We start from the raw sequence: 72,089 nt of genomic DNA, 5'->3' as shown, positions 1-72,089 counted from the left end.
AAATTTATTCCTAGTTCGACTTTTTATCTTCTGCGTACAAATCTCCGTAAATATGTCACTATCTACATACATAGATTCAGAAATTCTGAAAAGGTTTAGTCTAAATGGATAAATATCGACTTCAATAAAAAAAAACATTTATTTAAAAACATTTGTTATTCTTATGATTTGAAATTTAGTATATGTACATAGGTATTTCAAATACAAATATTTTATTAGTATGCAGACATTATCAGATTGCATTTGGGTTTAGTATATTCGTCATCTTCATACTCGTCAATCTCGGTTGCAATTGAAGCGATTGTTGAAGCGTAATCTTCTTTTAGTTTATTGTAATCTATAAAAAAAGAAACAAAAAAACGGTATAACAAAAATTTAAACCGCCAAAAACACAAAATACACATTAGTACTTACCCACGGTGAAGCCGCATATTTGTATTTTAATACGATCTCGAGGGTATATATCACAGTCAGTTGGAGGTTTAAAAACTACTGAATCTAACATTTCTATAAACATGTGTAACTCTAGACGAGGGTTAAGCATAAACAACTTATACCAGACATCAGTTGCCAAACCCTCAAAACAAATAATCTTTAACTTGGTAACATTGGTGACAAAAACTTGTGGCGATGGTTCAGCGCTAAACGCGGAACCATTTTGTCGCACGGTAAGATCGTGTACAGATTTCAACTCGCGTAAAATGCTCGTCATATATGGCCATTGTTCAGGCAAATTTATATCGAGTGATAGCTTTTTTAGATTTTTAAATGTCAACAAAATATCGATTGACAAATGCATATCACACATGTCCAGCGTATGTAAATTGTGACAAAACGTGAGGGTACCAACACCTGTGGGACACAGTTCAATCGGATGATGTTCTTTCCAATATAATGTCACTTTCTCCAATGCCGAGTTCTTCACAAATGGCGAAGAAAATTTATTGATATTGAAATCTTCAATCTTTAGGGTTTTTATACGCGATGAGATTTGTAATTCTTTAAAATCTTTGATGTCGTAATAGGTTTTCACAGATACAAATTCCGTTAGTTGAGGGAAAGAATTTTCGTGGAGCAGTTGCCGCAAAGCATTCAATGTCAGATTATAACAATGCCTTAAGTGTAGCTTTACCAGGTTTGGTGGTAAAGTAATACTTGTTGTTGCTTTGCGAAAATGTGTCTGGTATATTGTCAAGTGCTTCAGTTCTGAGAGGGCACTAAATCCACTGGTTATTTCATTTCCTTTAGCTAATCGAATGGTCAAAACCTCGAGATGTTTAAATTTACTCAACAGTGACAGGAAATTGCGCGGATTATGTGTTACGCCAGTTTCCAGTTTTTTCAACAGAACTGCAGATTGTAGGGGCTCCAATTCTTCGTTATAATTTGACTTTCGTATTAACTGAAGTCTAAGCTGTAAACTATCCAATTGAAGCTTGGTGAGAATTTGACGAAAATCCTTAAATTTCATTGTCAATTCGTTTTCATCAAAATCCAATTGTAGGCGTTTTAGTTTTTTAAAACGCAAAAATTCCTTCACCACTTTTCTGGAAACACTACCAGTCGGCTGATAGCTCTCACATGTTTCAGCAAATATACGCAAATCTTCCAGATGAGGCAGATTATTAACTAGCCGTGACACATATGCAGCTGTGAGTAAATATTCCTCCATATGTAATTCGAATTTGATTAGATTTTTAAACAATTCCGTTGGTACGGGTGTTTCTGTATATAGTTCGCGCACATTTTTGGCATACAACTTCAGGAAATCCAAAAGAAATTCCTTTGTTGGAATTTTGAAACGATCTCTGCAACTGTTGTTCGATAAAATATATTCTCTATCCTTTCCAATAGGTAATGTTTCCACAATATGTAATGTTTCATAATTTATGCGATTTATAAATTTCATATAGATTGTCTTTAGACTTTCATTGGCCATGGCCAGCCTTAGTTGATCGCGAAGTGGTAGAAGTTTATAGATTCGAATCCATACATCACAATTTGAAAAAATGCCATTGAAACACGACGCTGAAGTCATTTTGTTTATTTTAGTTATACACACGCGCTGACGTCTTAGCAAACCGAAGTCTTTGTTATTACTAAATTATTGAGAATGAGTGAAGCTGAGTGAGAGATTTTTTCATTATTTACTCTGAGCTGCAAAAGTTAGGGTTGTTGACTACTTAAAGAAACATATAAACATTCGCAGAAAAGGATTTCCTTTAAAGTTTAAACCACCGCATACAAAATCATAAACTAGTCCGTCTGCGTTCAGGTAGCGAGAAGAATAAAATGTTTGAACACAGTGGTTTAAAACCAAACATTCCAAGAAAAAATGCAAATCACAGGTAAAAGCATTGGACAATTAAAAAATTCTACTCAGACTCAGACTTTTATTCTGCATTTTCCCATTTTGTTAATCCGGGTACTAGTTTGACATTATAAAACCAGATTATAAAATGTATGTTGCGATGGAGTTACCTGAAGGAATGAACCAAACCTATTTGTAAGTTATGAAGCGATTATCTGCTCAAATATTGTTGATGATAATAGGTGTGTACGATAATTTTCCCAGCAATAATTACTCAGTCAGTTCCAGCAACCTCTCTCAGTGAATTTTACTCTCTCAAGCAAGAAAAATTGCAGAAAGTTATCGAACAGCATTTTGCAAAAACTTGCAAGAAAGTCAGCTGTTTCTGAAAATGTATGAAATTTGTTTTTGTTTCTTTTGATATGTTAAACCAAACGGAACAAAAAAGTAAATTTTAAAATTGCAGTTTACTTTTTTAATGCTTTAATCCTATCCACAACGCTTTAGAATCTAAAATAAATTGCAATTGTGAAATTTTCTTGGTCAAAAATGTTAACATTTCGAGTTATTTACATTGAACAGGTGATTAAAAGTCAGCTGGTCAGACTTGCAAATTTTTGCGGGACAAATTTTCCCAGCAAAAATTTCTCAGTCACAAAACTCTCCAAAAATCTCTCCAAATTCGCTCTCTTTTGCTGGATAATTTTGTTATCGAACAGCATTCAGTAAAAATTTGTACGAATTTGTACAAATTTTTGGGTTATCGTATAAACCTAATTTTATCTATTGGATAATATTAGGTGTGTACGATAACTTTCCCAGCAATAATTACTCAGTCAGTTCCAGCAACCTCTCTCAGTGAATTTTACTCTCTCAAGCAAGAAAAATTGCAGAAAGTTATCGAACAGCATTTTGCAAAAACTTGCAAGAAAGTCAGCTGTTTCCGAAAATGTATGAAATTTGTTTTTGTTTCTTTTGATATGTTAAACCAAACGGAACAAAAAAGTAAATTTTAAAATTGCAGTTTACTTTTTTAATGCTTTAATCCTATCCACAACGCTTTAGAATCTAAAATAAATTGCAATTGTGAAATTTTCTTGGTCAAAAATGTTAACATTTCGAGTTATTTACATTGAACAGGTGATTAAAAGTCAGCTGGTCAGACTTGCAAATTTTTGCGGGACAAATTTTCCCAGCAAAAATTTCTCAGTCACAAAACTCTCCAAAAATCTCTCCAAATTCGCTCTCTTTTGCTGGATAATTTTGTTATCGAACAACATTCACTAAAAATTTGTACGAATTTGTAAAAATTTTTGGGTTATCGTACAGACCTATTATATATGTTATTTATTGCCAATTACAGAGTCCGAAAATGGAAACAAATATGCTAAACAACGTCTACTTTTTTAAATATTTTATATCTACAAAACTCTAACCGCAAAAAATTAAAAAGATTTTTTTACAGAGTGAATATTTTTGCGACTACTACTACTAATAAAAAACTAATAATAATAAAATTAATCTTGACGGAAAAAACGAGTCTCAAAGTGTTAAGTATCTCTTAAACTGAGCTCAAGCGAAAGTTTTGAACTTTTGTGAAGGAGCTACCTAAATGTGTTGTCCGATATAGACCTGCTTGGAACTTCATATATTTTTGGAAGACATATTATGACGTTCAAAATTTCGTCCAAAAATTTCTAGACTGAATTCGGTCACACATTCCAAATTTCATCGAAATCGGAAATATATAGCGTGTTTAGTACAGAAAATACGTGAAATCGGCCGAAAATATATATGGGAGCTATATCCAAATCGGAACCGATTTCAATATAATTTGGCACACTTATTCCTAGACCGAATTCAGTCAAACATTCCAAATTTCATCAAAATCGGGCGTATATAGCGTGTTTGGTGCAGCAAATACGTGAAATCGGGCGAACATATATATGGGAGCTATATCCAAATCTGAACCGATTTCGATATAATTTGGCTCAATTTAAGTGGCGAAATTTCGTGGCCACTGGGAACCACATACGTAAAATTTCAGCTAGTTCAAGCAAAAAATGTGGCTAAGATCCCTAAAATACCTTAAATCGGGAGGTATCGTTATATGGGGACTATACCGAACCGTGGACCTATCTTGACAATTTTTTGTGGAGCAATTTCGCGGCCATTGAGAACCTCAAATGTAAAATTTCAGCTAGTTTGGGCAACAAATGCGGCTAAGATCCTTAAAATACCTTAAATCGGGAGGTACCGTTATATGGGGGCTATACCAAAACTTGGACCGATATAGCCCATCTTCGAACTTGATCTTCCGACGGCTAAAAAAATGGTATTCCCAAATTTTCAGCGAAATCGGTCAACAAATGCGACCTGTATGTTGCGAACGGACGGACGGACGGACGGACATGCATAAATCGACTCAGAAAGTGATTCTATGTATATCCCTAGAAGGAACTATGGGTCTATCTCGCTTCCTTTTGTATGTTACATACAAATGCACTAACACATAATACCCCTTACCACATAGTGGTGTAGGGTATAAAAAAGAATTAAATTCAACACGGAATGGAAATATCTATTATTAAAATTGCTGCCGGCAACGCAACTGGAGTTTGGTTATTATCTATAATCGGCCTCTTTATGTGGCAGATACCCGAAAGTGTGGAACGATATATTCTATATACGATCCTAATATATATGTATGTGTGGAAGAAATATGTATTACGATATGCAAAGTTTTCGCCACTTCTACTATGTTTACACTTACGAAATCCACTCGATTTCAGCTGTCAATTCCTTTGTGTATACTTCAAATGAAAGCTCATCTGAAATCGATTGGATTTCATTTGACGTTTGAGCAATGAAATTGACAGTTGAAATCGAGTGGATTTCGTAAATGTAAACATAGTATTCGTTTACCATCTTCGATAGGTACCCAGCAAAATTTGAGGGAAGGGGTTCCATGCGATGACGTGATTTCATGGCATCTTTTGCATTGGTTCAAACGAAGTCGTGAAAGATACGATCTTTTCATTAGCATTTGAACAAATGCAAAGGAAGTCGTGAAAGATTCGATCTTTTCATCAGCATTTCAACCCATGCAAAGGAAGTCGTGATAGATCTGATCTTTTCACCAGCATTTGAACCCATTCCATCGATCCAATAGAGATGAATTTTGTGTTTTAATTTATACAAATTTTACTAAATATATAAGATAAATTATTTACAATAGGCTTGATGTTGTCGGAGACTTGAAATCGCAACCAACGTTGTTAAAACTCTCGTCATGATGATAATGTCATTGCAAGGAGTTGGTGAAAATGACATGCCAAAGCATTGGTGGAAATGACATGCCAAAGCATTGGTGTAAATGGCATGTCAAAGCATTGATGTAAATGATATGCTTTGGATCCAAACATGAATATCATCTTTTGGGGTCCACGCTCATATAAATATCATTGATGAAGATGCTAAAAAGATGTCGTGCCAGATCACTTTCACCCATGATTGAATGACATCTTTGGCATCGAACATTTTGAGGGAAGGGGTTCCATGCGATGACGTGATTTCATGGCATCTTTTGCATTGGTTCAAACGAAGTCGTGAAAGATCCGATCTTTTCATTAGCATTTGAACAAATGCAAAGGAAGTCGTGAAAGATTCGATCTTTTCATCAGAATTTCAACCCATGCAAAGGAAGTCGTGATAGATCTGATCTTTTCATCAGCATTTCAACCCATTCCATCGATCCAATAGAGATGAATTTTGTGTTTTAATTTATACAAATTTTACTAAATATATAAGATAAATTATTTACAATAGGCTTGATGTTGTCGGAGACTTGAAATCGCAACCAACGTTGTTAAAAGTCTCGTTATGATGATAAGGTCATTGCAAGGAGTTGGTGGAAATGACATGCCCAAGCATTGGTGGAAATGACATGCCAAAGCATTTGTGAAAATGGCATGTCAAAGCATTGGTGTAAATGACATGCTTTGGATCCAAACATGAATAGCATCTTTTGGGGTCCACGCTCATATAAATATCATTGATGAAGATGCTAAAAAGATGACATGCCAGATCACTTTCACCCATGATTGAATGACATCTTTGGCATCGAACATTTTGCTGGGTATCGATCAAGATATATTTACCAGGTCACGTACAGTATGCAAAACTCACATTCGAACAACCTTCAAAAATTAGTAAAAATCGGTATTTATGGCAGATATAATATAAAAAAAATGCTTCAACTACCTGAAACAAAGGCTTATTTTAATTTCCATCATTTACTGTAGATTGTATTCAGAGTCGAGGCAAAATTCATATTCGAAAACCTTAAGGCACTACATTTTTGCTATTTATGTGGGTTACTAGGTGTTTACACACAGACAGTATTGACAAGACAATAGCATAGTTACAAACCATTTTCACCAATACATTCATAATTTTCTCTATACATATTAAAAAAATTATAAATGTATTTGTGCAAAAGGTTTGTATTTTTGCTATTGTCTTGCCAATACTGGCATTTGTAAATGCAGGGTAAAGTTCGACATTTTTTGTACTTGAATATCCTTGTAGAGTTCGAAATTTTTTAAAAAAATTAATTCTTTATAAAAATACTAACCCAGCAAAATGTTCGATGCCAAAGATGTAATTCAATCATGGGTGAAAGTGATCTGGCATGTCATCTTTTTAGCATCTTCATCGATGAATTTTATATGAAAGTGGACCCCAAAAGATGCTATTCATTTTTGGATGCAACGCATGTCATTTTCACCAATGCTTTGACATGTCATTTTCACCAATGCTTTGACATGTCATTTTCAACAACCCTTTGCAATGACGTTATCATTACGACGAGAGTTTTAACAACGTTAATTGTGATTTCGAGTCTCCGACAACATCAAGCCTATTGTAAATAATTAATCTTATATACATATTTAGAAAAATGTGTTTAAATAAAAACACAAAATTCATATTTATTGGATCGATGGAATGGGTTCAAATGCTGATGCATGGGTTTAAATGCTGATGAAAAGATCTGATCTTTCACGACTTCCTTTCCATTGGTTCAAATGCTAATGATAAGATCGGATCTTTCACGACTTCGTTTGAACCAATGCAAAAGATGACATGAAATCACGTCATCGCCAGGAACCTCTTCCTTCAAATTTTGCTGGCAAGTTTTCTACAAAACTTAGCAATATTGTTCAAGGAATGACTATTAATGGTGCATTTTGGATGGATATTGCTAAAAATAGCTAATCTAAGCTGCCCTATGACAAAATACGTGGTCCTTATTAACAATAAATGGTGCCAGCTCCTTAGAATTTAAGCCTGTCTATGCTTATGGCAGGACTTTACTCATTTATACGTGCAAAAATGAACACGTATCCTTCACTAAATTGTTTGAAATTTATTATAATATTAGCGTACAATTCAAAAATTCATTCTACAACATTAATTATGGATAAATGCAACGAAAAAATTTGTTTTTTTTTTTAAGTCGTAATGTCGGCAAACTAGAACTTAATTTTAAGGCCATGTTTATATTATAGCCTTTTGCCGGGTTAACCTTCTAAATGAGGATTTACTTGACGTATACGTAAAGGAATTGACATTTGAAACCCAGTGGGTTTGTTAAATCCGCTTATATAGAAACGTACTATTAGGTAGGTAATGAAATGGGGTAATCTTTCCCAAAAACTCCACAAAAATGTTTGATTTATCTGAAAGGTAGCTCATTGGTTATAGAAAATTAAAAAAATAAACATTAATGTTTGATATGCATGAAAAAAATGGCGACAAAAATATCATGGATCACAGGCACACGCAGAGAAAAAATATTTTTCGGTTTTGTTGGAACAAAAATATCTATTTTGGTTCCAAAAATGTGTTTGTTTTGTACAAACATTGTAATCCAAATCCAAAAATACCACCTTTTGTTCCGAACATAGAAAACAAAAACAACTTTCGAATTTCCGCAATATTGTAAAAATCGTTAACAATTCCGATTGTAGGAACAATCATAATCTAAATTTTTTACAAAACATATTGTCAGCCCTGAAAACCAGATACTAAATTTTTTTGATTTGAGCATATACTTCTCATATACACTTTCCACACAACTTTGATATAAATATCGCGTATAATATTACGAGCATTGATGAACGCAATACATGGTTTGCTATTTTAGCTGACAACAAAGACAAACAAAAAGCCACAAGCAGCCACCACAACATAAGGAATAATTAAACACCATAACAAACATGAAAAGGAAAGGAGAACGAAATAAAGAAGAAGAATGAAACAAAACAGAAACAAATAAAAACAAGAGTCTCATTGTTGGTATACATACACACAAAAACAAAGATAAAGGCATCATGTCATACAAACACCACAACTCACCAAATTTTTATACCCTCCACCATAGTATGGAGGGTATATTAAGTTTGTCATTCTGTTTGTAACACATCGAACTAATCATTTGCGACTTTTTGGTATAGCCCCCATATAACGGTACCTCCGGATTTGAGGTATTTAGACGTTCTTCGCGAATTAGCTATAATTTGACACTTAGGGTTCCTAGTGATCAACAAACTTATATCCCAAAGGATATGGGCATAGGTCCATGTTTTGGTATAGTCCCCATATAACGGTACCTCCCGATTTTCGGTATTTTGGTAATTTTAGCCACAATTTTTAACCGAACTATCTGCAATTTGACATTTGAGGTTCTCAGTGGTCATGAAACATCTCCACCAAGCATCGTCAACATAGGTTCATGTTTTGGTATAGCCCCCATATAAGGGTACCTCCTGATTTTCGGTATTTTGAGAATTTTAGCCACAATTTGTAACCGAAATATCTGCAATTTGACATTTGAGGTTCTCAGTGGTCATGAAATATCTCCACCAAGCATCGTCAACATAGGTCCATGTTTTGGTATAGCCCCCATATAACAGTACCTCCCAATTTTCGGTATTTTGAGAATTTTAGCTACAGTTTTTAACCGAAATAGCTGTAATTTGACATTTGAAGTTCTCAGTGGTCATAAAACATCTCCAATGAAACATCGTCAACATAGGTCCATGTTTTGGTATAGCCCCCATATAACGGTATCTCCCGATTTTCGGTATTTTGAGAATTTTAGCTGCAAGTTTTAACCGAACTAGCTGTAATGATCGGTATTTTGAGAATTTTAGCTACAATTTTGTCTATTCAAAAATAATCGTCAATATCGGTCCATGTTTTGGTATATCCCCCCCATATAACTGTACCTCCCGATTTTCGGGAATTTTCAGTGGTCACGAAATTTCTTCACTAAAATTCGTCAACATGGGTCCATTTTTGAGGGTCTACATTGTTTTGATGAAACTACCCTCAATTTGACTCTTGAAGTTCCCTGCAGCTATAAAACTTTTCCGCCAAAAATTTAAAGATAGGTTGACTCTTTGATATAGCCCCGTAGGTGGTACCTTTCACCTAGCTGAACACATTTTTTTAGATTAGATCAGATAACACTGTGCAACAAAATGGAGGTGAATGTCTGGGGCACGGAAAATTCCTCTTGGGGAAGAAAGGCCTTGGTGAGTATATTATGAACCCCGAAGGACAGATCCGCCTTGAGTCGAACTTCCGCGTTATGGCGTGATGAAATTTTTGTTAGAGACCCTGTGGGCCATCAGGAATTAGCGTTATATCTTTGTTCACTGTTGCCTTAGTGCTCTACAAAAACAACAAACAAAGATATAATGCTAATTCATGATGGCTTACAGGGTCTCTTGCAAAAATTTCATCACGCCACAACGCGGAAGTTCGAATCACGACGCATCTGTCCTTCGGGGTTTTTAATATACACACACCAAGGGCTTTCATCTCCCAAAGGAATTATCTCTGTCCCAACATTTGTGTTCACAGTGTAATTTAGGCAATAGTGGGAGGCAGTAGGTGTCTAACCATTGTCGAAAAGTTGTTCCACCTAAAATTGTAAAAGGTCCCTAATTATTCCATTTTAATTAAGACTATTTTATGGTGGAGGGTATAAAAAGTTCGGCTCGGCCGAACTTAACGACTTTTTACCTGTTTTTTTTTTTTTTTTCAACACGGCATCGAATAGCGAGGGAAGAGAAAAAAATTTCGAAGAAAACAGAGAAATGTTGTTCAGTTGACACAAACTATTTTTGGATTTAACAAAAACGATTGTTGGATTCACAATACTACATAAGGAATCCAACAATATGTTAACAATACATATTTTGCTCTTGTAATATTGTTGGATCAAACATATTTTTTTCTCTGCGTGTAGACGTTTCTCTACAATTATTGTTTGAATTCAATCGCTAAGACGAATCTTCTGCTATGCTTCTCGGCGATTTTTCCGAGAAGGGTAAAAATCAAAGCAAAAAAGAAAAAGAAGAATGAAAAATAAATTTCATTTTTAATTTTTTCTTTATATTTTTGTCTTCCTAAGATCTTCCATATCATTCGTCGCCATATCTTGGTCGCGATTCGCATTGCATAAACACTTACTTTATGCTTGGTTTATATTTACGAAATCCACTCGATTTCAACTGTCAATTCCATTGGTTAAACGTCAAATGAAATCCAATCGATTTCAGATGAGTTTTCATTTGACGTATACACAAAGAAATTGACAGATGAAATCGAGTGGATTTCGTAAATGTAAACCAAGCATTACTTTATGCTTGGTTTATATTTACGAAATACACTCGATTTCAACTGTCAATTCCATTGGTTAAACGTCAAATGAAATTCAATGAATTTCATATGAGATTTCGTTTGACGTTTGAGCAATGGAATTGACAGTTGAAATCGAGTGGATTTCGCAAATGTAAACCTGGCATTAGTTTAGTAATTCGCGGACGATTTTAAGGCGAGATGGCCTGCGATTAATTGATCTCGGAAATCGGAAGAAAATTCGGACGTTACGTCCGATGTTGGATCCGAAATCGTAACGATATCTTAACCAAAGTTTTATGAAATGGTTGACATAATTTCGGTCAGAATTCGGAACGAAATCGGAAGAAAATCCTTGGGAAATTCCGAAAAAGATTTATTTTCTTCCGGATTTTCGTACAGATTTCTGAACGAATTTAGAATAATGGCGTATGAAGATCGGAGGTACCTTCCGAATCCTCGTAAAGATTTCTGAACGATTATGGAATAATGTCGTATGAATATCGAAGGAAAAAAAAATCTGGCGTCTCTATTTTATTAATTGAATTTTGTTACATTTTTATTGGAATATTGTAATTTCAAGCGTTTTAATGATTTTCACTGTTGTTATTATTTTCGTAGTTATAGTAGAACAATGTAAACTTTGTGTACGAATATGTTCAGTCTGTCATCACTAGCTTGAATTATTATATGTTGTATTTATATTTAAAATATTTAAAAATTGTATATGCGAATTTTATAATCAGTCATTTTACTTTTCGACAACAAACTGAAATAAAACCAACCACCTTTTGTATATATGTATCTAACAGCAAGGAGTTAGATATGTATATTAGGCCGGGGCGATTTGAAAACTTTAATGGGCCCTTCGCGTTTCTGATTCCTGGGATTCAACTGAGCAAAAAAGTCCACTGGACCATATGTCTAAGATGAAAATCGAGCCTCCCGATTTTGACTTGAAGTTGAAGGCGAATAATATCTTTCGGGAACAGGCCATATATTTTTGAAAATTATGAGAAATTCAATTATATATTTTTTGTGGGGGTTTTTAGACTCAAGCCACTATAATTTAGTCATTTGTTAACCGAGACTCCCGATTTTCATCGTAGACATATGGTCCAGTGGACTTTTCTGCTCAGTTCAATCCCAGGAATCAGAAACGCGAAGGGCCCATTAAGGTTTTTTTCCTTCCATACAAATCGCCCCGGCCTTATGTATATACAAAAAGTTGTTGTTGTGCTAAGGGAAATTTGTTTCCGACATTTTGATCCGAATTCGTACCGAAATCGGAAGAAAAACATTGGTATATTCGAAGCGAAATTTATTTCCGAGATTCTGTCCGAAATCGGAACAAAATTTGAACGAATTCCGTACGAAAAATCATATAAAAAATCGGAATGAAATCTGAACGGTTTTGCTTCCGAAATTTTTTAGATGTGTCGGACATCCGATATTTGGTTTGCTGGGATACTACGGTTGATGTTTTCAACCACCAAACGAATCATTCATTTGAATCGTTCATGTGTTTTGAACTTTTTCTTTTTTTATCTGTTGGTGTGGAATTGAGAACTTTTCGCTATTCGTTTTGATGGCACTCACGAACGTAAACAAAACGAATGAAAACTGTGATTTCGGTCAACGTGGGTTACGTTTCGATTTGTATTGTTCCTATGGAAAATACGAAACGAAACCATTGGAAATGTGTAATAAAGTATTTTTACGTACGCTGCACGAAAATATATAAATGAATAGGGAGCGCTCTAAACGAAAAAAAAATACATATGAGTTCGCACACCATTTTAATTTCAAGAGATCTTATTTTTAGAATAACAGGTGAGGTGGAATTTGTTTTCAATTTCAACACTCACTTCATATTTTTTATTTCGTGCTCTGCTGGATTTGATCATGCGAACTGAAAACGAAAATGGCTTCACCCTAATATATTTACAATCTTGTAATTAAAACACCAATACATTTATTTAAAAAGTGTTTTATTTATATGTAGAGATTATTAGATTGCATTTGAGTTCGCCATCATCATCATCATATTCATCAACATGTTTTGGAATCGAAGCGATTGTTGAAAAGTAATCTTCCCGTAGTTTATTATAATCTAAAGAATATAAACAAATACACAAATTTAATAACAATAATTCAAAGCACAAAAAAAAACAAAATGCCCAACAATACTTACCTACAGTGAAACCGCATATTTGTATTTTAACTTGATCTCGAGGATATAAATCACGGTCAATTGATGTTTTAAACATTCTTGAATAGTGCATATCGAAACGCATTTGTAACTCTAGACGAGGGTTAAGTATTAACAATTGAAACCAGAAGTCAGTTTCCATACAATGCAAACAACGAATCTTCAACTTGGTAACGTTGGTTACAAAAGATTGTGGCGATGGATGTCCAGAACACGAACCATTTTGCCGCACGGTAAGCTCGCGTAATGATTTCAAGCGCAAAATGCTTGTCAAGTATGACCATTGATCTGGCAAACGCACTTCGAGTGATAGCTTTTCTAAATTTTCAAATTTCAACAATATGTCCATTGACAACTGCAGATTATGCATTTCCAGCGTATGTAAATTGTGACAAAACGTAAGAGTACCTACACCTGTGGGACACAGTTGAATCGGTTGGTGTTCTTCCCAGTGTAATGACAATTTCCGCAATGTCGAGTTCTTCACAAATGGTGAATGAAACACATTGATATTAAAATTTTCAATTTTAAGGGTTTGTATACGCGAAGAAATTTGAAGTTCTTTAAACCAACTGATATCATAGTAGGTTTCCACAGATACAAATTCAGTTAGCCGGGGGAGAGAATTTTCATGGAGCAGTTTTTGCAAAGCATTCAATGTCAGATCATAACACTGTCTTAAGTGTAGTTTGATCAGGTTTGGTGGTAAAGTAATCCTATTTCTTGTTTTGCGAAAAGATGTCTCGTATATTGTCAAGTGCTTGAGTTCCGAAAGGGCTCTAAATCCCCTAGTCATTTCATTTACGGTAGCCAATCGAATGGTCAACACCTCGAGATGTTTAAATTTACTCAACATTGAGAGGAATTTGCCAGGATATTGTATTACCTCAGTTTCTAGTTCTTTTAATAGTACTGCAGATTCTAGAGCCTCCGATTCTTCGTCACAATTTGTCCTTCGTATTAATTGAACTTGTAACTGTAAACTATCCAATTGCAGCTTGGTGAGAATTTGGCGAAAATCCTTAAATTTGATTTTCACATCGTAATCTTCAAAATCCAATTGAAGGTGTTTTAGTTTCTTAAATCGCAACAACTCCTTCACCACTTTTCTGGAAATACTACTTGTTGGCTTATAGCTCTCACATGAAAAAGCAAGTATACGCAGGGTTTCTAGATGAGGCAGATTATTAACTAGCCGTGTGACATCTGCAACAGTCAGTAAATGACCTTCCATGCGGCATTCCAATTTGATTAGATTTTTGAAAAATTCCGTTGGTACGGGTGCTTCTGTATATAGTTCGTAAACATTTTTGGCATACAATTGCAGAAAATCCAAAAGAAATTCTCTTGTTGGAATTTTAAAACGATCTCTACATGTGTTGTTTGATACAAAATATTCTCCAAATTGTGCCACGATGTGCAATGTTTCGTAATTTATGCGATTTATAAATTTCAAATAGATTGTCTTTAGACTTTCATTGGTCATGGCCAGCCGTAGTTGATCCTGAATTGGTAGAAGTTTATAGATTCGAATCCATACATCACAATTTGAAAAAATGCCATTGAAACACGACGATGAAGTCATTCTGGTTTGCTATACACACGCGCAGAAAGAAGTCTTCTTTACACATCGATGTCTTTCTTCTTACTAAATTATTGAGAGTGAGTGAGAGATTCTTTAAACCGGTGGTGCTCAAAATATTTTGCTTGGCTGCTTTAAACTCTGAGCTTCACAAGAAATTAATACCACGAATGATGACCTGAAAAACACACACAAGGAGTTATTTTAAAATACAGCATAAAAAATCATAAACAGAGAAAATATGCACTACCACTGCGTTCAGGTAGGGAAAATAATAAAATACGGACACAGTGATTTCAAACAAAACATTCCAAAAAAGCGAAAATCGCAGCAACTTGTAGAAGGGTTGAACATTTGAATGTTCAAAGCAGACCTTTGGAATCGTGTAATTTAGCCGGAGTGAAAATTCCATTGCGACTCCGGGCAAAACCTTCAATCTCAATTTCCCCATTTATTCAGTTCGGAGTACTGTAAGTGTTGATTTAAAAATTTGTAACCGATGTACTTAATTTAATCATCCCCGATTTCTCAAATACACCAAGACCTCGCTTTGCGTCGTTGATACGTTCCAAAAACCATGACTCAAACGAATAAAGGTTTTCTGTGGAAAGCCATGTCATGTTCCTAGATAGGTTCTAGGAAAAGAAAACGTTATTTTTCTTAAGCCCACAAATTTAGGCGGAAATGTAGCTAAACTGTCGAAATACCTGTACCGTTATATGATGTGGACCGATGTAGCCCATCTTCGAATTTGATCTAGGTTCAGACAAATACACATGTGTACAAAATTCCAGCCCTCTATCTTAGATCATTCGTAAAATATCGTGATTACAACAAAAATACGGTCAAAGCTAAATCAATTTAGAATTTTTCGCTAATCAAGAATATATGTATATACATAGCGTCACAAATGATTATTTCAATGCGTTTCAAACGGAAAAACCTCGTTAATGTACTCTCTATACTATGGTGGAAAAATCGAACTACGCATAGTGAATTGGTATTAAACAATCGACGACGCAACTTCGAAAACAACGGAAAGTGAAACGACGCAAAGCGAGGTCTTGGTGTATTAATAAATGCATCTCGTTTCATACATATTACCGCAATGAAGTGGGACCTAGTTTTTATTGCCAAGTCCGAACGTTATATTTAAGGGCATAATAACTACCGAAAGGAATGACTCTCAACTTAGATTCAAACATATTGGTTTTATACTCTCAGCCTTTAGATTAAAGAGTTTTTATAAATTTGCATACGACCAGAATGTGCATCATCCAAATAATGTTTTTGGAGCCCATTTCAGAAGATTTGGGGCCGATTTAACCATCTGTCTGTCTGACTGGAGATCAAGTTCGATGATGTGCCATATCGGTGCACTACTTCGGGTACCTCCCACACTAAACAGTTCGCTAAAAGTGTGCGCACTATAATTTTCGAAAGCAGTAACGGATTTGACCCATACATTGCACATCGTAATATTTCTACAGAGATAGATCAGCATCGAATATGGACTATATCGTTCCCACACAAACTTTAAAATTTTTGGCACAAGTGCAGTTTAGGGACTCTAGTCGTATCGGCATGAATTTTTTGCTGAAGGTTGTGTTTACGGCCGTTTTCACGAGATTTTAATTTTTACGGTGACAAATCCATACTTCCAGAGATAATGTCTCAAAAGCTCTTAATAACCTGCCGACCCCACCAAAACTACATGGTGTATTATAGAATATCATTTTACATGTATTAAGTAATCTACTCGCTGAAGTCATTTCGAGAGAAGTTTATAGTAACAATTGTGCTCATAAAAATAAGTAGCGTTTTTATAATATTTTCTTTCCTAAAAGCCGAAATAAAACCGCCATATACGTTTGTCCGCAACAACCAAAAATTGGTTCGCGAGCAGATTCGTACTGGGGAAATCTTTTATGTAGCACGAAAAAAATTTAACCTCTTTTTAAAATGGAATATGAAATAATTGACAATATTTGTGATATACCTTCAGCATTTATGCTAACAATATTTGTTATATACCCTCGTTAGCATAAATGCTGAGGGTATAATCAACTGCCGCCGTAACCCAATTTAAATTTTTATGGAAAGAAAATTTTACCACGCTCACTTTTTTCATTTCCTGAAATTGTCAGGGAATGTACAGGGATAGACCCCGAAAACGGGCTACATAATTTATTGCATTCCAGAGGGGCGGGGTACCTTCCCTATGCGATATTAAAAAAACGTTATATTCGCAAATATTACGCGCTTTAAAATTTTACTGATTAATCTACAATTTAAGTACTCCTTTGGGGCCTAAAGACCCGACCAGGGCTGTTTTTTTTTTAAATATGTTATATATCCAATATTACTGAACCGATTTCCATCAAATTTGCAGCAAAAGCTCAATGTTAGCCATTGTTATGTATATTTTACGAATTTCGTATGAGGTGGGGTACCTTCCCCAGACCTTTTTTTAAATGCTATATGTATAAGCAAAACTTATGATTATATCGCTTTCAGCATAAATTTTTGGAGGCATTCGGATTGTGTGTACCCTAGGTATATATTTGGAGCCAAAATACCGGACCACGCCCACTTTTTTAAATACATTATTTTTTCAAAACTACTGAACCTAATTTCATGCAATTTTCAGAAAATGTTCAGGAATGTCCCGTGGTCCAAAATACTATATACTTGTAGACGAATTTCGGGGGCCAATTGTTTTATAATCGCTATATTTGCTAAAATAATGAGTGCATCGGCTTGCAAAATCGAGACAAGGTTGGACATGGACGATAATAAATCCTTAACAGCGTCAATGGGCGAAAAATCCGATAAAGTTTGTAAGAGAAAAGAAATGCTACAGACGAAATCTGTTGATAAATTTAAAATCCTCCTAGGGTTGACAATGGACGGAAGAAGTGAGGTAGAAAATAACTGTCCATAAAAAGTTGCCATTAAAATGCATTACGACGGGCCAGCAACGTGGACCGGGGTCTGCTAGTAAAAATATAAAATGTCGTACGGAATTTGACACTAACATTACAGCCCAGTTCACTCAGCTGGGTATTGCTGTTACCTTATATAATTCTACCATGGCTCCCATACCTATAACCACTATGCAAATACCAAGTGATCCAAAAGGCGAATTTAGGTCTTCATTTGATGTCAAAACATGAATATATGTGTACAATATCTTTTTTTAAGCTTGGTAAAGAATATTTAATCGTTTCCTTCTTTCTTTGGTGGAGTAATTAAAAACTATAACAAAGATGAAAAGAAAAGACAAATTGCGACCACTTCTACAGATTGTGCCGAAATAACTCAATCATCAAAAAACCCAAAGAAGAATGAAACGAAAAAGAAAGAAATAACAAGTAAGAAAAGTCTATAGTCGGACGGAGCCGACCATGGGATACCCTATACCACTATCCCTGGACAATCGATCTCAACGGAACTTCTTTTCAATGATTGTGAAAATTTAATTATCAAATATCAGAGATGTAATGTATAAACTTATGACCAAAACCAAAAAGTTATCTAGCATGACAAAAACATTTTTGTAGCAGGAAAGGAAAATTTAGTTGACACAAACTAAAATGTAATGAAACCCACTTATGTAGTACTACTACTTCCGTTGTTTAACCGCTACTTTATTGAAATTTTTACCAATTTCGCACAAAAGTTTCAGTCCATTTAACCCGCTATGTATTATCTGTTCTTCACGTTGGTTTGTACTCTTCTTCTTCTTCATAAACTCAAACTTTGTTTAAAATTTTGCGGGTTATTGTTTTGACCTACAGAGCCGCTACAAAATTGGTTAACATTTTGTTTTTGGTCCATTTCATCCCCTGAACATTTCACGATCATCACCAAAAACTAATCATTTCAATTCTGGCCCGAACCCAACCTCCTTTAAAAATTCGTTACAATCGCTAAATCGCTTTATCTCGTCGAGATATGAATTTTGGCATACTAAATAAGTGGTCTAGGACGAATATTTCGTGGTGTTACATAAACTTTTGGAGAGACAATATGTAGCATGGATAAAAATGTGGTTCTCTACACAGAACCCATTATATATTAGGCAATAGGCCCGTTATCTAGCAAACAATTTATTGCAATTTACATCAGAGGAAAGGTTAGTAGTTTTTTCCATATGTATCCTACTTTGCGAAATATATGTCCTCAAGGAATTAAGATATCGACCAAAAATAAAATGTTTATATTTTTCATACAAAAGTAATAGTCCATTTCACCCGCTAAAGAATATCAGATCTTCATTCAAAATTGTAGGCATCTTTTTCGAACTATACTCTTACCCGGTGCAAAATTTCGTGACTATTGATGTATAATTGCGACTTCTAGCGAATTTATTATTACACTACAAACAAATAACGGAATATATTAGGCTGTAACTCTGTTATCTGATCATGCACACCAACATAATTGGCATCAATTGAAAGGTCAAGCGTTCCACTTTCAAGTATATCTCACTTGTCGGGAATGTCACTTCCAGGAATTAAGATATAAGCTATATATTAAAAATTTTCACAATTTTCACACAAAAGTTTTGGTCCATTTAACCCTCTAAATATTATCCGATCGCCATCTCAAATTGCAAGCTTCTTCTTTGTCATATCGGACTATTATTGAGACCTACAGAGCCGCTAGAAAATTGGATAAATATTATGTTTTTGGTCCATTTCACCCGCTAAATATTTCACGGTAATCACCAATAAGAATAGGGATCTATTCTGATCTGAACCCGACCTCCATACAAAATTTCGTCACGATCGGTCCATAAATGCGGCCTGCAGCGTGTTTACAATTTATAATGGACAGACGGACGGACACACATCTCAAAATCGCTTTATCTCGTCGAGATATGAAGATTGGTATACCACATTGGGGGTCTCCGACGAATATTTCGCGGTGTTACATGAATTTTTACCAAAACAAACTTATAATACCCTTTTCCACATTGTGGTATAGGGTATAAAAACAACAATCTCATTGTTGGTATACATCAGCAAAGATCATCCATATACGTTAACGTGAATACAACAACAACAAATTTTCTCTTTATTCTCATCTGTGTCAGAGGGACTAATGCCCAAAATATTTTGACCATACAAACAAAAACAAAGATAAAATCATACAAACAAAACTTACCGAGAAGAGAATAAATTGTCAAAGAATAGAGAAAAATATTGTCCAGTTGACAAAAACTATTTCGGGATTTAACAAAAACAATTGTTGAGGTTGACAAAAACAATTGTTGGAGTCACAATACTACATACGGAATCTAACAATATCTTTACATTACATATTTTGCTTTTCGAATATTGTTGGATCAATCATATTTTTTCTCTAGTGTAGATAGCCCAGAGCCAATCCCAAAGGACGACATTGAATGTATACCATCTAGCCACAGTAAAGTCAAGACATCAATTCAGCGGCTGAAGGAAAAGGCACCAACAAAATTTTACTGAAGGAACGCATGTCCAATGATTGGAACCTATGTCTGATGTGTCCGGTACAGAATAAGTGTGACAAGACGATATGAGTCAAATACGGAGGGATAAAACGCCTGCCTGTCGCAAATAGTGCTGTCGAGCGTTTCGTGTGAGCGGCAAATGATACACGAAATAATCTGGCAAAATCAATGCAATATTACACATGTGAAGTCAACTATATAACAGATATTTACTCTATGCCAAATCATGGAGAAGGCCCAGGAAGTCAGGATAGAATAGTCAATCTATTCGTCGACTAAAGGCCGCCTTCAATTGGCAGATGCATACATACATTGTATTAGCATGTCGCCTTCGGTTTGAATTTCAAAACAATCTTCGGTAAATATTCAATACTATCTTCTGGAATTGGATCTTTGGTATTTTCATCGTCTTCGCTAGTGCAGTTTGGAAAAAACCTTTTTTTTGTTCTGAATTCTAACAATATTTATTTTCCATTTGGCCAAAACTATTATAAATTCTAACAATAAATATTGTTACTTACTTACTTACTTAGCTGGCCCATTACAGAACATTTGTTCTATAGGCCGAACTAAGAAGAGATCTCCATTCCTCTCTATTTGTTGCTTTGCTCTCTGGAATACCGCGCCTTGTCATCTCATCATCCACTTGTTTGCGCCATCTATTCCTTGGCCTGCCAATTCTGCGTGCACCGCCATGTGGCATGTATTCATACGCCTTTTTAGTGGGTTCATCATCGCTCATTCTTTTGATATGGCCTAGCCAACGCAATCGCTGCATCTCGATACGTTTAACAATATTGATGTCGTTGTATAGCAGATACAGCTCGTGGTTCATGCGACGTCGATATTCACCGTCAACGCAGATTGGTCCGTAGATCTTTCGAAGAATTTTTCTCTCAAACACACCAAGCACTGCCATGTCTGCTTGCGCAAGTACCCAGGCTTCGGAGCCATACATCAGCACGGGTAGTATCAGTGTTTTGTAGAGCGTTATTTTTGTTTGACGAGATGTGGCTTTGTTTTTAAACTGCTTACTTAATCCAAAGTAGCATCTGTTGGCCAATACAATTCTTCTTTTTATTTCACAACTGATGTCGTTTGTTGTGTTGACGGAGGTGCCGAGGTAGACGAAGTCTTTTACTACCTCAATATTATAGGAACCAACTTCCACAGTCGGTCCGAGCTCAATGGACGCATTGCGCGTCGACACCATCAACTTGGTCTTCTCACCGTTTACCGCCAGACCCACTTTAGCAGATTCTCCTTCGACCTTTATAAAGGTATCAGTTACTTCTTTTACTGATCGACCCATGATGTCTATATAATCAGCATAAGCAAGTAACATGTGACTATTGGTGTAGATTGTGCCACTTCTTTTGACGTTTGCCTCTCGTATAACCTTTTCTAGCAGGATGTTGAAGAGGTCACACGAAAGGCTGTCTCCTTGTCTGAAACCTCTTTTGGTACCAAACTCTTCGGAGAGGTTCTTTCCTATTTTAACTGAGGATCTCGTGTCAGTTAAAGTCATTTTACAAAGCCGGATGAGCTTTGCGGGAATACCAAATTCAGACATGGCTTGGAATACCTTTGAGCGCAGCGGACTGTCGAAGGCTGCTTTATAATCGACAAAAAGGTGGTAGGTGTCGATCTGCATCTCTTGGGTCTTCTCCAGGATTTGCCGCAGGGTAAATATCTGGTCAATGGTGGACTTGCCAGGTCTAAAGCCGCATTGGTATGGTCCAATAATCTCGTTGACCATTGGCTTTAGTCGTTCGCACAATATCCCTGACACGATCTTGTAGGCAAAAATATTGTTACTTCTGACAAAAACTCATGAATTCTAACAATAACTATTGCTCATTTTGACCTCTTTTGAATCTCTTCTTCTAATATCGTATGTAAGTTGTTATGTGTGTGTTTTGTGGAGAGACAAAAAGAAAAAGGTGGTTGAAACTTATTATACGAAGAGAAAATAGAAATAGTTTTTCTTTTAAATTTGTGTTTTTGTGAACGAATTGTCGGAATTCTATTTTAATTTAAAATATAAAGAGCGCGTTGCAACGGTCTAATAATTTTTGCAATACATGCCCAATGAAAACCAAGGAAATGACTATTGCTGACACTTGTATTTTATTGCGTAGTTTGTCTGTTTTTAACTAACTTCATGATGCTATTTTTTTAATTTAGGGGTTTAAGGATTGTTTTGCTGCAGACTTTTTAATATTTAGTTAAGAAAACATAAAATTAATCACCGACAGCTGAAGTGGAGTTTTTAATAAGAATACTCTCTAAAACCTGTTATATTCAGTAATTTGGTGCAACAATACATTTCTTCAACCGATTTTGTTTTTGGCATAAAATTAATTAGTATCTTCTTTTTGTTCTGTTACTAAGCGATATTTCTGACACATTTTCTTTTTCTAATTTAGCTTCAAATTCCATTAACGACTTGGATTCACAATTTTCCTGACCGAACAAATCACAAGAAATAATTTACCAACATGCTTCATTTGCACATCAAGAGACGAATCTTTGTTAAACTATATTAGCGTCAATCGAAATTAAAATTATCTAACATCAGTGTTATGTTCTTGCAGGTTCTGGAACAGAGCAAAAGTTAAACTTTTTATATATTTTTTAAACGTAACACATTAAAAAGGTAGGTATACAATTTTTATTACAATCATTTCGCATTGCAACAATAAATATTCTTACTTCTGACCAAAACTATAGTGAATTGCAAAAATAAATATTGTTACTTCTGACCGAAACTATTGTAAGTTCTAGCAATATCTATTGTCCATTTTGACCAAAACTATTGTGAATTGCAACAATAAATATTGTTACTTTTGACCAAAACTATTGTGAGTTCTAACAATATTTATTGTCCATTTGGACCAAAACAATAGTAAGGTCTAACTATATTTATTGTCCATTTGGATCAAAACTATTATGAATTGCAACAACAAATATTGTTACCTCTAACCAAAACTATCGTAACTACATGTTTGGTCTAAAACGTTATAGTGTCAAAGTAACAATACATATTTATATTTAGAACCAGGTCAGGCAATGTGCGCTTACTGAGATCAAGTTAGCGAAAACTTCAATGTAAAATGCATTGAAATGTATGCTCACTTGCTCTCAGTAAGCGTACATTGCCTATCCATGATTTAGAACACATAATATAGACCAGTGTGACAATAACGATTGTTGGATTGACAATACTACATAAGGAATCCAACAATATGTTAAAAATATATATTTTGCTCTTGGAATATTGTTGGATCAAACATATTTTTTTTCTCTGCGTGTGGTCGGCCCCGTCCGACTATAACCTTTTCTTACTTGTTTTTTTATACCCTCCACCATAGTATGGAGGGTATATTAAGTTTGTTTTTCCGTTTGTAACGCATTGAAATACTCATTTGCGACCCTATAAAGTATATATATTCTTGATCAGGGTAAAATTCTAAGTCGATCTGAGCACGTCCGTCCGTCCGTCCGTCTGTGGTAATCACTCTAGCATCCACAAAAATGGAGATAGGACGCTGAAATTTTGGAAAAATGCGTCTTTTGTTTGCAGGCAGGTCAAGTTCGATGATGGGCTATATCGGTCCACGTTTTGGTATAGCCTCCATATAACGGTACCCCCCGATTTACGGTATTTTGAGGTTTTTAGCTACATTTTCACATCGATTTGGCTATAAATTGACATTTAGGGTTCTTAAGTATCAATAAACTTATATAACAAAAGTTGTGGACATAGGTCCACGTTTTGGTATAGCCCCCATATAACGGTACCCCCCGATATACGGTATTTTGACGTTTTTAGCTACATTATCAGACCGAAGTAGCTATAATTTGACATTTAGGGTTCTTAAGTGTTAATAAACTTATATATTGGAAGTTGTGGACATAGGTCCACGTTTTGGTATAGCCCCCATATAACGGTACCCCCGATTTGCGGTATTTGGACGTTTTTAGCTACATTTTCAGACCGATGTAGCTATAATTTGACATTTAGGGTTCTTAAATGTCAATAAACTTATATAACAAAAGTTGTAGACATAGGTCCACGTTTTGGTATAGCCCCCATATAACGGTACCCCCCGATTTATGGTATTTTGACGGTTTTAGCTACATTTTCACACCGATTTAGCTATAATTTGACATTTATGGTTCTTAAGTATCAATAAACTTATATAACAACAGTTGTGGACATAGGTCCACGTTTTGGTATAGCCCCCCATATAACGGTACCCCCCGATTTACGGTATTTTGAAGTTTTTAGCTACATTTTCAGACCGATATAGCTACAATTTGGCATTTAGGGTTCCTAAGTGTAACTAAACTTATATTACAAAAGTGTTAATAAACTTATATATTGGAAGTTGTGGACATAGGTCCACGTTTTGGTATAGCCCCCATATAACGGTACCCCCGATTTACGGCATTTTGACGTTTTTAGCTACATTTTCAGACCGATATAGCTATAATTTGACATTTAGGGTTATTTAGTGTTAATAAACTTATATATTAGAAGTTGTGGACATAGGTCTACGGTTTGGTATAGCCCCCATATAACGGTACCCCCCGATTTGCGGTATTTTGACGTTTTTAGCTACATTATCAGACCGATGTAGCTATAATTTGACATTTAGGGTTCTTAAGTGTTAATAAACTTATATATTAGAAGTTGTGGACATAGGCCCACGTTTTGGTATAGCCCCATATAACGGTACCCCCCGATTTACGGTATTTTGACGTTTTTAGCTACATTTTCACACCGATTTGGCTATAATTTGACATTTAGGGTTCTTAAGTGTCAATAAACATATATAACAAAACTTGTGGACATAGGTCCACGTTTTGGTATAGCCCCCATATAACCGTACGCCCCGATTTGCGGTATTTTGACGTTTTTAGCTACATTTTCAGACCGATGTAGCTATAATTTGACATTTAGGGTTCTTAAATGTCAATAAACTTATATAACAAAAGTTGTAGACATAGGTCCACGTTTTGGTATAGCCCCCATATAACGGTACCCCCGATCAGGGACGTACGCAGGATTTCATTTCGGGGGGGGGGGGGCCCAACTTGACCAAAAATCATGAAAATTTGAAATGTTATGTAGCGTTATGTAAAGCTATTTTGAAGGGTTTGTAAGTTGATTTTATACGATATATTGACAAAAAGTACATAAATTCAGTATTATTTAGGGTGCAATTTTATGTTTTTAAAGATTATAAAATATAAGTTCTCGGATTGAGCATAGAGCCTGTACAAGACAATTAAAACTTCAGAAATTTAAAATCGGACGATACCGACTACGACTCATAGACTCCGAATCCTTGTCGCAGTACTGTTTGACTCATGTTTGGGCTATGTCAAATCATTCGGCAAACTCTTAGCTAAATCGTGACAAAACACTTTAAGTGGAAAAAATTCTATGATTGTTGTTCCGGCCGTTACAGAAGAAGTATTATTTTTTTAAATTTAACGAGTGGACTTTTTTGGACTCGATGACATTAAATAATTTGCTGGACTCAGTTCTTGCAACTTATTGAAGCTAGAATTTAAATATTTCTTAAATTAAATGTATTGTTTCAAATGTTATATAGTTTTGACAAATAACAATCATTCAATTTATCATAACTTTTAATCGTTTGGAAACGAACAAAAAAAATCGTTAATTTTGATTTCTGAAAAAAATTGGCCAAAAGATATGTGATCTGAGCCTATGTAAATGCACAATCCCAAATATTTCCCCCCAACAAATATGTATTCAGGAGCTTTTAGAATGTTATGGCCTATGTGGACGAAAAAAAATTGCTTATAAAAATATCAAAACTTTTGGGATATTTATCTTAACGATTGTGGACGTTCGGAATACATGCATATGTTTTGCTAAAAAAATAATTTACATCAAAGCGCAGAAGTGTTAAAAGTACCTGTAGAAATGGAGCGACATAGTCAATTTTGGAAATTGATATTATCATTTCAATAGTTACCCCATCACAAGCCAATTTAGTTGATCATCGTAGTATCGTGAGCTTTGTCAGAAAGCGTGGACTTGCCCACGAAAAGTAGGATATCGCAGTGAACAAGACTACAAGAGTCAACAAGAAAAATGCCCAAAGTATCCTCGAAAAGTTTTTAAACTGCACTTATGTTGAACGTTTGAAACGACCCATTTCGCATTATTTGTTTTCCAGTCTTTAGCAATATTGTAGCCCGCCCTCAGGCAGCAGAACTTATTTGTCATACAAATAATTGATTAAATATAGAAAATTTTACATAAAAAAATTCTAGTCAATAGCTGCTAAACCATTGGGAGTTGAAGCATGTTAACTTCACAGAAAATCTTCCAAAAAGTGCGCTTAACAATTTCTTGGAACATTCTGAAGATGTAAAATGCTTCCTTCATATTGTTTCAGCAGTATTTTATGTCACTCTTTTTACATCAGGTATATCAAACACCGTTGACACGAATAGATTATTCTCATATTTGTCAATCCATGGTGAATTACACTGGTCAATAGGACTTTTGTTTCAACCAAAGTTGCAGTCGTTTCTAGATGAAATCGGCGAGTTATTTTCAAATCCGGTCCCGGGTTTTCTCCATCAGCTCTTGTTTTTGAGATATAGCTCAAAATTTTTTTTACGAGTTTAACCCAGACTTTCGTTATTTTCGGATACAAACAAATATTTTTTGTGGGGTTTTCGACATTAATATATTAAGGAGATGTTGTACGCTCGATACAAATCATTTTTTGAAATAGTTATGGTGAGTATATATCAAAAAATATAGAAAATATACGACGGACCTTGTAAAAATTGCATATTTTGAGTACTTTAAGCTATAATTACGTCTTCGGGAGAAGTCATAGGATCTTCATATGGTACTCCGGATATGCTTAGTGTGTCTACTGTATAATCCAGTATTCAAATGTATAATATTAAGTTCATAGCCCCCATGATTCGGCCATAACCTAAAAATCGGCATAAAGACTGCTAAAGGGAAACACGGTGTGCCTTAGCAAATTGAAATGGAAGGTGCTTACACCTCGGAAGTTTTTGCTGATTCTGAAACTACAATGCTCGTAGATGATAAATATCAAGAAACAAAAAAAATCGCCGGAGGGATTTTACAATAAATCGCGATTTAAGTTCACATTTTTAGGGGTTCTTAAGGTTTTCATGATTTTGCTTAGAAACCGCGGGTCCTATGTAAATAGGCCTAAAGAAAGTATTGTAGCTGTGAAAATTCTCCACAAGATTGGTATTTATGATATTTTCGTAGGTTTTACCGTTTTTGAGATAAAGAAGTTCAAATTGAGACAATGCAATAACTGTATCGCCTCCTTATAAAACAATGCCATTACTGCAATTTTACAAACTAAACTTATATATCTTGAAAATGGTACAACCTAGGAAAAAATAAATCATCCAATCTTGTAGAGAATTTACTCAGCTTCAACTTTTTGTTTGTCCCATTTCGATATGACTTGCGGTTTTCAAGCAAAATCGTGAAGACTTAAGATAAAAACCTAAAAATTTCAATTGAACCTACGAAATATCACCTACGAAAATATTATAAAGGCCAATCTTGTGGAGAATTTTCTCTGCTACAACATTTTCTTTAGACTCATTTACATAGAACTCGCGGTTTCCAAGCAAAATCGTCAAAACCTTAAGAACCCCTAACAATGTGAACTTAAATCGCGATTTATTTTAAAATCCCTCCGGCGATTTTTTTTGTTTCTTGCTATTTCTCATCTACGAGCATTGTAGTTTCAAAATCAGCAAAAACTTCCGAGGTGTAAGCACCTTCCATTTAAATTTGTTAAGGCACACCGTGGAAATAATTTACCTGTGATATCATTACCACATACATAAGCCATTTACTTTTCAATGGCAGTCTTCATGATGACTTTTAGGTTATGGTCGAATCATGGGCGGTATGAACTTTATATTATATATTTGAATACTGGACTATATAGTAGACACCCTAAGCATATCCGCATTGCCATATGAAGATCCTATGACTTCCCCCGATGACGTAATTATAGCTTAAAGTACTCAAAATAAGCAATTTTTACAAGGTCCGTCGTATATTCTCTAAATTTTTCTTATATATACTCACCATAACTATTTCAAAAACGATTTGTATCGAGCGTACAAAATCTCCTTAATATATTAATGTCGCAAAACCCACAAAAAAATATTTGTTTGTATCCGAAAATAACGAAAGTCTGGGTTAAACTCGTAAACTCGATTTTGAGCTATATCTCAAAAACAAGAGCTGATGGATGAAAACCGACACCGCATTTGAAAATAACTCGCCGACTTTATCTAGAAACAACTGCAACTTCGTCTGAAACAGTCAACTTTTTCAATTTTGTTGAGCAGTGTTATTGATATATTTATTACATGATCGTGGAAAAATATTCAAGATACACCGTGATAGAGACATTAGACATCGAAAGCATTTTAAGATGAATTGTGTATCACATTCAAGCCAATATTTTTTTCAAAGATATCATTACGACAAATTTTGCAGTTTCGGAGATATGGTGCATACTATATCAAAACTGTGGTACTTTAAGATATTACGTACATCTTATAGCTCTAATGCAGTTTTTCGAGTCGATTTTTTTTTAAAAATATTTTCTTTTTTCCCTTATCTATAAGTATGCTAAAAAAGTCAAAACAAATTTCGAATTGGTTTCCGAGATATAGCCCCGATTTTTTGAGAAATTCAATATTTAGCCATTTTAAGATGAGAACATAAAATCTTGGCTAGATCTGACAAAACAATACCCAAATAGTGTTTTTGTCGTTTGGGTATGTACTTTCCTCTGAGACAAATTTCTAATTGGCTTTTAAGATATTGTCCACGGAAACCCCTTCATAAATTTTGTCCAATAGACATTTTTTCATGCATTTCCATTGAGTGTAATGCCTCTAGACCTCTATATAGCTCGAATATGACATAACAAACATGGAGTATATTCATTACGGAAGTCGTACATAATAGTGGATTGATATGAATTCAAGAAATAATTCAGTAACCATTAGAAGTTTCTCTCAAAAAGAGTATAGGTCCAAACAAAAAAATTGAAAACATTTCTTAAAAAAAAAACTTATTAATGATGCTCATTTTCTGAACAGAAACTTCAGAAAAATATAAGTTTTCGTATAAGTTTCCATTTTATTTGAAATCTCCAATCATTAAAAAATGTTGATGAGAAAGAAAATATGTAATAATTTTTTACAGAAGCTTAACAAATTTTGTTCGACCAAACCATTTCGGGGGGGCACGGGCCCCCTGTGCCCCCCCCCCTGCGTACGTCCCTGCCCCCGATATAGGGCATTTTGACGTTTTTATCTACATTTTCAGACCGATTTAGCTATCAATTGACATTTAGGGTTCTTAAATGTCAATAAACCTTTATAACTAGTGGACATAGGTCCATGTTTTGGAATAGCCCCCATATAACGTTACCGCTCGATTTCAGCTATTTTGAGAATTTTACCTACAGGTTTAAACCGAATTATCTGTAATTTGAACATTTGACATTTGAAATTCTTAGTGGTCACCACACCTCTCCACTAAAAATTGTCAAGAAAGCCCCCATATAACGGTACCTCCCGATTTTCAGTAATTTGATGATTTTACCTACAATATAAAACCGAACTAGCTGTAATTTGACATTTGAAGTTCTTAGTGGTCACAACACCTCTCCATCAAAAATTGACAACATAGGTCCATGTTCGGATATAGCTTCCATGTAACGGTACCTCCCAATTTTCAGTAATTTGGCAATTTTAGCTACAATTTCTAACAGAACTAACTGCAATTTGACATTTGAAGGTTGTAGTGGTCACCACACATCTGCATCAACAATTTTCAACATAGCCCTAATATAACGATACTTCCCGATTTTCGGTACTTTGAGGATTTTACTTAAAATGTTTAACCGAACGTAGGTCCATGTTTTTGTATAGCCACAAAACAAACCTCCCGATTTTCCGTACCTTAGCTTTATTATTTGGACGAACTTTCTGTAATTTGTTCATTTAAGTTCATATTTTCATATAGCCCAGATACCTCCGAACTAGCTGTTAATGACATTTGCAGTTCCCACGTTATGTACCGATTTTCGATATTTTGAGGATTGTAGCTAAATTTTTTAACCGAATTAGGAGCTATTTGACATTAAAGGCTCCCATCAAAAACTGTCAACATAGGCCCATGTTTTATTATAACCCCTATATAACAGTACCTCCCAATTTTTAGCCCACCCAAAATTGTCAACAGTTAGATATAAGCACCATAAAAAAGGACCTCCCAAATGAAGCATTTTATGTACATTATCTGACATTTTAACGTACTCACTAAAGTTGGGGACAGGAATGAATATTTTATGGTGGAGGGTATGAAAAGTTCGGCCCGGCCGAACTTAATGCTTTTTTACTTGTTTTCTTTCGTTTTTAATAGTTGATAGTAAGCTATACTTCCCCAAGGGGCAAACTGATTTATAGCATAAACATCGAATATTCAAATTTGAGTCTTTTAATCAAAGTAATTGTTTATTATTTTACACGCTCATGTATATACATACATACGTATAAACACCTGTCCCATGTTCACATTTAACAACTGTCTATCATCGGATGGAGTGGCAAACAATTCAAATGCAATTCTAAGCAACTGTTCATAGAACAAATAATTCACAAATTGGAAATGAAAAAAAGTGCAAATATTGAAGAAGAATAAGGCAAAAGTGATTACAAAAATTGAAGAACGACCACTAAAACAAATGTCTTCAATTGCTGTGTGAATTGCTATAACATAATTCGAAACTCCACAAATACTAAATGTGATGATACATCCATATGTAATCCGAACGACACATGTTCAAATAAACTACTCAGCAGTATTCGAACTAACGACAAAACAAAAAACAATGAGACAAATTACCCTCTACCGAAGTATAAAATCGGCATATCGCAAATACTCTTCAGGCACAACATTGTTTGTCTAAGGATTACACGACAAATGTGCGATATTTTCACAATGACACCACAAACAGAAGAAAACAATACTTGCGGCAATATACAGCTAAAGTATGGATGCTTCCTTCCTTCTCTCCCCTTTTCATCACAAAATTTGCCATATGAAATTGCATTGCTACGGCATATCAACAGCAACTCATTGTAAACATTTGTGTTTTATTTACCAACCATTTCTGGTTATTTGTTGTCTCAACATGAAATAATGAAATATGTTGAGATTTTTTTGTATTTGATTGGAAATTTTTGGAATTTGTCTGCTAGATTGTTGTGAGGAAGAAAGCAATCCCTTGAGCTGGGAAATCGAAGTAAATGGGGTTGAAACTACACATGTATGCGTTTTACAAGGATTGAAGTATTTTTTAAGAAAATAGCCTGAAAGGTTCAAAAAACCCCTATGACACCGAGTGTAGTGGTTGGAGCACAAAATAACTCTCGAACGGATCTGCCGATTCGATTCAAAATTTGGCCTTCATAATATTTTGTTCACTCCTTCAGGTATCTCCCCCACAAAAGTTCAGAAATGTTCGGAAACATTGTGCGCAATATAGCTCTTGTAGGGAAGGACTGATTTGGTCCATACTTTACGCATCCTAATATGTCTACCAGATATAGATCAGGTTTGAATATGGATTATATTTGTCCATTCCTTCGGGTACCTCCCACACAAAATTTCGGATAAGTTCACCTGCTTTCGAATCACTCTGATTTTTGTTGAAGCTACTTGCATTCGCTGCCTCAATTACAATGATACAAGTTTTTATAGTGGCAAGTCAATACTTCTTGAGAAAACAGCTCGAAAGATGTTAAAAACCGCTATGGCAACATATGTAGTGGCTGGCGAGCACGATAACTCTCGAACTTATCAACCGATTTGGTCCAAAATTTGCCTTTCATCATGTTTTGCACAAACTTAGTTTCAGGTTGAAGATGGGCAATACCGGTCCACAATTTCCGGGGCAACCAATTTGGTTCAAACATTGGATCTTCTAATTTTTTTCCCAAATTAATTTAACTTTTGAAATGGTCCATATCGGTCCTCTCTTTACGATACCACCGCCACAAAAGTTCGAAATTTGTGTCTAAGTGCAGTTTAGGGTCTGTTCGAAGATCCATTGAAAATGTACATCGATGTTGTTCGTTGTGGTACTGTTTACAGCGATATTATGTTAACCGTGGAGAAGTCCTTTCTGCTTTCTGGCATACTGGTCCAAAAGTTATACGATGTCTCACTGTAATGACTAGAGGGCGCGATATCTATCGAAAAGATACGACTCCCAAAATTAGATCAACTTCCATAATGGACGAAGTCGGTCCATTCTTAAAGTACCTTCTCGGCAACACTTTTGAACTTTATTCCTAATCCACATTTTTGTCGGCAAGCTCAAATGTCCAAAAAGGGCCACAAAAATCTAAAAAGACCCTAAATACATTCGATCTGTCCGTAGATGAAAGTTTCAATTCACATAGGCTGAGGGTATATCTCTGTCGGCAAAGCCGATCGATACTTTTTTAATTTGTTTTCTTTGTTTTTTTCATATGTGTGTTGCTGTTTGAAGATGTAAATTACTGCCTAAGTTTTAACCGAGAACGCTCGTCTCATGTTAGATTACAACCTTTAACGGGTGTTAATGGGAGTTCCATACGTGACACCTCGGGTTGATCAGTGTCCAATTGAGACGAAAGAGGGACCAAGATGAGTCCTGAGATTTGCCATATTAAAAGAAATGAGGTATTTTCCACCCCTACGTCACCCAGTTGACGAACTTGGGTTTGCTTATATCCGTTATGTTGCAGGTTGGGGGTATCTCTCTTGGGAAAGCCGACTGATTCTTTTCTACTTGTTTGTAAATTGTTTTGCCGTAACTCGTCAGCTCATATAATACTCTTTAACGCATTATAAGGACCATAATCTGCGAATCTGCACCTGGAATGTTCGCACTCTTTATAGAGAAGGTGCAGTCTTCGCATTGGCAGACGTACTTGAAAAGCACAAGGCCGATATTACTGCCATACAGGAAATACGATGGATTGGGAAAGGCGTCACCACAACACTTAAAGGTCACTCACTGTATTATAGCTGCCATGACGTAAAGCATGACTTTGGTTGCGGATTCGTAGTTAGTCGGAGGCTAAAACATCTGATATCCATCTTCACCCCAGTGAATGAAAGACTTGCTGCACTTCGAATAAAAGCTAATTCTTCAACATCAGCTTTATTGGCGCTCATGCTCCCAGTGAAGAAAAGGACGAACAGACCAAAGATATATTTTACGAGCGCTTAGAAGAAACATATGACCGTTGCCCTGCCCATGACATTAAAATCATTCTAGGCGATTTTAATGCCAAAATTGGAAAGGAGAATATCTTTAGCCCAACAGCCGGGAAATTCAGTCTCCACAGTGAAACATCTGACAATGGTATGAGGCTGATAGACTTTGCAGCTGCAAAAAACATGGTAGTTAGCAGTACCAGATTTAATCATCTCAATATTCATAAGGGCACCTGGCTGTATCCAGATCAAAGAACAAGCAATCAAATTGATCATGGTGTGATAGATGGAAGACATTCATCCAGCGTGTTGGATGTACGATAGTTCCGAGGCGCAAACATTGATTCGGACCACTACCTTGTTTCAGCAAAGGTACGTACCCGTCTAAACGTTGCAAATAAAGCTCGAACAGACACAACGCGGAAGTTGGACATCGATAGGCTGCAAACACAACATATAGCCACAGCATATTCCACTCAACTAGCCCAATTGCTTAACGCGAGCACTCATTGTCCCGATAACATAACACAACAAAATGCAAAATTTTGCCCAGTCCATGCAAACAGCAGCAAAATCCATACTTGGATTCCAGAGACTTCCATAAAGGAATTCATGGTATGACCAGGAGTGTCGTGCTGCTACCGAAAAATGCGGCATATAGAGCTACTTTACAATCAGTAGCAACGCGTAGCGCACGAGAGAGATATCGGGAGAAAAGGAGAGAAGAGAAACGTCTTTTCCGCAAGAAAAAGAGAGAAATGGAAAAGTGGGAGTGTGAAAAAATCGAGATGTACAGGAGCCAGAATGAAGTCCGAAAATTCTATCAAAGAGTGAAACATCAAACAGATGGCTTTGGTACAGGCACATCCTCCTGTAGAGACCAGCAAGGTAATCTGGTAACAGATACAGATAGCGTGCTCAGGATATGGAAGGAACATTTTTCCAATTTGCTGGTATCCAATAGTAGCGAAAACGATGATAACACAGATCCAATCTCAGAAGATGGTATAGAATGTATACCACCCGGCCAAGATGAGGTAAAAACAGCAATCAACCGGCTGAAGAATAATAAAGCAGCAGGAGCCGATGGCTTACCAGCCGAGCTGTTTAAAACCGGAGGCGACCCGCTGATAAGGTGTATGCATCAGCTAGTTAGCACCATCTGACAGGAAGAACGCGTACCCGACGACAAGAAAGGAGATAAGACCATACCAATGCGGCTTTAGACCTGGCAAGTCCACCATTGACCAGATATCTACCCTGCGGCAAATCCTTAAGAAGACCCAAGAGATGCAGATCTACACATATCACCTTTTTGTCGATTATAAAGCAGCTTTCGGCAGTCCCCTCCGATCAAAGGTATTCCATGCAATGTCTGAATTTGGTATCCCCGCAAAGCTCATCCGGCTTTGTAAGATGACTTTAACTGACACTAGGTCATCAGTTAAAATAGGAAAGAACCTCTCCGAACAGTTCAGTACCAAAAGAGGTTTCAGACAAGGAGACAGCCTTCCGTGTGACCTATTCAACATTTTGCTGGAAAAGGTAATACGAGATGCAAATGTCAAAAGAAATTACACAATTTACACCAATAGTCACATGTTACTTGCTTATGCTGATGACATAGACATGATACGACGATCTGTAATGGAAGTAACTGATACTTTTAGGAAGGTCGAAGGAGAATCTGCGAAAGTGGGTCTGGCGGTAAACGGCGAAAAGACCAAATTGATGGTGTCGACGCGCAAAGCGTCCATAGAGCTCGGACCAACTGTGGAAGTTGGTACCTATAATTTTGAGGTAGTTAAAGACTTCGTCTTCCTGCCATAAACACAACAAACAACATCAGTTGTGAAATAAGAAGATGAAAACAAATAACATCAGTTGTGAAATAAGAAGAATTGTATTGGCCAACAGATGCTACTATGGTTTAAATAAGCAATTTAAAAACAAAGCCACATCTCGTCAAAACAAAAATAACACTATACAAAACGCTGATACTACCCGTGCTAATATATGGCTCCGAAGCATGGGTACTTGCGCAAGCAGATAAGGCAGTGCTTGGTGTGTTTGAGAGGAAAATTCTTCGAAAGATCTACGGGCCGATTTGCGTTGACGTTGAATATCGACGTCGTATGAACCACGAGCAATATAAGCTATATAAAGAAATGAATATAGTTAAACGTATCGAGATGCAACGATTGCGTTGGCTAGGCCATATCAAAAGAATGCACGATGATGAGCCCGCTAAAAAGGCGTATGAATACATGCCACATGGCGGTGCACGCAGAATCGGGAGGGCTAAGCTTCGATGGAGCATACAAGTGGATGATCTTTTCTTAGTTAGGTCTATGGAACAAATGTTCTGTAATGGGCCAGCTAAGTAAGTAAGGCATTTTACACTTGCACTTAAAACAGGTGTTTGGGAGTTTAAGTTATTTATTTGACAGATATTGTATGGAATTAACAACTTAACAACATGCATCATGTTTTATAAAGCATGTTAAATGTAAAATGTGTTTTTTCTTATGTTTGCTAAAATTTTGCAATATTTTCAATAAATATCCTAAGGGGTATCATTTTGTTACTTAATTATATTTAAATCAAGCTACATTACTTACCCCTTTTCTTTTTTTCGCTGATATAATCAAAAAATCGTCTGTGAAAGTTATTCTAATAAAATCATAAACTAAAATTAACAAAACACTTTCGTATTTAAACACCTGCAAAATTTGTCGCGACGAAATAAATTCTAATTTATGCAATGACTAGACATTTTAACAACAACAACCCCACAACAGTACACAAGGCAGCCCAAAAACTACCCTTAGCATCGTGGTAGAAAAAGGTTAAAGAAATACGAAATTCGAACAGCTGACAATGCTGTTGACCGACCAGCTGTATGAATAAATCTACCAAATAACAACACAGTCTTCAAGTTCTTAATGAAAATTGATATGAAAACCAGAAAAAAAATAAGAAGACTTCATCCACCCCCAAACACACCCACACATATTTTATATAGCAAAATTACTTACGTTATCCAGCTCCAAGGCAATAAGTCATTTGATTACGTGGTATGTATGCTAAAACATTATAGACTAAGGATGTTGTTGCCGTTTGGTTGGATTTGCAAAGAATTCTATGTGGTGGTCCCTTTCTGTATTACTCCCCCACATTATGTACAGCAATGAACAACCAACCAAACACTAACTATACATACAGAAAAATGTACGAAAGCTCTCCTCCACATTCCTGAAATGTTATTTCACGTATTTTTGTATAATAACAATTAAGCAGTGTTGCCAGGGTGTTGTAGTTTATTTTCAGACAGATGCTCATTGTAAGTAAATCGACCAGATTTAAACGTACATCTAAGGGGACAGAGTCTAAATGCCAAGTTTGACCCATTTAGGTTGGATTATGACGCTAAAACCTTAAAAACGCCGAAAATTGGGAAGAACTGTTGTAAACGTGTTCGTAACCTTTCGGAGTCCTTCCAAGAGTTATCCACCCAAGACTCATCGAAGTGTTCACGCAGAGAAAAAATATTTTTCGCTTTTGTTGGAACAAAAATATATGTTTTGGTTCCAAAAATGTATTTGTTTTGTTCAAACATTGTAATCCAAATCCAAAAATACCATCTTTTGTTCCAAACATAGAAAACAAAAACAACTTTCGAATTTCCGCAATATTGTTAAAATCGTTAACAATACCGATTGTAGGAACTATCATAATCTAATTTTGTTTACAAAAAGTATTGTCAATACAGAAAACCAGCCCAGAAATGTTTGATTTGAGTGCATATACTTCTCATATACACTTTTCGCATAACTTGGATATAAATGTCGCGTATAATATTGCAATCATTGATGAACACAATACATGGTTTGCTGCATTGGCTGACAACAAAGACAAACAAAAAGCCACAAGAACCCACCACAACATAAGGAATAATTAAACACCATAACAAACATGAAAAGGAAAGAAGAATGAAACAAAACAGAAACAAATAAAAACAAGAGTCTCACAAGTACATACACACAAAAACAAAGGTAAAGGCAGCATGTCATACAAACACACCACAACTCACCAAAATTGTTTTTTCAACACGGCATCGAATAGCGAGAGAAGAGAAACAAATTTTCGAAGAAAAGAGAGAAATATTGTTCAGTTGACACAAACTATTTTTGGATTTACAATACTACATGAGGAATCCAACAATATGTTAACAATACATATTTTGCTCTTGGAATATTGTTGGATCAAACATATTTTTTTCTCTGCGTGTTCGCAACTTATGGGTCTGCTCCCTCGTGCCTTTTACTCCTGACAGACAGTAAGAGGTGTTCGTAACCCCTTAGAGTCACTTACTCACGCTTTTATCCATTGGTAGACCGTAAGTGGTGTTTGTAACCCCTCGATGTCCTTGGGTTCTCTACACTTAATGCGTCCCTAACCCTTGGAATCCTCGTGCCCTAGCCTTTGACAATCATCGATTCTGGAACCTGTTACCAGCGACTTGAACCTCGAGGTGTTCTCTGTGTTTACCAGAGTTTGGTTGAACCAAAGGCAAGTGGTAGAACTCATGCAGGAATCTAGCGGTATTACATGTAAGAACGGCAATGTGCGCCGTTTATGCTAACGAGGGTATATCACTTTCATACGGGCAAAATGTGCCTCATCGAAATAATGGTTTCAGACCCCAAGTATGTTTGGACGAAATGTGTTTCAGACAATTTGGAGTCGATTTAGCAATGTCCGTGAGTCGGTCTGGCTGGCTGGTGCGCACGATAACTCTCGAACTGGTGAACCGATTTGGTCCAAAATTTGGCTTTCGTAATACTTTGTCAAACTTAGTTTAAGTTCCAAGATGGGTTGTATCGGTCCACTCCTTCCGGTACCTCCCCCACAAAAGTCCGGAAATTTTCGGAAAATTTGTGGGCAATATAACTTTTAAAGGAAGTAACCGATTAGGTCCATACTTTGCACATCGTGAAATTTCTACCAGACTTATATTCTCTGTGTTTACCAGAGTTTGGTTGAACCAAAGGCAAGTGGTAGAACTCATGCAGGAATCCAGCGGTGTTACATGTAAGAACGGCGCACAGTGGTTCAGGAATCGATGTTCCATGCCAAAACCCCAATTTGTTGTGGTCCACCAACGTAGCCAGACGTAGCCCGAAATGATTTTAGTTTCCATGGGATATTAGCTAATGCTACGCATTTTTAAAAAATTTCTGAGTAGAATTTTAAACTGTTTTAAATTTTTCAAGAAATTTGTAAAGTATTGGAAAAAATATTACAAAGGATACATTAATTAAAATATAATAAAAAAGTATAATAAAATAGGGTGACGTGGGGGATGGAAGATACCAAGGAACGGTCCTGACCGGTTTTAACATGGCAAAGCCCAGGATTTATCTTGGTTCCTCTTTCATCTCAAGTGGACACTAACCTCCCCGTGGTATCACCTGGGGAACTGCCTTTAACACCCGTTAAAGGTAGTGAGCTAACATGTGCCGCGCGTTCTCCCATAAGAACGTTCAAAACTTGGGTTTGGGCGTCGGGTTAGTAACCCTCCCCTAGAAAAAACAGTCTACAATAACAAAAAAAACGAAAGAAAAGAAAAACAAACCCCTCTAAAGTTGACGAACCCCGCAAACGTTTTAAGGACCATGGTCTGCGAATCTGCACCTGGAATGTTCGCACTCTTTATAGAGAAGGTGTAGTCTTCGCATTGGCAGACGTACTTGAAAAGTACAAGGCCGATATTACTGCCATACAGGAAATACGATGGATAGGGAAAGGCGTCACAACAACACCTAAAGGTGACGCACTGTATTATAGCCGCCATGATATAAAGCATGAGTTTGGTTGCGGATTTGTAGTTGGTCGGAGGTTAAAACATCTGGTCTCCAGCTTCACTCCAATAAATGAAAGACTTGCTGCAATTCGAATAAAAGCTAAATTCTTCAACATCAGCTTTATTTGCGTTCATGCTCCCACTGAAGAAAAGGACGAACAGACCAAAGATGTATTTTACGAGCGCTTAGAATAAATATATGACCGTTGCCCTGTCCATGACATTAAAATCATTCTAGGCTATTTTAATGCCAAAATTGGAAATGAGAATATCTTTGGCCCAACAGTCGGGAAATTCCGTCTCCACAGTGAAACATCTGACAATGGTATGAAGCTGATAGACTTTGCAGCTGCAAAAACATGGTAGTTAGCAGTACCAGATTTAATCATCTCGATATTCATAAGGGCACCTGGATGTCTCCAGATCAAAGAACAAGTAGTCAAATTGATCATGTTGTGATAGATGGAAGACATTCATCGAGCGTGTTGGATGTACGATCGTTCCGAGGCGCAAACATTGATTCGGACCACTACCTTGTTGCAGCAAATGTACGTACCCGTCTAAACGTTGCAAATAAAGCACGAATAGACACAACGCGGAAGTTAAGCCACAGCATATTTCACTCAACTAACCAAATTGCTTAATGAGAGCACTCCTTGTCCTGATAACATAACAACACAATGTCAAAATATTGCCCACTCCATGCAAACTGCCGCAAAATCCTTACTTGGATTCCAGAGACCCCCACAAAGGAATTCATGGTATGACCAGGAGTGTCGTGCTGCTACCGAAGAGAAAAATGCGGCATATAGAGCTACATTACAATCAGTAGCAACGCGCAGCGCACGAGAGAGATATCGGGAGAAAAAGAGAGAAGAGAAACGTCTTTTCCGCAAGAAAAAGAGAGAAATGGAAAAGCGGTAGTGTGAAAAAATCGAGATCGAGTACAGGAGCCAGAATGAAGTCCGAAAATTCTACCAAAGAGTGAAACATCAAACAGATGGCTTTGGTACATGCACATCCTCCTGTAGAGACCAACAAGGTAATCTGGTAACATATACAGATAGCGTGCTCAGGATATGGAAGGAACATTTTTCCAATCTGCTGGTATCCAATAGTAGCGAAGACGATGATACCACAGATCCAATCCCAGAAGATGGTATTGAATGTATACCACCCGGCCAAGATGAGGTAAAAACAGCAATCAACCGGCTGAAGAATAATGCGACGCGCTGATATGGTGGAATAATTCGAATTACAAATAGAATTCTCGAATTACCGATGAAATGTTACCAATTACAAATGGAATTCTCGAATTACAAATGAAATGTTACGAATTCGAATTACATCTGAAAAAGGTGTATTACACCACGGTATTGCACTAAATGAAAGTATGTTTATACAAATTTTCCTTCTTCGGTGAACGAAGACAAACGAAAAAACTGATCGGAAACCGATTCCAGTTGCACATAATCTCCACTGGATTTTCGAATAACATAATATCGCTGAAAACAGGACCATAAGGAGTACCTTCGGTAAAAATTCCCAAACGATCCTCGAGTAGACCTTAAAATGCACTCAAATAAAAATGTTGAACTTTAGTGATGAACCCTAAGGAGTGGACCGATATAGCTCTTTGTCGAACTTAAACTAAGTTTCGAGACCAAAAGTTTTGATAAAATCAGTTACTCCGTTCAAGAAATATCGCTTGTAAAATTTTAGCCTAAATTGTTGAACTTTTGTGGGGAAGATACCGCGAGCAGTGTACCGATAATTACCATCTTTGAACTTTATTTAAGACTCGCAGAAATATTACGATATTTCTACGTTTGGACCAACGCAGTAACCTGATCGAAAGTTGTCGTGTGCACAGACACTACGCATCATGGCCGCAGGGGTTTTTAGCTTTCGGGCCATTTTCTCAGTCAGTATGGACATGCCCCTGAAAAAAACTTGTACTGTCATAATAGGAGCACCGACAACAACCTGTTGCAAAATCAAAATATTTCGAGAGCAGGTCTTAAAATGAACTTTTTCGAGTGGAGTGGATCGATATGGGCCAACTTTGAGCTTGATCTAATTTTGGACAAAATATTAGGAGGGCCAAATTTTGGACCCTCATTACCCTAATGGCTGAGAATATAAAAAATGTATATTGGCCAAAATTGTGTTCATGGATTTTTCTAAAAGAACAAGTAAAAAAGTGTCAGTCGGCTTTGCCGACAGAAATATACCCTCAGCCAATGTGAAGAGAATTTTGTGGCCCTTTTTGGACATTTGTACTTGCCGACAAAAATGTGGATTTGGAATTAACTGCACTGAGACACAAATGTTGAACTTTTGTGGGGTAGGTACCCTTAGGGAGGACCGATATGGGACATTTTAGAAGTTGGACCAAGTCCGTTGAACTCACCGAGAGTTATCGTGTTCTTCGACCGCCACATATGGTGACATAGGGTTTTTTACATATTTCGGGCTGTTTTCCCAAGAAATATGGACTTGCCCCTGAAAAAACTGTTACCGTCGTAATAAAGGTAGCGAATGCAAATCGCTTCAACAAAAATCAAAGTGATTCGAGAGCAGGTCTTAAAGTGAACTTATCTGAAATTTTGTGTGAGAGGTACTAGAAGGAGTAGACAAATATTGTCCATACTCGAACCTGATCTATGTCTGGTAGATATATTAGGAAGTGCAAAGTAAGGATTACATCGGTCACTCCCTTCAAGAGTTATCGTGCGCACAATTTTTCCGAACATTTTTGAACTTTTGTGGGGGAGGTACCTGAAAGAGTGGACCGATATGGCTTACCTTCGAATTTAATCTACTTTACCTTCGAAATTAATCTGGCGCAGACTAAATGCCAAATATCAGCTACATTGGTTGTTTAATTTGGCTAAAACCTTGAAACCTTGAAATTTGAACTCGCGACATAGTGCAGCGTTTTTTGAGGTTATGCGCCATTATCTCGGGAACTATGGACTTGCCCTCGAAAAAAATTACAATGACGTAACGGGAGCCGCACGAACATCCTGTTACAAAAAATTTCATAACGGTTCGTGAGGTGTCACTAAACTGCACTTATTTCAAATTTTGTGTGGGAGGTACCTAATGGAGTGGACCAATATAATCCATATTCGAACCTGATGTATGCCTAGAGGTAGCATTACCATATGCAAAGCTTGGTTCAATTCGGTTACTCCCTTCGAGAGTTATCGCGCGCTCAAGTTTTGCGACAATTTTTGAATATTTCTGGGTGAAGTATCTGAAGGAGTGGACATATATGACCCATCTTCGAACTTAAATCAAATCTGGACAAAATATTTCGATACCCAAAATTTGAACCGAATCGATTAAACCGTTCGAGAGTTATCGTGCGCATCAGCCAGCCAGACAGACGGACGGACATTGCTAGATCTACTCAAAATTGTCTGAAACGGATATCGTACAAACATACTTGGGGTCTAAAACCATTATTTCAATGAGGCACATTTTTGATCGTATCAAAGTGTAAATACCCTCTTTAGCCTAAAGGCTGAGGGTATAAAAATTCTTAAGAGTTTTCATTTTAAAAGAATTCAAGACTGGTTACCAGATTTTTGCTTGTTTCTGAGCAATTTATGAGAAGATTCACAATTGGAATAGGCTATAGAATTCGTCATTAATAAGCCCACAATTGGGCGCCAGAATTTCATGATGGGTACACTCACTATTGCTCAGCATTAGTTCTCTATCAACAAAATCAATATTGTCCTTCTGGAATTCTTTATTACACTGTGCAACAAAATTCAATTTTTTTCAAAATGATGGGAAAAATCGCTTAGATGATGAAAGTAGAGCTAAAAATATGAGACACGTGTATCGGCGTTTTAAAAGTTTACGTCGGAAAGTAACCAAAATAGGCGGGGCAAGTTCCGCCCATTTTTAATTTTTTTCGAAATATTGGAGTTAAGATATCTTTGAATCCTTACATTTCAGGTATATAGTGTCTTTGGCAACTTTACAGAGGAGTATGTGGGCAATATTTTTGATAAAAATTTTAACCCTCATGCGGTTCATCAAAGGGGTCTTTTTTGTCCTTTTTTCAAAAATCTTTCAAAAACTCCTTAAAAATGTGATTGTATCAAATCCAAATATTCTACAAAATTGTTCGCCATAAAATTTTACTATATGCCACCAAAGTAGGAGTTAGTCCCATCGTTGTAGTTTTTTGGACCACACCAAATTGTGCATGTGAGAGCCCATATGACACCTATATTTTCACTTGACCATAGCCGTAGACCTATAATGTATTTTCACTCACAATATAAGAAACCAATGGCTTATCAAAACTACAAACAAAAACAAAAATATTGCCCACATACTCCTCTGTAAAGTTGCCAAAGACACTATATACCTGATATGTAAGGATTCAAAGATATCTTAACTCCAATATTTCGAAAAAATTAAAAATGGGCGGAACTTGCCCCGCCTATTTTGGTTACTTTCCGACGTAAACTTTTAAAACGCCGATACACGTGTCTCATATTTTTAGCTCTACTTTCATAATCTAGTCGATTTTCCTCGTCATTTTTGTTGTTGTCGCACAGTGTTATTAAATCCACGGTTAGGCACCAAAATTACAATATGTTGATATCTAGGACCAACAATATGGGCACCAAAATATCTTTAGGGAATAACTACAATTGGTTTCTTGATGAAAATAATAACGAATTTCTGTATGAAAAGTCCAAATTTTGAGCGCCAACATTTGTCATTGAAAATTTATTTTTCTCTATAACCCCTTTGGGCGCCAGAATTTGTCTGCCACAGTTTGGAAGCCTGAATATTACTATAAACCGGACAGTGATTTAGAGGCAGAAGTTGCTCATTAACATAGCCAAGATTGGGCTTCAGAACTGGTCATTAACAAATCCACCTGTTGGCACTAAAAATTTTTTTACTGTCTGTAATTTTTTTGGTCATGGAAAATTTACCGTATTCCGACCAGTTTCAGATATTTCCATATCCGAGTGTATTCTCTTTTTTTTTTTAATAAAGTTTACAAACAAAACCAAAACAATATTCACACGCACACAGTCTAACGTTTGTGGGGTTGCTCGCTCAAAAAAAAGTACATTAAGTCTTGCGGCGCCAAAATAAAATTCACTGCCGTATCTTCTTTCTAGAAATTGCACAACTTTGTAAAGGCATCACTTTTGCTACGCCACTGTTTTAATTGTGCACGTGTTCAAAATTTCTTCTCATCAATTGGGGAAAACATACTTACTCATACATTCATTAATGACAATCACTCACCACCCCCTCATCGCAGTTCTTATGGGAGGATTTCTACATTTAATTCATCCGCATATTCATTAAATTTTCAAACGCCAGTTACGTTTGTGCTCGTAATCACAAAGCTGTTGTTATGTATTGGAATTCTTCGGTCACTGTTCATCTTTGTACATATCTTGACCTCTGTCTAGTTTGTGTCAATTGTGAATTCCATAAGTTGCCTTAAAAGTACACTTGAATTTTTGAATGAACATCCAAACTTGTCGATATATTACCTTCTTCTTCTATATGAAATCTCAATTTCCCCATGATGCTTCTCCATGCTTCCACCATAATATGGTTATAATTAAATATGTCATTTCGAATATTTGTTACATCGAACTGTTCGTCGGAGACCCTATAAAGTATACTCTTGATTGTATATATTTGATTAGCTTAAAATACAACTCGCACAAGGATGTTTGGTATTGAAATGGGTTCTATCGGTCCACATTTTCATATGGCCCTCATAGAACAGCGCCTCCCGATTTTCGATATTTTGAAAGCTTTAGCCACATTTTTTCATCGATAGGTCAAAATTTAGTATTTACTCTTCATTGGGGTCATATCGGTTTTGCCGACAGGGATATACCCTCAGCTTGTGTGAATCTAAACATTCATCACCGGACAGATCGAATGTATTTAGGGTCTCTTCGGAATTTTGTGGCCCTTTTTGGAGGTTTAAGCTTGCCTACAAAAATGTGGATTAAGATTAAAGCGCAAAAAGTGTTGCGGAGGAGGTACTTGAAGATATGGACCGACTTGGTCCATTATGGAAGTAGATCTTATTTTGGGAGTCATATCCTTCCTATAGATATCGCGCCGACTAGTCAATTTGTTGGATCATCGTATAACTTGTAGACCAGTATGCCAGGAATCATGGACTTGTCCAGCGAAAATATTTAAAACCTTTAAACAGGACCACAACGAACAGCATCGCTATAAATTTCCAAAGGATCTTCGAACAGATCCTAAACTGCAGTTAGACACATATGTATGTTGAACTCTTGTGGGGAGATGCCGTAAGAAGAGTACCGATATGGACCATTTTAGTAGTAACAAGTAAAAAAGCATTAAGTTCGGCCGGGCCGAACTTTTCATACCCTCCACCATAAAATATTCATTCATGTCCCCAACTTTAAGTGAGTACGTTAAAATGTCAGATAATGTACATAAAATGCTTCATTCGGGAGGCCCTTTTTTATGGTGCCTATATCTAACTGTTGACAATTTTTGGTGGGCCAGAAATTGGGAGGTACTCTTATATAGGGGTTATAATAAAACATGGGCCTATGTTGACAGTTTTTGATGGGAGCCTTTAATGTCAAATAACTCCTAATTCGGTTAAAAAATTTAGCTAGAATCCTCAAAATATCGAAAATCGGTACATAACGTGGGAACTTCAAATGTCATTAACAGCTAGTTCGGAGGTATCTGGGCTATACGAAAATATGAACTTAAATGAACAATCTTTTTGACTTTTAAATTTCAAATTACAGAAAGTTCGTCCAAAAAATAAAGCTAAGGTACGGAAAATCGGGAGGTTTGTTTTGGGGCTATACAAAAACATGGACCTACGTTCGGTTAAACATTTTAAGTAAAATCCTCAAAGTACCGAAAATAGGGAAGTATCGTTATATTGGGGCTATGTTGAAAATTGTTGATGCAGATGTGTGCTGACCACTACAACCTTCAAATGTCAAATTACAGTTAGTTCTGTTAAAAATTTTAGCTAAAATTGCCAAATTACTGAAAATTGGGAGGTACCGTTACATGGGAGCTATATCCGAACATGGACCTATGTTGAAAATTTTTGATGGAGAGGTGTTGTGACCACTAAGAACTTCAAATGTCAAATTACTGCTTGTTCGGTTTAATATTGTAGCTAAAATCATCAAATTACTGAAAATCGGGAGGTACCGTTATATGGGGGCTTTCTTGACAATTTTTGGTGGAGAGGTGTGGTGACCACTAAGAATTTCAAATGTCAGATGTTCAAATTACAGATAATTCGGTTAAAACTTTTTGGTAAAATTCTCAAAATACCTGAAATCGGTCGGTAACGTTATATTGGGGCTATTCCAAAACATGGACCTATGTCCACTAGTTATATAAGTTTATTGACATTTAAGAACCCTAAATGCCAATTGATAGCTAAATCGGTCTGAAAATGGAGATAAAAACATCAAAATGCCGAAAATCGGGGGTACCGTTATATGGGGGCTATACCAAAACGTGGACCTATGTCCACAAGTTTTGTCACATAAGTTTATTGACATTTAAGAACTTCAAATGTCAAATAATAGCTAAATCGGTCTGAAAATGTAGCTAAACCCGTCAAAATACCGTAAATCGGGGGGTACCGTTATATGGGGGCTATACCAATACGTGGACCTATGTCCACAACTTTTGTAATATAAGTTTATTGACTTTTAAGAACCCTAAATTTCAAATTATAGCTACATCGGTCTGAAAATGTAGCTAAAAACGTCAAAATACCGCAAATCGGGGGTACCGTTATATGGGGGCTATACCAAAATGGGACCTATGTCCACAACTTCTAATTTATAAGTTTATTAACACTTAAGAACCCTAAATGTCAAATTATAGCTACATCGGTCTGATAATGTAGCTAAAAACGTCAAAATACCGTATATCGGGGGGTACCGTTATATGGGGGCTATACCAAAACGTGGACCTATGTCCACAACTTTTGTTATATAAATTTAAGAACCCTAAATAACAAATTATAGCTAAAAATGTAGCTAAAAACGTTAAAATACCGCAAATCGGGGGGTACCGTTATATGGGGGCTATACCAAAACGTGGACCTATGTCCACAACTTTTGTTATATAAGTTTATTGACACTTAAGAACCCTAAATGTCAAATTATAGCCAAATCGGTCTGAAAATGTAGCTAAAAACGTCAAAATACTGTAAATCGGGGGGTACCGTTATATGGGGGCTATACCAAAACGTGGACCGATATAGCCCATCATCGAACTTGACCTGCGTGCAAACAAAAGACGCATTTTCCCAAAATTTCAGCGTCCTATCTCTAATTTTGTGGATGCTAGAGTGATTACCACAGACGGACGGACGGACGTGCTCAGATCGACTTAGAATTTTACCCTGATCAAGAATATATATACTTTATAGGGTCGCAAATGAGTATTTCGATGCGTTACAAACGGAAAAACAAACCTAATATACCCTCCATACTATGGTGGAGGGTATAAAAATATATTTGGGCCAAATATTAGGAGATCCAAACTTTTGACCAAATTGGTTACCCCATACCATTTTAGTGAAATTTTTTAAATATTGGCGGGAAGTACCGCTCAATACAATACCGGTCCACAACGGTATTGTATTGATCGCTGTATGTAAGAAGTATAGACCTGTCCCTGAAAAAAACTTTTACCACCGTAATTGAGGCAGCAAATGCAAGTTGTTTCAACAAAAATCATCAACAAATCGATTCGAGAGCCGGTCTTAAAGTGAACTTATCCGAAATTTTGTGTGGAAGGAGTGGACAAATATAATCCATATACGAACCTGATCTGTATACCAGATAGGATGTGTAAAGTATGAACCAAATCGGTCACTCTCTTCAAGAGTTATCGTGCCCACAATTTTTCCGAACATTTTTGAACTTTTGTGGGGGAGGTATCTGAAGGAGTGGACCGATATGGCTTATCTTCGAACTTAAATCAAACCTGGACAAAATATTTCGATACACAAAATTTGAACCGAATCAACAAATCGATTCGAGAGTAGGTCTTAAAGTGAACTTATCCGAAATTTTGTGTGGAAGGAGTGGACAAATATAATCCATATACGAACCTGATCTGCATACCAGATAGGATGTGTAAAGTATGAACCAAATCGGTCACTCTCTTCAAGAGTTATCGTGCCCACAATTTTTCCGAACATTTTTGAACTTTTGTGGGGGAGGTATCTGAAGGAGTGGACCGATATGGCTTATCTTCGAACTTAAATCAAACGTGGACAAAATATTTCGATACACAAAATTTGAACCGAATCGATTGATCCGTTCGAGAGTTATCGTGCTCACCAGCCAGACAGACAGACGGGCGGACATGGCTAGATCTACTCAAAATTGTCTGAAACGGATATCGTACAAACATACTTGGGGTCTAAAACCATTATTTCGATGAGACACATTTTTGGTCGTATCAAAGCACTGAGGGGAAACAGAGGCCTAAAGTTGCTCAAAACTCAAAATATGAAAATCGTTTTATATGAAAAAAAAATGTTGATAAACGGCAACCAGACTCTTTTCTACATTTGCTATAACCATTCTCGACTTCGTAAGATTAACCAATCCAATGCAGCAGTCGATTGAACTCAGCCATACTGAAAACAAAAAGTAAATTTTCGAAAGGTTTACTCACACTAAATTTTGCTCCGCCTTATAACAAACAGGGCCTCTTATTTATCAGACTAAACCAACACCTATCAAATATGTTTGCATTATTCAGAAACATTCACGGCCTTTCTCATGTGAATTGAGAAAAATGTAATTTAAGTAAGTTTCAAAAAATAAAATTTGGAATGAAATATACATATGTATACGTATGTATATCACGAATGTTGTCAAATATTTCATATTCCGTTTCAAAAAAAAATCTTAAATTTTTTTTCGCGCTACATCAAAGATTTTTGGTATAAAGGTTAAGAAAAAAATTCCTAGTACGAATCCGCTCGCGAGCCAGTTTTTTGTTGATGCGGACAAAAGTTATAGCGGTTTTATTTTCGTTTTAAAGAAAAAAATATTATAAAAACGCTAATTATTTTACCGCGAGCAATTGCTACTAAAAAGTTATCTGGAAGTGGCTTGAGTTAGTAGATTGCATAATATTTGTTAAATGTTACTCAGTACTCGCGAAATGTATTATAAATTGATAAATTATTGAATGTAAGTCAACTTTTTTCAAAATAAAAGTCCATTTACCCGCTATAAAATTACGAAAAAATTCGTATGGGAGCAAAACTTCACGGCGAATCAAATGAGACTAAAATCATACAGATTGGTATTATAGTTTCGATGTCACAGCCAAAATAAACACATATTTTGGTTAAAAAATAATTTTTTGTTTGTAGTGTAAAATTTTGGAAAAATCTATAGGGATACTTCCTTCATTTTGCTCAAATCTCCCATTAAAATATACGGATTTTGCTTAATAGACATTCATATAAAAGCTTTCCTATTAAGGAAGATAATTGGGTTGCTGAGGATATATCTCAAAGCTTCTGAAATGGAAATAGAGGTCACATAACCCATTTTAATTTATATGCATTTTAAAATACGTGTAAATCGCGTGATTATCAAAATCATTTTGTCCGCATGTGATTTTCGTATACAGCAAGACCATATCTTTTAATTTGTATATATTTTTCGAAATTTCATTTGGAGGCTAAGATGTAGCATCGGCTGCATCTTAGCACTAAAAACCTATAAAATATCGCTAATTTGCGCAAAGTGCATTAAATTTTTGTCCGCATCCGATTTCAATGTCCACCATGAAAATCTGCATCGATAAAAATCTATTTCAAAGCGATCAATCAAGAACCGTGGATGTAGCATCCCACACTATTTTTTGGGATAAAATTAATGTAGCTCACTTATCATTGAAATTTTCAAATCTCTGTGCTAATGCTGTGCTAATTGTTTCATTGCAGTGGAAACGAACCGCAGAAAACGCGTTTTCAAAAACATTTTTAGATGATTTTTCTACTTTGGAATTTATCGTAACTCACATTTTAGTAGATGGATTTTCACGGGGAATGATTTATTGGATCCGGAACGTAAAAAAACTAAAATGTGCAATCAAGTATGAGGAATTCGAATGACAAATGTAAAAATTAGGCCCGAAAAATATGTTTTTTAGAAAAATGTTCGCACAAAATTTCCGTATTTGGATGCAGATTTCTATGAAGCTGTTCAGACTAAATTCACAATATACGTATCAAGTAACTCAGAATCGCGAGTTCTACAATCCTATATACGATTTTTTGAAAAACCTGTTTGCGGAATGAAATTAGAAGAAAATGTCAAAAAACACTGTAAATCTGGCGTCAAAATGTCAGCATCATTTAATGGTCGAAGCAGATCAAATTTTGAAAAGTAATACATTAGTGAGATGATCCTTATTTAGTTTGCTTCTACTTTTACTTTGACAGGAAAATCGGGAAAAGTTTGGTTTATTCACAAATCAAGAGAAAACAAAAAAAGACACGTTGGCTTCAACCCATTTTTACCTATTTTTTAACATAAATATAGCCACAGCTTCCACGCAAATTAACTTTTGATGGCAATATTTTTTGCCACGTCCAAAAACATCTCATTTTAGCTAAAACCATTTAATTTGTATAATATACAATCACAAGTCGCGTGTTCTAAAAGGGTAAACCTTGGCTTCAGCCATGTTAAATTTTCAAAAATATTGGTGATATATGTATATATATACACCTGTACCGATTTGTTTGAAAATTGGCTCAATGTTTTTTAGGCTAGTTCAGGTTGCATGTCTCAAATTTCAGTGATTTTGGTGCATTTTTATCTCATATCAGATGCGAATATATATGGAAGCTGCATCCAAATCTGGACCGATTTTCATTATTTTCTATAGGATTAATCCTTGTACAGAAGATATGCTTTGTGCAAAATTTTATATCAATCCGACTATACTGAAAGAAAAAGCTTCATAATATAAACGAAATCTTACGTTCCATCAATGAAATTTGTCATTGATTTTGAGACAACGTAGAGCTTCATTGAATAAACGAAAAAAGTTTCATTGAGTTTCATTGAAGTAAAATTAACGAATTTGTTCATTATTGCAATGAAACTTCTTCATTGATGCAATGAAATCTCTTCATTAATGCAATGAAACTTCTTCATTGATGCAATGAAATATCTTCATTAATGAAATGAAACTTTTTCATTGATGCAATGAAACCTCTTCATTAGTGCAATGAAACTTCTTCATTGATGCAATGAAACCTCTTCATTAGTACAATGAAACCTCCTCATTAATGCAATGAAACTTCTTCATTATTGCAATGAAATACTTTCATTAATATAATGAAATACTTTCATTAATACAATGAAATACTTTCATTAATGCAATGATATATTTTCATTAGTGACATGAAATACTTTCATTAATGTAAAGAAATACTTTCTTTAATGCAATGAAGCCTTACGTTGGCTCAAAATCAATGATACATTTCATTGATGTAACGTAAGATTTCATTTATTTTATGAAGTCATTTCATACTCACTTAATGCATAAAAATTAAGTCAACGCTAAATATGTTTAATTAATTTTATTGCAATTAGTTTTGACCATGGATACAATACGTCATTTTTGATTCCTTAGATATTAACTAAATACATTAATGATACCATTGGTCGTTGTCATCTGTAAGTAAAATTGAAAGAATAAATAATTTGTTACTAAATAACTGGTTTTCTACACAATAACTTACCTTCATATTTTGCCGCTCAGTCATTCCCTGTGTACTTCCATGATGTTGGGATACAGCATACAAAGTTCACATAAAACAACTGTACATATAAAAACTACATGAAAGAGTTTTAGTTTAATACTCAAAGCTACTTTCAACGAAGTTTATGATCCTGTTGGGCGTTGTCACCATTAAGTAAAATTGAAAATCATAAAAACTGTTAGTAAATTATTTGTCTTTATTTGTCGCTGGACACCAAACTCTTGGCATTTTCTCCGTCATTCCACTCTTCTTTATATTTTCTATTGCTTGCATCTATTACAAAAAGAAAAACCAAATAAATGTAAATTCACTTATATAAACAAATGAATACATAAAACTTAACAGAAATAGTTTGTCCAATATTTACATACTTACTTTTCTAAGTTAAAACAAGTAAGAACAGACTATAGTCGGACGGGGCCGACCATGTGATACCCTATACCACTATCCCTGTGCACTAGCTTTCCGGGCTAGCTGTTATAAGATGTGCATTAGAAATTTTACCAATTTTCACACAAAAGTTTTGATCAATTTAACCCGCTAAATATTATCCGATCATACCGTTGACTTGCACGCTACTTCTTCATCTCAAACCAAAACTACGTTTAAAATTTCGCGCCGATCGGACTATTATTGCGACCTACAGAGCGGCTACAAAATCGAGCAAAAATTTTGTTTTTGGTCCATTTCATCCCTTTAACATTTTACGATCATCGCCAAAAACTAATCAGTTCTATTCTGGTCCAAACCCGACCTCCATACTAAATTTCGTGACAATCGGTCCATAATTGCGGCCTCTAGCTTGATTACAATTTTTAATGGACGGACAGACGGACGGACGGACGGACGGACGGACGGACACACATCGCTAAATCGCTTTATCTCGTCGAGATATGAAGTTTGGTATACCACATGAGGGGTCTACGACGAATATTTCGCGCCGTTACATGAATTTTTGGGAAAACAAACTTATTATACCCTTTTCCACATTGTGGTATAGGGTATAAAAACACGAATCGTAAAATGTTGTGGATCGTATTCCTTTATAAGATCAGGGAGGATGTTAGGATGTATTCTCCCCATGGAGTTTACCAACGTTAATATTTTGACGTTTTCTCCATCTGAATAACCAACTGGCATCTGGTTCAAAGCTTTCACCAAAATGCATAGAAAACTCTTTAGCTTTATTCAATAAGACAAGGCTACTAACTACAGCATTTTTTGTCTTCGCTGATCAAACCAAGTTGCAAGTGCCTTTTCGGTATTATCGTACAACCCTTTTCATTTGCGTTACTGTTTTAAATTAGAGCAACTTGCGGCATCTCTCTTTATTTCAGTTTTGTTCTTTAATATACGGTTAACCGTACTAATACAACACTTATATTTCAAACATACATATGTCTTCTTATTTACATTTTTAATTTCTATATTTATCTTTAACAGAAAGCGGCGTCAATCTCTTTGACGACATTGTTTCAGATTAAAGATCAAAAACCAACTAAAACTGCTTCTTTAAAGCAGAGTGAGGCAGAGAACATTTTTGGGTCTCTCTTGTGCTCTCAATGAGCGTAAATTTGTTGTTGTTCACAACGTGTTAGCATCTACACAGGCTGTGAGCGATAACAAATTTACGCTCACTTAGAGCAAATGGGCTCTCTTGTGAGTCACAATGCCTCCTCCTGCTTTAAAGAAAGCACCATCATACGCACAAACAAAAAAAGAAGTTTTTTCAGCAATTGTCTAGGAAATATGTCTTATGTTGTTGTGTTCTTAGATTAGTTTTCGATGAGTGTGGGAGAGAATGCGAGAATGTTTTCTACTTTGAATTCTCTTATCCAGGGATGCCAACTCTACTGAGACCATAGGTCTGTAGCGATTTTTACCCAAAACAAGGTGCATCCCTGCTTAAATAGTAGTTTTTGTACATCCCAGCTCTTTTCATGTGCAAAAACATACAAAAACAGGGTGGTTGAATGTTATTTTTATTTTAGGTTCGCAAAAAATTGTTGTGCAGATAAATACAAATTGTACAACCAAATTTAAATAAAACGACCAAATTTTCGATGCAGCTATGCCTAATGCGCAGATATGTATTACGCACTAAATTGCAATTTATATAGAGGAATAAAGAAAATAGTAGCTTAAAAAATGTTTGTTGGTCAGCAAAATCCAAAACGCAGGTAAGAATGATGCAGGTAAATAGAAATTACTGTATAAACAACATTTTTGTAGAATATTTGGATGATGAAAAATCTCATCTTGTGGTACTTTCACTACGGTCCAAGAAATAAAGGACGAAAAGGACAAGAAAGGCTTTGAGTTAGAAGAATGAAATGTTTTACAAAAAGATTCGCCAATCGATTTCACTGAAGACATGTCACCTCAAAACGAAGCTACAACAACGCCAAGCAGAGATATGGAACTATTTTCTCAAGTATTATAGGGGAAAAAATCAAAAACTCATCGAGCGATATCTCAGAAACTTGACCTATGGCTAAAATTTCCTTTTGGGTTCTTGTTTTTCGTATTTTCGTCCATCAACAACAGCCTAGCACCATTGTAAATACAGTTCTTCGACTAATATATTAATAAAACCGCCAATTTTATTATAAAAAGAAATTACTGCCTTTTATTTGGTTTTTCCTTTGTTTTATTTTCACTGCTCCGCAACATTTTGGGCTTTCATCTCCAAAAGAAATTTTCCACCCCCACCAAAAATGCTCCTGCACAGTGTAATCGTTGTAACATTTACTGCAATAAAAGTATTATTATTGGCATTACTGGTCGCAAACTACACATGAAGGCACATCGAATTAGGTAGACAATTCACGCCGGCTTATTGAACACGAAATGTCAAAAATTTTGTTGTTCACGAAATTCTTCATATAAAACCATAACAAATGTTGACGTTTAAAGTGTACACAAGAGGTTTTGTTGTTGTTGCTATTCGACGAACAGGTTACCTATTCAAATTGCCTTGCTATGCCTTATAAAGCAAAACAATAGGTCTGTTCGATAACTTCGTAAGTAATTTTATTCATTTCTATTTTATTGAACAAGTTTGATATCGAACAGCATATTGTAAATATTTGTACAAACTTTTGTGTTATCGAACAGACCTAATATTTGCCGAAGTTCAATGCAGTTCTCTCACTACCTTTTAAGTGAGAATAACAGCACTCATACCAGTGCTATTTAGGCGTTCAACGAAACCGGTCGACGCGATAAACGTAAATAAACACACAATGTCTGCAACTAATTTCAATAAGATTGCCTCCAATTGCGATGTGATGATTCATATTTATAAATTTCTTAACTTTGTCGATCAGCTAAGGCTGGCTCAAGTCGATGAATATCTGCGAAGCATTTTCCTGCAATACATATGGCCAATAAGTTATAACAAATTGCGGGTAATAGAATTCGATGATGACTATATTATTTCAAATGAAACGGATGCAGATCGCATTTTATTTCGAAACGCAACAGATTTGAAGGAATTTCTTAAATTTTATGGCAAAAATGTAAACGACTTGTTTACAGATACCCCTCTACAAATGGATTTTTTTAGAAATTTAATCAAACTTAAATGTCATATTCAACGTGTTACGGTAGATGATATGGTCCAGCTAACCAATGCTTTGCCGAATCTAGAAGAGTTACAAGTGTATGCTTATCGATTTGAGACTAGACAACGGAATGCTTGTATAGCACGAGGTATAGTCGCGGAATTGTTACGCTTTTTAAAATTGAAGAAACTTAAGCTGAATATAGATCACTTTAACTGCAAAATGAAATTTAAAGATTTTTGGGAAATTGTGACAAAACTTCCTTTGGAAATAATGGAGCTAAATATTCCAATAATATTCGATTCAGATGACAATGAATTTGAGTTACAGCAATCACCATTACCTTTAATGCAATTGGAAATAACTACCATAGGGAATGATGGAAGATTTCTTGCAATGTTAAACAGTTTTCGAAATTTAAAAGTGTTAACCATACGACTAAAATATCACAAAGAAATGGCCAGTGCTTTGGTAAGCCTAACCCAACTACATCAATTGACAATATACGCCACTGATTTCTGTGAAGTAACAAATTTGATTTTGCCACCAAATATTACCAGACTCCATCTTTACCATTGTTATGGTCTGTCACTGGAAAATTTACAACAATTCCTGGACGAACATTCATATCCCAAACTAATTGAATTTGTCACAATTGGAACATACTTTCGAGTAAAAGAATTTAAGCAATTACATATCTCTTCTCGTATAAAAACTTTAAATATTGAAAGCTTTGATTTGAGTCAGTTCCACTCACCATTTGTCGCGAATTCAGCATTAGAGAATCTAACATTGCATCCGGCCGACGATTTTGTCTTTGGAATACCTTTAATAAAACTTAACTCTATTTCGAATTGTCACAATTTACATACATTGGACGTGCAAGGACAGCAATTGGCATTGGATACTCTACTTAATTTACGGAATCTAAAAAAGTTATCTCTACACGTAATCTTGCCTGAACAAGGATTTTATATTATTCGCATTTTACAAGAGCTGCCATTATTGCGAGAACTTGTAGTGCAGCAATTTGCAACGTCACCCAGCCCATCTTTACAAGCAGTTGTCACCAGTGTCTGCAGTCTCAAAATATTTTGTTTAGAACACTCTAGTCCTCTACTTGGTTTTTGGTTTGATATTTTTACTTTGAATCCTCAATTGGAGTTACAACTGCAAATAGACATATCTGGTACCCAAACACTGCAAGATTTGATAGAAAATGAAAAATTTCCTCGCAATTTACGAAAAATACAAATTTGTGGATTTACAGTGGGTAAGTAGGAGTACTAAATGAGACTACTATTGGTTTAATAAATCAACATACCGCACTTATTCAACAAAATGGTACACTGAAAAAATCCACATTGAAATTTTGAATAAACGCTTCATCACCTTTCGACAAAATGAATGCCGATAATATATTACAAACATATTATGCAAATTCTTTTGAAACATAAAAATCTCATAAGAAAGCGATCCATAAACGATTTCCAACCAAAACTTATTGAAATTGTTTGTGTTTATTAATAGTCTTTTGTTGTTATAATTCAGATGTGTCTGTTTTTTTGTGACTTCGCTTTAATATTTAACAAACTTTATGATACAATTTTTATCAAAAGAAAACTGAAAACATCGATAAAACAAGTTGTTAATAGGTTTGTCTTTTTACGCACTGAACTTTACTGAACATTGTTTCTTCAGTAATGTTTAGCAACATTTCAATTATACAATTGTCAAAACTTTACTGAAGAAAAAATGTTCAGTAAAGTTCAGTACGTAAAAAGACAAACCAATTATGAAAAATATTTTATCGCATGGTAGAACAAATACAAGGTAAAGTTAATACTACAACAAATACAACTCGAACAACAACCACAAAGGAATTTATTTTTGTTTGTAACGTTACTGCCAGTTGTATTTGTAAACAAAACAAGGAAATGTCTATAAATTATTGGAATTTAAAAAACTTATAATTTTTCACATTTGGTTGAATATTTTGGAAAACATGAATGAAAATTCGTTACATTTTCAATTTTTATGTTTCCACATCATTCCACTAAATGCATAAATTCTCGCAGAAAGTAGAATTCTTGCAGAAAAGTTTGGGGTCGCTGGAAATTCATAGAAAAAGGAGAAGCTGTTTCAATGTTTTGTTTTAGAAATCAAAGAAGCACACGTTTATTAGGGCTTTATTTTTTTAAATTTTAACAAAATACCTCACATATTAACAAACGTTGTATCGCCTCTACAAGCGGTGATTTACTGCGCGGCTTATCGTTCGAACTTGGAGGAGGTTACATATCATTGATATGAAGAAGTCTTTCTGTGAAATGGTTTTTTCCGAATGATATATATTTTTTTCTCAAAAAATATATGTCCCTAATGTACATCGAAATAGAAATAAATGTATAAAATGTCATATGAAATTTGACACTAACACTACAACCCAGTTCAGTCAGCTGGGTATTGCTGCTACCTTTTCTTGTTCTACCATGATTTTATCGATTGAAAAAATTAAATTCAACAAAATGTTGGTTATAGCCCGTTTCCACGGTACGTCGTTCGTTCTCTATTCGTTGTTCGATCCATAACTACGAATAAATTACTTATTTCCCCACACAATATTCTATGAACGAACGACGATTTTTCTACGTTGTTCGATTAGAAATACTCTCTGAACGACGATAAAATATGTCCCATCTCTAACAAATGAGAGGATTTATCGAAAAAATTAATTATGACATGTCTAATTTCAAAATTTGTTGAAAATACAAAAATTTTTAGAAAAAAAGAAAAAAATGAATGAAAATTAATGAACTAAACATCTTATGTAGATGCAGAAGGAAGATGGTTGTGTTTCCTTCTTAATTCACACACATTTCTTGTCCATTAGTTCAAAATCGCGTAAAAAATTAGAAACAAAAAGGAAAGAAATAACTGAAAGTCTGTATACACAAACATTGTTTTGACATGTCTCTCTCTCTTTAATTTTGAAAATAGAAACATATAAAAATATATTGAAAATACAAAATTATTCAGAAGTTATGGAAAAAATGAATGAAATGTGTGTAGGTTAATATAGAAGATACATTTGAAGGAAAGTCTATTGCTTTTCCTATTCTTTTAATGTATATTTTATGTGTTTTCTGTTCAAATTTTCGTGAAAACAAGGAAACGAAAATGAAGGAAATTTTGTTTATGTTTCTGTTAATTACGAATGGTGTCGTGGAAACGGGTTAATTCGTGTACGTCGTTCGACAGGCGAACTACGTAATTGAAACGCTCGTGTGAACATGACATTAATGCGATGGCTGAACGATAACTATGTGGCCTAACAATAGGTTTGTCCTTTTACGTACTGAACTTTACTGAACATTGTTTCTTCAGTAATGTTTAGCAACATTTCAATTATACAATTGTCAAAACTTTACTGAAGAAAAAATGTTCAGTAAAGTTCAGTACGTAAAAAGACAAACCAAATGAAAACGCGGATATTTAACATCAAAAATAGTTTTATTATTTTCTTAAGCAGCATTTTCACGGTGCTCTTGAATCAAATTTAAATGGAATGTGCTTACACCTGGGAAGTTTTTGCAGATTCTGAAACTACAATGTTCATAGATGAGAAAAATCAAAAAACAAAAAAATCGCTTTTTAAATAAATCGCGATTCAAGTTGACATTTTTAGGGGTTGTTTAGGTTTTCACGATTTTGCTTAGAAACCGCAAGTCCTATCAAAATGAGTCTGAAGAAAGTGTTGTAGCTATGAAAATTCTCTACAAGATTAACCTTTACGATATTTTCGTAGATTTTACCATTTTTGAGATATTGAAGTTCAAATTGGGACAATGCACTGACTGTATCGTCCCCTTATAAAACAATGTCATGAAGGGTGCGCCTTAACTAACTTTTAATGAAACCCGCTTACACGGGGGAAGTTTTTGTGAATTCTGAAACAGCAATGTTCATAGATGAGAAAAATCCAAAAACAAGAAAAAATCGCTGTAGGGATTTTTAAATAAATCGCGGTCAAAATTCACATTTTTAGGTATTTTTTAGGTTTTCACGATTTTGCTTGGAAACCGCAAGTCCAATCGAAATGGAGCTAAAGAAAATGTTGTAGCTGTGAAAATTCTCTACAGGATTCACGTTTATGATTTGTTCTCAGGCTGTACCATTTTTTAGATAAAGAAGTTCAGTTTACATGTTTAGGTTTTTTGTTAGGGTTTCGCGAACGGTACCTCCGGATTTTCGGTATTTTGAAGTTTGTGGCATCAATATTCCACCGAAATTGTTGAAATTTGTTACTTAGTCTCCATTTAGGAAATAAAACTTTCCATATGAAATTTGTCGGTATAGGCCCACGCCTTCATATAGCCCCGATAAAACGGTACCTCCAGATTTTCGGTATTTTGAAGGTTGTGGCCTTAATATTCCTCCGAAATGGCTGAAATTTGGTATTTAGTCTTCATTTGGGGTATACAATTTTCCATATAAAATTTGTCGGGACAGGTCCACGCCTTCATATAGCCCCCATAGAACGGTACCTCCGGATTTTCGGTATTTTCAAGTTTGTGGCATCAATATTCCACCGAAATTGTTGAAATTTGTTACATAGTCTCCATTTAGGGAATAAAACTTTAAATAAGAAATTTGTTGGTATAGGTCTACGCCTTCATATAGCCCCCATAGAACGGTACCTTGAGATTTTCAGTATTTTTAAGGTTGTGGCCTTAATATTCCTATCGAAATGGCTGAAATTTGGTATTTAGTCTTCATTTGGGGTATAAAACTTTCCATATAAAATTTGTCGGGACAGGTCCACGCCTTCTTATAGCCCCCATAGAACAATACCGATTTTCGGTATTTTGAAGGTTGTGGCCTAAATATCCCTACGAAATTCCTAAAATTTTGTACTTAGTCTTCGTTTGGGGTATAAAACTTTCCACCTGAAATTTATAGGTATTCATATTGCCCTTAAAGAAAGGTACATCCAGATTTTCGGCATTTGGAAGGTTTGTGGTCTCAACCCTCAAATACGAAAATCAGCCACCGAAATTGCTGAAATTTGGTATTTAGGCTACGTTGGAGGTACAAACCTTTCTGACTGCAATTCGTCGGTATAGGTTCACGTTTCGATATAGCCCCCATAGAACGGTACCTTCCGAATTTTCATAATTCTGAGGGTTGTGACGTCAATGTGTGAAATTTGTTATGTAGTCATCCATGGGGTTATAAATATTCCAGAAGAGAATTGTCAATATAGGTCCACGTTTTCCTATATCCCCAAAGAAGTGTACCTCTTGATTTTCGGTATTTTGAGGGTGTTACCCACATTATCTTACCCAAATATCGGAAGTTTGGTATTTAGTCTTCTTTGAGTCTAAAAAACTCTCCCTCAGAAATTTGTTGGTATAGATCGAAGTTTTGATATAGCCAACATAGAATGGTATCTCCCGAATTTCGGTATTTTGAAATTGCTGAAATTTGGAATTTAGTCTTCTTCATAAACGAAAGGAAACTAATTGTTCCATTTTACTTCAATGCATCTCGTGGTGGAGGGTATAACAAGTTCGGCCCGGCCGAACTTAACGCCTTTATTACTTGTTTCTTGATATGATGGAATCAAATAAAGTCCTTGTCCAGTCTGGGCTGTGCGGCGGAAGACCCATCAATTCTACATTTTGTCCGATCAAACAGGCGCCACGGTCAGTTTTGCCATAGAAACATGCAACCTTTTGCTTCGAAGTGCTTCTTAAATGAACAATTTTCGTTGGATTTGGCTCGCTTTCGAAGACCTGTGACAATCTTATAAACGTCGTTTGAAGCACAACGATGGTTTTTATTCACAATTTCTTTGCACCAATCCACAAGAGCCTCTTTTTGAGCGGTTGTCCAATTTGTCTGGATCTAACGAATCCATTTTTGCCGCCAGGTGTTCATGCAATATCAAATGTTATTTGGTGGAAGAAATGCACAAGGTTGCCTCTATCTCACGGTATAAAACATGGAGATCTTGCATTATCCGTTCACGCACGGCTTAATTTTTTCTGTCACAACGACCGTTTTTTGGACGACCCTCTCGACCTTCGTTTCTTCTTTGCTAGTGTTGGCCACGATTGAATTCCCTAAATCAGTTTTTCATAGTGCTATAGGATGGTCTTTTGTCAACATACAAAAATTTAATTTGATCGATGCACTCTTGCCGTGATTATCCACGTCGAAAATTGTGAAAAATTATCGGACGCAAATGTTTACAAATTAATCCCATTTTCCACTGTCAAAGTGCCCAAAAAAATTCAAATGGTGTCTGGCAATACGCGGTCTTGCCTAGGCCAGATGGCTTTCGTGCAGCCCTCGTATACGCGTATATCAAAAATTGTATACGACAATTACAATTTAGTTTATTGACGATTGTCAATATTAACATTATTATTTGTATCGCGTAAAATTCAATCAATAATTAATTGGATATTTAACATTTTTATCAAACTTTTTTTCTGATAATAACCCAAAATTTTCTAGTTTTCATCAGAAACAAAAAAAAAAAAAAAACTATTGATAAATACATATGGGGATTTCTGAGTGAAATCGGACACTTTTTCAAGATGAGGTTTTGTTTTTGTTTTATTTTTTGCTGTGGTGATGCTGCTGATTAACAAAACATTTTAGTATGTTTTCAGACTAATGGTTCCAGAGATATCGCGCCTTGAAAAAGTCAAATTTTGTAAAAACTACATGCAAAGAAATACTCATAACTTCTTTAATATTGGTCCAATTTGAAAAAATCTTTTTTTGTATGTTTTGTTGTTTTATCAGCTATTAAATACAAAATAGCAAAAAAACTTGCACAGTGGGCTTGGATGCTATTTTCGCGATTTAATATTTAAAATCAATTTTTAAAGATGTTCGACCCCTTCGATTTTCTTTAAATTTTTTTGCATTAAACTACGTTCAATTACAAAAATTTTAAGTCCTATATGGTAATGGGAGTCAATTCAATTTTTCCGTTATACCTTTGTCCAAAATTTATTATTTTATTAAAAAAATTAAAAGTTTCATTTATAAATATTTGTTTTGATTTTATATTTATGAATTTATCTCAAACATCTTAAAAACTGCGTCATTTTTTCGATTTTGAAAATGCATCAGCGAAAATTCCATTAAAGCCCACTGTGCATTTTTTTCTATTTTTTATGATAAATATATAATATCTAATGATAAATATGTACTCTTAGTTTCAAAAATACAGGAAACACAAATTTTGGACAAAGGTATTAAGGAAAAATTGTATTGACAAATTTTAAAAAATTCAGAAAAAATAGTAATCGTCCGAATCCCATTACCACATAGGACTTAAAATTTTTGTAATTGAACGTTGTTTAATACAAAAAAATTTAAAGAAAATCGAAGGGGTCGAACATCTTTAAAAATTGATTTTAAATATTAAATCGCGAAAATAACCTCCAAGCCCACTGTGCAATTTTTTTCGCTATTTTTTATTTAATAGCTGATAAAACAACAAAACATACAAAAAAAGATTTTTTCAATTTGGACCAATATTAAAGAAGTTATGAGTATTTCATTGCATGTAGTTTTTACAGAATTTGACTTTTTCAAGGCGCGATATCTCTGGAACCATTAGTCTGAAAATATACAAAAATGTTTTGTTAATCAGCAGCATCACCACAGCAAAAAATAAAAAAAATAAAAAACCTCATCTTGAAAAAGTGTCCGATTTCACTCAGAAATCCCCATATGTAAGTAAGTAGTTAGTCAGAAGACATGAAGAGTGACAAAACGGTATTTTTGATAAACGCATAGACATAATGAATAATGGGAGGTTTTTACATTGGATGGAGTTGGTCATTATGTATTTTAATAAAAAGTGAAAATTTAAAAATTTTTAGTTTATTCCTTTTCGTTGAACAAGTGCGATATGCGATTTTTGAAAATTGTGTACTCGAGTTGCTTTTAGGATTTTTTTTTAATATTTAATATTAAAATACATAAAATCTTAACAATATTTCAATATTATACGACTTCGCTATTCCAGTGTATTTTCCAAAATTTCGAAAATCTATGTATGTACATATGTTTTGAGTTTTAGTATTGGAAAGAACCGAAATGTCTAAGAGTAACCGCAAGCTGGAGATAATATTTATTTTGAATTTAAATTTAATGGTTTCTATCTATCTATCTATCTTTTCAGATTGCAATAAATTGAGGAATAATTTTGAAACGGTTTTGAGCACAATAAAATATTCTATAGAAGAATATGATAGTGATAATCCTAGTGAAAGAAAATGTAATATCATAATGTCTAGAAATAAAAAATAAATGTTCAAAATATCAGACCTTTTTAATGAGCATTGAACAGTTGAGCTGCTCAATGCACACATCAATTAACGAAATGTTGAGAAACACGATGATGTAATGTATGTTTGCCATTTTATATTTGTATATTTCCCATTTAACTGTGCTAATCTTAATCATTATATAAATATAAAAAGTTATGACTATATAAAAGGCTTTGACACTTAAATTTAAGATTTTTCAAATTTTAGGTTTATAACAAGGCAAAAAGATAGAAAACAAGTAAAAAAGGATCAGTCGATTGAAATACTTTTTTCTCCAAAAAAAAAACTAATGTATTTAGGGGGGTTTTCAAAATGTTGGGCGTATGAACCGACAAAAGTATTGATACACGCAGAGAAAAAATATTTTTCGCTTTTGTTGGAACAAAAATATAAAATTTTGTTCCAAAATTGTATTTGTTTTGTTCAAGCATTGTATTGCAAATCCAAAAATACAATCTTTTGCTCCAAACATAAAAAACAAAAACAACTTTCGAAATTCCGCAATATTGTAAAAATCATTAACAATACCGATTTGTAGGAACTATCATAATCTAGAATTTTTACAAAAAATATTGTCATTTAAAAAATTAGCTTTTGTTGTAGTTTTAAATACGTATTGTTTGTTTGTTTGTTTTTCAGTAGATACACAATTTTGAATTGAAAATTTCTATTATTAGTTCAAAAATACGTATTTTTGACTATACTCTCTCCCGTTATATTGTTGAGTATTTGCTCTGGATTCTAGTAGCTGCATTCTTGCTTTGTTATTTGTGTTTGTGCATTCTTTGTCCCTAATTAGTTTTTGTTTAACAGTCGTAGAAAGTGGATCAAAAAAAGTAAAACATTAGTGATTATAAACTTATAAAAAGAACATTCCAACACAAAAATGCTAAAAATCTAATAATAAAAGTGTCATACATTATTAAATCTATTGAATTCTTTATTGTTTTAAAACTGTAGTTTTGTAGTTTATTGTTTTCTCATGTGTTTTTGTGAAGCGCTAAATAAAAAAGTGGTGGTTGAAGCAGAATTGGCGATATTAAAGAATAATTCCGATAATTCATACATCTTTGACACACTAAATTACATTTTCTTGAAAACGTCTATCCCTTTTGGTTTCTTTACAACACGCGTTTGTAGTTTTGACCAAAACTATTGTAAATATAGTTAATTTTACCTCAACTGTTCTGAATTCTAACAAAATTTATGGCCAATTTGGCCAAAACTATTATAAATTCTAACAATAGATATTGTTACTTCTGACAAAAACTCCTATGAATTCTAACAATATTTATTGTCCATTTTGATCAATACTATTTTTCATTGTTGTTCGACACCACCTCGTTTGATTCTCTTTTTCTACTATCGTATTTAAGTTGTTATGTGTGTGTGTGTTTTGTGGAGAGCTAAAAACAAAAAAGGGGGTTGAAACTTTTTATACGAAGAGAAAATAGAAACAGTTTTTTTAATTTGTGCTTTTGTGAACGAATTGTCGGAATTCTATTTGAATTTAAAATATAAAGAGCGCGTGGCAACAGTCTAATAATTTTTGCAATGTATGCTCAATGAAAACCAAAGAAAAGAATACTACTGACACTTGTAATTTATTGCGTAGTTTTCTGTGCCTGTTTTTAACTAACTTCATGATGCTATTTTTGTTTTAATTTAGCTGGTTAAGGATTGTTTTGCTGCAGACTTTTTATATTTAGTTAAGAAAACATAAAACTAATCACCGACAGCTGAAGTGGAATTTTTTTAATGAGAATACTCTCTAAAACCTGTTATATTCAATAAGTTGGTGCAACAATACATTTCTTCAACCAATTTTGTTTTGGGCTTAAAATTAATTAGTAAGCATCTTCTTTTTGTCCTTTTACTAAGCGATATTTCTAACACACACAATTTTCCTGACCAAATAAATCACAAGAAATTGTTTACAATGCTTTATTTGCACATCAAGAGACGAATCTTTGTTAAACTAAATAAAATAAGCGTCAATCGAAATTGTTTAAAAATCATTTATGAAATAAATAATAAAATGAAAATTTTTATATTTTATTTAAATGTAACACATTAAAAAGGTAGGTAGAGAATTTTTATTCCAACTATTTCGTATTGCAACAATAAATATTGTTACTTCTGACCAAAACTATTGTGAATTGCAACAATAAATATTGTTACTTCTGACAAAAACTATTGTAAGTTATAACAGTTTTTATTGTCCATTTTGACCAAAACCATTGCGAATTGCAACAATAAATATTGTTACTTCTGACCAAAACTATTGTGAATTGCAAATATAAATATTGTTACTTCTGACCGAAACTATTGTAATTTCTAACAATATTTATTGTCCATTTTGACCAAAACCATTGTGAATTGCAACAATAAATATTGTTACTTCTGACCAAAACTATTGTAAGTTCTAATAATATTTATTGTCTATTTTGACCGAAACTATTGTGAATTGCAACAACAAATATTGTTACTTCTGACCAAAACAATTGTAAGTTCTAACAATATTTATTGTCCATTTGGACCAAAACTATTGTGACTTGCAGCAACAAATATTGTTACCTCTAACCAAAACTATCTTAATTACATGTTTGGTCCAAAACGTTATAGTGTCAAAGAGACAATACATATTTATATTTAGAACACATAATATAGTCCAGTGTGACAATAACGATTGTTGGATATGGGTACCGATATGGCTTATCTTCGAACTTAAACCAGACGTGACCAAAAAGAGAACAGCCCAAAATGTGAATGTATTCAAACTATTGGCAACTTATGACTGTGTGTTAGTGTGTTTTTATGCACGCAAGTTATATGATATAACTATGGATTCTTAAGAATCTACACCATTTTCACATGTAATTCGAAGAATTTCAGTTGTAATTTGATTATTTCATTTGAAATTCGAAACATTTCACTTGTAATTTGAGAATTCCAATTGAATTTCGAATTATTTCATTTGTAATTTGAGAATTCCAATTGAAATTCGAATTATTTCATTTGTAATTTGAGAATTCCAATTGAAATTCGAATAATTTCATTTGTAATTCGAATTTTTCCATTTGTAATTCGAATTATTCCATTTGTAATTTGAATTTTTTCATTTGAAATTCGTATTATTACATTTGAAATTCGAATTATTACATTTGTAATTTGAATTTTTCCATTTGAAATTCGAATTATTACATTTGAAAATCGAATTATTTTATTTGTAATAAAAACAAAAATACTCTCATTTCTTCTTTATACTAAGGTGAAGATAATCCAACCATAACGCTTAAATCAATAAAGGATCGTATTCATCTTAACTTAACATTTTTTATGAAAATTATATTTTTGAGACTTTTTAAGCATTTTGTAATAATTAACTTTTTTCTCTAAAACGTTTTCCTGCAATCGGGTCTTCTTTTAAAAGTTCCAAAAACTTTGGAGGGTAATATAGGTGTATCCTTACATGCCAATCCCTTGGTTTTTGATTGGGAAAATAACAAATCCCTGACTTTATATGATTCTAACATTTTTGATTAAATTTTTATCCTATATTTAAATTATTATTATTTATAATACTTTTCCACATCATTGTGTCGACGTTTTAAGTGTACGCTTCCAACACCCTCTCAACCATCTGGGATGATCCACAACCTTAAAAAAAACTTAAAAATGGATCATCGTTGCCAACACCCTTAATTTAAAAATATTTCAGATGCTTTGATTTTCAAATGTAATAATTCGAATTTCAAATGAAAAACTTCAAATTACAAATGTAATAATTCGAATTACAAATGGAAAATTTCGAATTACAAATGAAATAATTCGAATTTCAAATGAAAAAATTCGAATTACAAATGAAATAATTCGAATTTCAATTGGAATTCTCAAATTACAAGTGAAATAATTCGAATTTCAATTGGAATTCTCAAATTACAAATGAAATAATTCGAAATTCAATTGGAATTCTCAAATTACAAGTGAAATGTTTCGAATTTCAAATGAAATAATCAAATTACAACTGAAATTCTTCGAATTACAAATGAAATTATTCGAATTACATGTGAAAATGGTGTAGTTATTCGTTTAAATAAAAGAATAAACTTTAGTTTAGTTCTTTATTGAGCAAATTCTATCTTAAGACTAAATTAATTTTATAACATTGAACTTGAAGTTGCTGAGTGGAAAATGTCCACTCAGCATATTTTGCATTTTGTTTTGCAGTCGAAAACCAGAGGAAGCACATTCAGTTGCTGTCGCTAGTTTTCGCTGTGTTTGCTTGCATTATTGATATTTGATATTTCGTATTTCATCATAATGTGGTTTATGTTTGCAGTGGCGTAGGGGTCGGTGGGGTACGGATACGTAACTCGCACGCTTCAAAACAAAAAAAAATCAAAACATTGGGTCTCATGCATAAAACGTGAGCTTGAGCTCGGACTCGATTTTTTGAGTAAAAGGTGCTTGTCGTATGCATAATAAAATTTGATGTATTTGCTTCTACTCACTGCTCACGTTTGATCTCTTCTTGCTCAGTTTGAACTTAGAAGTTGAAGTTAGATGAGATTGTTCTCATTTTCATATGCATAAAAACAAGGTTTTGCTTACTTTTGTGAGCTCTTGCTTAAATTTTGTGGAGCATGCCTTTTAGTTGACTCGCGTACACTAAAAAGGAATAATGGATGAATATTTTGTACCACAAATAAATAAAAAATGTTATCTACAGCGTAAGACAAATTTAGCAAGTGAGGAATTAAAATTATACAGGTTTGTAATCTTAATTATTATTTTTTATATAATTAATAATAAAGTGATAAATACATAGATGTGATGGTAGTAGCATTTGCTGGTTAGCGAATTATTTTTTTGAGGAGTCAGAAGAAAGACATGGTGGTGCCCTCAGCAACATTGATAAAATTCGACTCTATTTAAGATTCTGTGCAGATCGTGGATTCCAAAATTGTATAGCCACAGATATTGGAGTCCATCAATCAACTGTGTTGCGAAGAATTGCGGAAGTTGTAAAACTTATATCTGCCAAAGCAAGCGAATGGATAAAATTCCCGAAAAAAGCAGATCTTTCATTTTTTGTACTAAAAATTTAGATATATCGTCACTTTCTATTTTATTATTATTATTTGCTTCTACTTCTACTTCACTTCCACTTGACGACATGTTTGCACTTCAATAACAATTAGACGTTTGATCTCAATTTACTCAAGTAATTGCAATTGGTTTGAACTCATTTTTATGCATACGAAATTGAGCAAAAGCTGTTGCTGTTCGATCTAACTCAACTTACGAGCAATTGCTTACTTGACTCAACTCATCGCTTTTACTCGTTTTTATGCATGAGACCCAATGTCTCTTTTTCTTACGCTCTTTCTATGCATTCGGTTCGTATGTGTGTAAATTGCCGAAAAACTTGTACACATATATATGGCTCTTTTTTGTACCTTTCAGGCTATTTTCTCAGGAAGTATGGACTTGCCACTGATGATTCGTGAACAGGTCCTAAACTGAACTTTTCCGAAATTTTGTGTGGGAGGTACCCGAAGGAGTGGACCGATTGAGTCCTTATTGCAAACCTCGTCTAAGTCTGGTAGAAATTTCACGATGTGTAAAGTATGCACCAAATCGGTTACTTCCTTCAAGATTTACCATGCGACCACATTTTCCGAACATTTCCGAACTTTTGTGGGGGAGGTACCGAAAGGAGTGGACCGGTATAACCCATCTTCGAACTTAAACTAAGTTTGGACAAAATATTACGAAAGCCAAATTTTGGACCGAATCGGTTGCTCCGTTCGAGAGTTATCATGCGCTCCAGCCATCCAGACAGACAGACGGCCGGAGATGGCTAAATCAACGCCAAATTGTCTGAAACACATTTCGTCCAAACATGTATAGCCCCCATATAAAAGTATCGCCTGATTTTTGGTATTTTGACGATTTTAGACATATTTTCCAACCGATTTGGTTGAAATTTTGCATTTTGAGTTCTGAGTGAACAAAATACATCCTCGCAAAAAATTTTCAATATAGGCCTACGTTTAGGTATAGCCCCTATGTAAACGAACCTCCCGACTTTCGGAATTTTGAACTATTTTTGCCAAATTTTCCAACCGATTTGGCTGAAATTTTGAATTTCGGTTTCTAAATACATAAAATACATCCTTGCAAAAAATTTTGAATATATTTCCACGTTTAGGTATAGCTCTCATATAAACGTACCTCCCAATTTTCGGATTTTTGACTATTTTACAGGCGCGTTATAAGGGAATAACTTATCCGAGGGTAGATGGGTAGCTGGATTTTCTGTTATCGTAAACTGGAGACATTCCACTGTATTTCTAAAAAATATGGAGTCTCCCAAATACTCCCAACATTAGTAAAACTCAACATAAGTTTATAGTACTGATTTTAAAAATACCAGAAAAAGTAATTTACAAAGAATTTATTTTTAAGGACATTACAAAACTAAGGCGCCACGTTTTTAAGGCACCACATTCAAATTTCAACTTTTTCGCGTATTTAGGATTTATCTGCATTGTTGATCTATTTATCAAATTGTCGTTGAAAAAATATACTAGAAGCAACGTGAAGAGGAATTTTACAACAATGGAGTGTTTTGAAGAGCTGTCTGTGCATTACATTCCAGGGAATATTTTTCTGAAAGTTAACACTATTTTCGAAACAAATTGGCTGAAAATTGACATTTTGGAATCTTAGTACGTACGGAACAGCCTTGCAAAGATAAGTTAATACCCGGCAAAATACTCATTACAAAACCCCCTACTAACCCATTATTTTTACATACATATATGGCGAAAATAATAAGTACAAACATAAGTATGCATATTTTTCATTCAATTCAGGATATGTATTCACTGAAAACAAAATTCAGTCTAAATTTAAGGTTTGCAACATAAATGACACTTAAAAAATAAATTTTGCGTAGATCATCGAGATAAACAAACTTCTAAATGCAATATTAAGAAAAAAATCATAAAAATTTATGGACAAAATAATACGTACATTTTGGAAATCATTAATTACCCTGTAGGAAGCATGGGGACATGTGTCGATATGACACCACTTTGTCTACTATTATGGTGACAAAGTCAACACTTTGTCAACAGGTTGTCAACAATTGATAATTTTACCTTAATAAGAAGAAGCATTGTTTATATTGAAAACTGATAGCCGAACGAAGCATCTTCTTATTTTTTGCTTCTTTGTTTGGCGTAAAATAATTTTGGAGGTTCGTTACAAAAGTGTTTTTGTGAAAAATCAATAAACTGTATACAGTATTCAAAACTCATATTCGAACACCCTATAAAATTAGTAATATAATAATAATATAATTGTTCCACAAACATCCCAGATGGGACAAGGGAGACTTCTCTCATATCAATGAGTGCACGCCGATTCATATTGGCTCAATGATATGGGACCTACTTTTTATTGCCGAGTCCGAACGGCGTGTCTTACGACACCACTTGTAGAGAAGTTTTTCATGGCTTAAATACTCAGGAAATGTCGCCAGCATTACTGAGGGGGAATTTTGCCACCGTTGAAAATTTGATGTTGCTTGGGCTGGGATTCGTACCGCAGACATTCTGAGTGCAAGGCGGACGTGCTAACCATTGCACCACGGTGGCCCCCCATCGTGGTAAATTCCTTATTTATAGCAGATATGGCAGAAACAATTGAATTTATTTATTAGATAGAGAATATTTAAGAATAATTTACCTGAAACAAAGA

At 34.8% G+C, this 72,089-nt stretch overlaps 2 protein-coding genes and 1 long non-coding RNA gene across 4 annotated transcripts; 1 reads left to right on the top strand and 2 right to left on the bottom strand.

The window, feature by feature from the left end:
• Positions 1-13,014: 13,014 nt before the first annotated feature.
• LOC141401566 (uncharacterized) lies at positions 13,015-36,443 on the bottom strand. The gene is made up of 3 exons (XM_073981873.1): positions 36,293-36,443; positions 13,218-14,995; positions 13,015-13,136 (listed from the first exon to the last, which is right to left on the bottom strand). The coding sequence occupies exons 2-3, from the start codon at positions 14,818-14,820 to the stop codon at positions 13,015-13,017; spliced, it is 1,725 nt and encodes a 574-aa protein (XP_073837974.1). The 5' UTR covers positions 14,821-14,995; positions 36,293-36,443.
• A 15,751-nt stretch (positions 36,444-52,194) lies between these two features.
• On the bottom strand, positions 52,195-53,876 carry LOC141402324 (uncharacterized). Of its 2 annotated transcripts, none has more exons than XR_012412593.1 (3): positions 53,786-53,876; positions 52,370-52,663; positions 52,195-52,302 (listed from the first exon to the last, which is right to left on the bottom strand). It is a non-coding gene; the product is annotated as an uncharacterized lncRNA (long non-coding RNA). The 2 variants fall into 2 exon arrangements; XR_012412594.1 differs by having other exon boundaries at positions 53,804-53,876.
• Positions 53,877-55,583: 1,707 nt separating this feature from the next.
• On the top strand, positions 55,584-66,361 carry LOC141404033 (uncharacterized). Its single transcript, XM_073987247.1, has 2 exons — positions 55,584-57,229; positions 64,169-66,361. Exons 1-2 carry the CDS (start codon positions 55,636-55,638, stop codon positions 64,294-64,296), a joined length of 1,722 nt encoding a protein of 573 aa, XP_073843348.1. The 5' UTR covers positions 55,584-55,635; the 3' UTR covers positions 64,297-66,361.
• Positions 66,362-72,089: the final 5,728 nt, after the last annotated feature.

The sequence above is a fragment of the Musca autumnalis genome, unplaced genomic scaffold, assembly GCF_047663935.1.
Source record: "Musca autumnalis isolate F117 unplaced genomic scaffold, ASM4766393v1 scaffold_4, whole genome shotgun sequence".
Taxonomy (NCBI): domain Eukaryota; kingdom Metazoa; phylum Arthropoda; class Insecta; order Diptera; family Muscidae; genus Musca; species Musca autumnalis.
The sequence above is the reverse complement of the archived record's forward strand: the minus strand, read 5'-3'. Positions and strand labels throughout refer to the sequence as shown.

Coding starts and splice junctions, on each gene's coding strand:
- LOC141401566 (XM_073981873.1), bottom strand. CDS start 14,820: ATGACTTCATCGTCGTGTTTCAATGGCATTTTTTCAAATTGTGATGTA. Junction 13,137..13,217: donor AATATGCGGTTTCACTGTAG/GTAAGTATTGTT, acceptor TATATTCTTTAG/ATTATAATAAACTACGGGAA.
- LOC141404033 (XM_073987247.1), top strand. CDS start 55,636: ATGTCTGCAACTAATTTCAATAAGATTGCCTCCAATTGCGATGTGATG. Junction 57,230..64,168: donor AATTTGTGGATTTACAGTGG/GTAAGTAGGAGT, acceptor CTATCTTTTCAG/ATTGCAATAAATTGAGGAAT.